At 42.7% G+C, this 72,089-nt stretch overlaps 1 protein-coding gene across 1 annotated transcript; it reads left to right on the top strand.

Annotated features, from left to right (window-relative positions):
• The first annotated feature begins 18,947 nt into the window (after nt 1–18,947).
• Nucleotides 18,948–69,248, top strand: LOC102419324 (phosphatidylinositol 3-kinase regulatory subunit beta-like). Its single transcript, XM_014463593.1, is given in 5 exon segments — nt 18,948–18,983; nt 27,673–27,735; nt 27,771–28,251; nt 28,254–28,489; nt 68,586–69,248. Coding segments are annotated over 5 exon segments (1,479 nt in total).
• Nucleotides 69,249–72,089: the final 2,841 nt, after the last annotated feature.

Genomic DNA, 72,089 nt, shown 5'->3' with positions numbered 1-72,089 from the left:
ACGCTGAAATCATCAGGCAAAGCCCAGTGGAATGCAAGTGGCAATAACATCCAGACTATCAAAGACACCAACAGGAAGCTGACCTCTGGCCACAAGATGCCAGATACGGACAGGCAGGGAAGGAGCCTGGGAGATGTCATAAAGGAAATGGAGACATGATAAACTGTAAGAATTATGTTTGCAATGCACAACGTACCACGGAGTCAACTTGTATTAGCAATAAAATCCGGGCCTGTGGAATACACAAGCCAAAGAGACGGCAGTTCCCGCCCCACACACCTCCCATACCCACTGGCTGCTGCTCAAAATTCTACCCCACAAAGTCAATTCTTTTGTCTAAGAAAATAATCAAGCAAATGGACAGTGACTGAAGCTTTATTTATAATAGCAATAATTTGAAAACAACCTCTAAGTCCAACCCAGCCATCTTCCTCTGACTGGCTGGATAAATTAGGATGAATATACAATGGGATGCTGTAATTTCATTTGGTCGAAACTATGTAACGTGCCACCCTACCCAAAAGGTATTCTGGGGATGCTAATAGTTTTAGTTGAAGACATTGTTGTCTTCAACAAAAACAGAGTTATTGCCATCAGAAGAACATGGCAATAGATACTCATAAGCAACTTGCGGCATCTGCCATGCAATTTAAAGGTCCTGTAATATGGGATTATTTAAGTCATCAATGGCACAGCCCTGGGATGGAATACGTTGCAGCTGTCTGTAGCTATCAGGAAGAAGGAAGTAGGAAATTGTGAGGTAAATGTCCCAGACATTTTAAATAAGAGAAGCAAGCTGCAGAAATGTAAATAATATGATTGCGTGCTCGTGTGTGTGTGTGTGTGTGTGTGTGTGTGTGTGTGTCCTTATTCGTGCATACAAAATTTATGGAAGGATATGTAAGAAAACAGTAGTTACTTTTGGAAGGTGAGACTAAGGAGTGTGACATTTACTTTTCACTAAATCTGTAGTATTCTTTCCTAGTTGGAATCAGAATTTGATATGAAAGTCCTCAAGGAGTCTTTGCTTCCAGATACGTCTAAATATAACAACATTCTGGACAAATCTCCCTTGATCCTGTCCTCTGAGATCCTCAGTAAGAGGTCTGTTGGCCATAATTCCACTTCAGCGAAGATGGCTTATCCAAAAACGGAGCACACACCCGCCAGGACTCTACCTCAGACAGAAGCCCATCCGAAGGTTTTGTAGGGCAACGTATCAGTTCCTCTCCATGTAAAGTTTTCCTTTAAGGGAAGGGGTACACACTCACTGTTTCTAAATTTATTTTGATGATCTGACTTATTGACAATCACCCCAATGAAAGTCATCTTTGTATTTAAGTTAAAATCCTCTATGCAGACTATAGTTCCAGTTCTCTCAGGCCGATAGAAAGTTGGTCACCATCCTCCTTATTGTCATTGGAAATGGGAATGCCTTCTTTTTTTAATTTTTTTATTGATTAAGTTATTACATATGTGTCCTTATCCCCACGTTACCCCCTATCTCCCCACTCATGCCCTCACCCCCTGTTGTCTGTGTCCATTGTGGGAATGCCTTCTGATGGCTGAAGAAATTAAGCACATCTGTCCAGAGCTCAGAAAAGTAAACCATAGCATCTCAGACAAAAACATAAAAATACTTTTAATCCAAGTTTTCTATTAACAGTTTGTGAGAAGTTTGCACTCCATAATATTGCTAGAGCTGACTCACATGAAAATAATCTCCCCCAAACTTGGTTAAATTGATGCTTCAAGTTGTGTCATGTCTTTGCAAAGACCACCCTCAACACTATATTCCAGCAGATTATGCTTCCATATGACCTCACCCCTTAGGCTGCTCAACTTGTAAGTCAACCATTTCCAATTTCTTAACCCATTAGATACAGGCCCTGTCTCTTCAATTTTTTTAATTCCTCCATCATTTTCCTACAAAACCTATTCCAATATACCACTATCCATAAGGCATGGTGCTTCAAAATTCAATGCAACCCTGGCCAGGTGGCTAGATTGGTTAGAGTGTCATCATGTTCACCAAAAGTTTGCAGATTCGATCCCCGGTCAGGACACATACCTACATTGCAGGTTCCCACTTAGGGATCATATGGGAGGCAACTGATCATGTTTCTCTCTCACATCTATCTCTCTCTCATTCTCCCTCTTAAAAAAAAAAAATAAAGGCATATCCTTGAGTGAGGATTAAAAATAATCCTCCAAAGAGATACTGTTAAAAAAAGGTTTTTATTTATAGCCCCATTTTCTCTCCCCTCTTATTTATACACCCAGTATTTATTTGTGCCTCTGTACTTCCTGGAAAAGAAAGAAAACATTTTATAATCAAGTCATTTAATATTACTGAGCCTCTCCACTATTGCATGACACACACCATGATTGATTAACATGCTACACTGAAGATACTGAAAGAATAAACTAGAAAGGTCTAAGGCAGTGGTTCTCAACCTTCCTAATGCCGCGACCCTTTAATACAGTTCCTCATGTTGTGACCCAACCATAAAATTATTTTTGTTGCTACTTCATAACTGTAATTTTTCTGTTATGAATCGTAATGTAAATATCTGATATGCAGGATGTATTTAGGTGACCCCTGTGAAAGGGTTGTTGGACCCCCAAAGGGTCGCGACCCACAGGTTGAGAACTGCTGGTCTAAGGGAAGTTATAATAGAGTGTGTTATAGAATAGAAAATTGGTTCTGAAATCAGTAAAGATACAGGAAATCAATCAAGTTTGAGCATAAAATGAGCAATCAAATAGTGAGTTTTTTAACAACCAGCATCTGTCCCAATGCCATGTCCTTACTTGTATGCAGGCCAACCTGCCCACCACTTCACACAGACTCAGTGAGAGGGCACCCCAATAAATCTATTTAGTCCTTGCCCAGTGCTGGACCATCCTGCCTGGCCATACCCCAGCCGATTTTGATGATGCTAGCTCTCATCCTCTCTTCTCAGCTGCTGCCTCTAACCTCCCTGCTCTATCCAATACCTGATACTATTGGTTCTCTCATTCTGCACTTGGTTCCCTGAAATTGCATTCACCCCTCAAACTACATTTTCTTTTAGTTGCTCCAGAGAATGTCCTAGCATAGTCTAGCACATCCTCCAGACAAAACCCAAGCTGGAACTAGCCAGCAAGATTGGCTTTACTGCTGGGATGGCCCCAATCCCTGAAGAGGAAAACTGGACAGTAGTCTGGCAGAATTTCCAGCACATTTTTAAAGAAATGTCCAGATATATAGAGTTGAAGTTGAATAATGCATCTATGATGGAACTCCAGTGATTGTAGTTCCAGAATTATAAATGTAAAAGGTCTAGAAAGATTTGGATAGAAACTAGGAAAGAATAAGCATAGAATACATGCAAGCTAAAACATGCCTTGTATGCTTCAATTGTAGGCAGAACATTTTATTTGCTTATAAAGAAAAAGTTTCTGACTCTCAGAAACATTCTTCCAGTCTCAAAAAATAAGAAGAAAAAATTCAGATTATGAATGTCTTTCCCTAAAAAACCTTTAAATAAGATTTCTTTGCTATCCAGAGGCCAAAGTATACAATAGATCAGTGGTCCTCAAATCTGCTGGATTATCAGAATTAAGAGGAAAAAAATTAATGTTTTTTTAATTGGTTTCAGAGAGAGAAAGGGAGAGGGAGAGATAGAAACATCAATAATAAAAGAATCATTGATTGGCTGCCTCCTGCACACCCCCTACTGGGGATCAAGCCAGCAACCCAGGCATGTTTCCTGACTGGGAATCAAACCATGACCTCCTGGTTCAGAGAGACGCTAAACCACTGAGCAACACTGGCCAGGCAAAAGGAAAAAGATCTATGCAGATTCTATACTTAACTGAATCAGAATCTCCTGAGAGAGAGCCAGGAAATCCATTTTTAAAGCCATCTGTTTCTGGTGATTGGCCAGTTTTAGAAGCCATGGTGGTACCTTTAGAGCTAAGATTAAACTTTTGTTCTCTGAAGCTGATCAGTAGTTAGAGGTTTCTTACTATATTGAACTTTATTATTTAATAATCTGTTTTTGATCAAGCCTAATATCATATACTTTTATATATATCAGCCTCGATTATAACAATTTCTCCTCCAAGAATTTCACAATCTAATATGGAGGACACCCAGCAGACATTTTTGTATGATATAACCCAATGCTCTGGTCTCAGTTTAGTGAAAATGGAATGTTCCAAATTGAGCAAGTCAGAAGCCTTAGGTATCTGGAATTGGGAGCAAGAAAAAGAGTTAGTCCTTCGATATAGCTAGACCTTGTGAGCTCAGAAGCTGCTAGCTGGCATCTTCCACTGGATTTAGCGCAGGAAAAGCTGTTCCCCCAGAAAGAATGCAGCAGATGCACAGAAAGAAGCTGAGCAGGAGACCAGAGAGAGACTCTGGATCCCCAACAGGTTCTACACACCTGATGCAACCTTTCCAAGGCCCCGCTACATTCTCCTGTCTTCCTTGTAATTAGTTCTGTTAATTTTAAGCCAGTTCAAAATGTAACTTGCACCAAGAGATCTGCCTAATATGCTTACTTACACGTGATAATGGCATATTGAGACAAGAGATGTTCCATGGCCCCCCGTGATTATTGAAGTCATTCATTTTCCAACTGTAACAGTTCAGGGGACACATGACAGCTTCCTTTATATTTAAAGATCAATATGCACTATGTGTCTGTGAGTACTGATACGACTGGAAAAGTCAACTATTTTCTTTATTAATGAGGAAAAAATGCCCCAAACATGATCTGGGACAATATCATTTCATTAGATTATGTACAACCTTTTGGGGAAAATTTTACTATTCCTGAATAAAAATGCTGAAGCAATTTTCAGACAAACTTTAATTAGCTTGCAAGCTGTTCTGGGAATTTTCTACCCACCCTCTCAGCTGCCTGTCTGTCAGGGGTCAACTGGTACTTAACCAGACATTGCTGTTTACTATAGCCAATCAAACGGAGGTTGTCTAGCCAGTCTCTTTTCCTATAAGACATTCTTACCAAAAGTACATCTTTGAATTGATCCGTGAGATTGATTTGCTTGCAGCAAGTGTGAAATAAAATGTTGACACCAGCTCATAACAAAATGGTGTGAACATTTCTAAAATCATTTTTTAGTGTCTTTTTTAGACCATTTCTTTGGCTGCTGCTAAAGTTTATGTTTGCCAATTGGTCTTGACTTTGCTTTAGACAAGTTTTTGTTACTTCGCTCAAAAATATCCAACTGGGTTTTGATAATGGATTAGAGCTGTTCCTTTTAGAGCTGTTCAAAGTCTTGTCGCTATGTTGTTTGAAATGCTTCAGTGTTGTGCTTAGAATGTTGGCCTGTCTATAGCTCTTGCCCATCTAGATTGTGAGTTGAGCCCTGATCAGTTGTTCAGTGGTTAGAGTGTCGGCACACAGACTGAAGGGTCATGGGTTCAATTCCAGATCAAGGACATGGACCTCAGCTGCAGGTTCCCCTGCCCCCTTGGGGCATGTTTGAGAGGCAACCAATCAATGTGTCCCTCCCACGTCGATGTTTCTCTCCCCCCTCCTCCTTCCTTCCCTTCTACTCTCTCTGGAAATTAATGAAAAATATATCCTTGGGTGAGGATTTAAAAAAAAATAGGTTGTTGTTTGGCATCTGATATAACTTATTGCTCCTCCCAGGAAAAACTCTTCGGTTTTTTTTATGGTTGTTTTTTTTTTGGGGGGGGGGGGTTGTTTGTTTCTGGCATGATATAGATCATGATTGCTGGGTATATTTTTTTAAAAAAACATTACTATACTTTTTTAAAATTAATGTATGCATGTGTTCATTCATTAGTTCAAATTGTTGCTATTATTACCCACTACATGCAAAGTATATGGAAATGCTTTACATTTCCTATCCTCCAGAAGCTAATGGAAACACAAAGTCAGGAATGCAATAAATCCAAACCACTTCATGTTTCAGAATTAGGTTGTTCTTCCACACCAGATGACATCAAAGAAAATTTTTATTATTGAAAATAATTGTATAAATGTGCTAAAATATTTCAGAAGAGAACATACCAGACATTAACGCACTGACAAAGGGATCCTGTCCTCGTAGTCCCACTCTTCATAGCATCTGCTTCTTTCAAATCTCTTTCCTCCGATCCCAATTCTATCAAGGGGTTGAGTTTTTCTTTCTCTCTCTCAATCCCCTTACCTTAGTCTAACATCCCCAACTAAGCCAGGCCCTTTCTAGCCAGTCAAGGTGTTTTGTGTGTGCGTGTGTATGTGTATGTGTGTGGGGGGTTGGGGGGGAGGATTGTTTGTTTGTTTGAGCCTCTGCAGCTCTATTATCCAGATTTGGAAGCTTTTCCACCAAACAAAATTTTCCCTCTTCACTAGGGGGCCACGGGGAGGCAACGAGACTTTATACTAGCATAGCAATATACTGGAGATGGACAATATACTGTCTCCAGAGTAGCTGTAATATGATACACTGTGGGATGAGGGTCATCTACCCTTGAAGCTCCCAAGGGCATCTAGAAGAGCTAGAGCCCATACTATTTGTGAAGGTTAATCAAGTTTCATGGGCCAATGGATGACCCATGTGTCATCTAGGGCCACATGAAGCCTGACTATCACGCAGATGTAAGCCCTGACCTCCTTTCCTGATATCCTGCAGCCTGGCCAATGCCATTCTGTCTGCACTTCTTTCCAGGTATCCCAGTCAGTGTGCTGAAGGACTGGGGCAGGGTTGTCATGGGCCAGCCACAAGGGTACTGCAGAAAGCACAAAAAAGCTTCCCTAGGTGCCTTTGCCCTGGAGCAAGCCTAGCTGTGCCGGAAAGAGTAGCACAGCAGGCCTGAAACTGCCTCCTCTTAGAGGGGCCTGCTGGCAAGGCTGCCCTTTGACAGACACTCGGGAACTCGGATTTCAGGACAGTTCCCACCATTTCCAGAACTGATCACTGTGTTAGTCATTCATTGTTTGTGCAAACCACGTGGTTTATGCTGAACACCTATTTACTTTTCATTTGTTTAATCCTCACCTGAGGACATTTTTCCATTGCTTTTAGATCAGCTGTGGGCAAACTACGGCCCGCGGGCCAGATCTGGCCCCTTTGAAATGAATAAAACTAAAAAAAAAAAAAAAGAACGTACCCTTTTATGTAATGATGTTTACTTTGAATTTATATTAGTTCACACAAACACTCCATCCATGCTTTTGTTCTGGCCCTCTGGTCCAGTTTAAGAACCCATTGTGGCCCTCGAGTCAAAAAGTTTGCCCACCCCTGTTTTAGATAGAGTGGAAGGGAGGGAGGGATGGGGAGAGAGAGAAGAGAGAGAAACATTGATGTGAGAGAGACACATTGATTGGTTGCCTCCTGCACACCTTCAACCAGGGCTGGGGATCAAATCTGCAACCCAGGTATGTGACCTTGACCAGGAATTGAATCCACAACCTCTTGGTCCATGGATCCACACTCTAATCATTGAGTCAAACCGGCCATGGCTGAACACCTATTTTCTTCCTAAGAGCCTGAAATTTTAGTGTATGCTATGGAACATGTGCCTATATGACCAGTCCCCAATAAAAACCCTGGGCACTAAATCCCTAATGAGCTTCCCTGGTCACAACTCATTACTGGAGAAATCACGCACATCTTTTTTTTTTTTAATATGTTTTTATTTATTTTATTTTAGAGGGAAAGGAAGGAAGAGAGATAGAGAGATACAAACATCAATGAGAGAGAAACATTGATTGGCTGCCTTCTGCATGCCCCCTACCAGGGATCAAGCCCACAACCCAGGTATGTGCCCTTACCAGGAATGGAACCGGTGACCTCTTGGTTCATAGGTCGATGTTCAACCACAGAGCCAGACCTGCCAGGCAAATCAGGCACATCTTGTGTGATTTCACTGGGAGAGGACTCTCAGAAGTGTGTGCCTGGTTTCCCCCAGACTTCATCCTATGTGCCATTTCTCTTTGCCAATTTTGCTTTGAACTCCTTTGTTGTAATAAACCATAGCCATGATGACTTCTGTATGCTGAGTCCTGAGAGTCTTACCAGCAAACTAAACATGGCTTTGGATGCCTGACACATCACCCCTCCTACTCTACAGTCTCTTCTCATTACATTTCTGCCCTTGCTCTCTCTGCTTCTTTCTGTTCCTCAAACAACCCGAGTTCTTTCCTGCCTCAGGGCCTTTGCATGTACTACCCTATCTGCCTGGAATGCTCCTCCCTGTCTTTTCTTCTTACCTTCAGGTATCCACTTATACATAACTTCCTCAGAGACCTTCCCTGAGCACCACCAACTGAGTTATCCCTTCTCACAACACACTTATTTACTATCTACCAATCTTTAACCTATGACTCTTGTGTTTATATAGTTAAACTAGAAGCCCGTTGCACGAAGATTCGCACAATAGGCCTTCCTTCCCCTGGCTGCCAGCACCAGTTTTCCTCCGGCACCCGGGACCCAGGCCTTTGGTCCGGCCGCAGTGGAGAAGCCAAGCCTCCAGGCTAGGCTTCTCCGCTGTGGCCGCAGCGAGGCTTGGCTTCTCCGCTGCAGCTGCAGCGGAGGAAGCCAAGCTCTCAGTCTTCAGTCTTCAGTCTTCAGTCTTCACTCTGGCTGGAGCCTTCAGTCTTTGCTCCGCGCCTGCGTATGCAAATTAACCGCCATCTTTGTTGGGTTAATTTGCATAGTCGCTCTGATTGGCTGGTGGGCATAGTGGAGTGACACCAATTTGCATGTTTCTCTTTTATTAGTGTACATACAATTAGACTACAATTCCATAGGGTGTGGGGCCAATCTTGTTCATACTATATTCCTAACATTTATGACACAGAAAGAATTCAATCTGTATCTGTTGATAGATTAAATGAATGCATTCCTGCATTCAGATGAAAATATCCAAGTGGGGAGGAAGTGATTCTTAGAAGTCCATGCCAGCCTCTTCAATCCATTTTATGTATAACAGAACCTCTTTTTAAAAATAAAAGAGACAGCTGTTGTCCTTTATGTGTGTGTGTCCTTTCAGTGCTAATTCTGGCAGTTCTCCTGAGACACTGCAAACACTTTAGTTCAGACAGCTGACTATAATTCATCTGAACTCGGGTTTCAGTGTGAAACCGGGGAATTAGGAATGAGCCTGCTTCTAGTGGTGAGATCTCAGGTTCTGGCATGGCAGTGCTCTGTCAGCATATCTCAGAGCACCCACTCCCTAGTGACCTTCTCCTCTTTGCATTTATTTATTAGAGTTAGAAAACAAATGCCTAATGCTGAGCAATAACATTTTTTTTCAGTTTAGATTCTGAAAATCAATTGCTCTCCCAAAACACAAAATAATGTTGCCAGAATATGAAACAAAGGGAAGTTTGAATAGCCTCTCTAATGACTTCCTTTCTTCCAGTAGCTCTTGGATCATCCAAAGGGCCTGGCCCTATATTCTGAAAACTGTCATTCTTAACTTCTGTCAAATGACAAAGGCAGAGAAGGTTAAAGACAAGGGCTTCCTCTAAAATGCACAGCCATTTGAGGAATCCTTTGTGATTAGGGTTCAAAGCCAGAAGACTTGAATGAAGTACTACAGCTCATGGGGCTACCTGGGACAAGACTTTATTTTGCAAAGATAGGGGCGTGTCATGGGCATAGAAAGAGACCTGATCTTCCTTACACTTGTCTTCAGAGACAAGAAGAAATCTGCTGGATGAACTGAACTTTGTCTTTGGTATGCATGTTTTTGGCCTTGACCTGAACCGTGCCAACCCTTCAAGTAGCATCTCCTATCCTTTCCCAACATCCACCTTAGGCTCTCACCATATTGAAATCTTCACAGTTAAATCAACGCAGCAGATTCAAGCAACAGCGGCCTCCTGATCACCATACGCTCTGCCTGGGGAACAGTTGCTGTGTGTGAAGCCTCCCTCCACCAGCCAGAAGAGCCACCACAGCTGTGAACAGCACCCACCAGAGGCTCTGCTATCAACAGAGGAGCCGCTGCTACCACAACCGCCCAAGGAGCAACCACAGCCCGAGGAGCCACTGCCACCCAGGGAGCAGCCACTGCCACCCAGGGTCCAGCCACTGAACGATTCAACAACTAGTCATGTCAGTGAGATCAAACATGGGTAGACAAAGAAACCCCCAAAGGAAAGAAAAGGAGGACTCGCCAGAAAAGCAGCTAAGTAAGACAGAGATATGCAACATGACGGAAAAAGAATTCAGAATAAGGTTCCTAGAGTACATGCACCGGATGTTCAAGAAGCAAGAAGAAACAGATGAAAAACTCAACTACTTATGCAAGAAGCTAGAAGAAACAGATGAAAAAATCAACAACTTAAGTAAGTTCCAAGAAGAAATGAAGAGCGACATAGCTTCAATAAAAAACTCCATTGAAAGTATCAACAGTAGACTGGGAGAAGCGGAGGACCGAATTAGTGAATTAGAAGACAAGGAAGCAAAACACACTCAAACTGTACGGCAAATGGAGAAAAAAATTAAAAGACAGGAGGAGAACCTAAGGGAGCTTTGGGACAACATGAAATGAAACAACATACGAATAATAGGGGTGCCAGAACAACAGAAAGATGAACACGGATTAGAAAACCTATTCGAAGAAATAATATCAGAAAACTTCCCTGAGGTGGGGAAGAAAAAAGTCACACAAGCCCAGAGAGTCCCAAACAAGGTGAACCCGAAAAGACCCACACCAAGACACATCATAATTACCATGGCAAATGTTCAGGATAAAGAGAGAATCTTACAGGCTGCAAGAGAGAGACGGAAAGTAACATACAAGGGATCTCCCATTAGATTATCAAATGATTTCTCAACAGAAACACATCAGGCCAGAAAAGAATGGACGGAAATCTACAAAGTGATGCAAAGCAAAGGACTGAATCCAAGAATACTCTATCCAGCAAGGCTATCATTCAAAATTGAAGGGGAAATAAGAAGCTTCACAGACAAAAAAGGGCTAAGGGAGTTTATCACCACCAAGCCAGCCATGCAAGAAATGCTAAAGGGACTGGTGTAAAAAGAAGAAACATCAAGCTCAGAAAGAAAACAGCCACACACACACAAAAAAAGAAATGGCTACAAACAAGTACCTTTCAATAATAACTTTAAATGTAAATGGACTAAATGCTCCAACCAAAAGACATCAAGTGGCTGAATGGATAAAAAAACATGACCCATACATCTGCTGTCTACAAGAGACCCACCTCATTAGAAGGGACTCACACAGACTGAAAGTGAAGGGATGGAAAAATATCTTTCACGCAAATGGAAAGGAAAAGAAAGCTGGGGTAGCAATACTTATATCTGACAAAATACATCTCAAAGTGAAGGCCATAACCAGAGATAAGGAAGGCCACTTCATAATACTAAAGGGATCAATACAACAAGAAGATATAACCCTGGTAAACATATATGCACCCAATGCAGGAGCACCCACATACATAAGAAAACTTCTGGAAGATATCAGGGGAGAGATCGACAACAATACAATCATAGTAGGGGACTTTAATACACCACTGACATCACTGGATAAATCCGCTAGACAAAAACTCAGCAAAGAAACAGCAATCCTAAATGACTCACTAGATCAGATGGACTTAATTGACATCTTCAGAACACTTCACCCCACAGCTGCGGAATATACATTCCTCTCAGGTGCTCATGGGACATATTCAAAAATAGACCACATATTGGGTCACAAGCAAAGTCTCCACAAATTCAAGAAGATTGAAATCATAAAAAGCATCTTCGCAGACACAATGGCATAATGTTAGAAATAAACTACAATAAAAACAACCCAAAATACTCAAACACTTGGAAGCTGAATAGCATGTTATTAAATATTGATTGGGTTACCGATGACATCAAAGAAGAAATTAAAAACATCCTGGACACTAATGACAATGAAAACACAACAATCCAAAACCTCTGGGACACAATGAAAGCAGTCCTGAGAGGAAAGTTTATAGCTCTACAGGCCTATCTCAAAAAACAAGAAAAAATGGTAGTCAATCATCTAACTCTACAACTCAAAGAATTAGAAAGAGAGCAACAAGAAAACCCCAGAGTGAGCAGAAGGAAGGAGATAATAAAGATTAGAGCAGAAATCAATGAAATAGAGACCAAAAAAACAATACAGAAAATCAATGAAACCAAGAGCTGGTTCTTTGAAAGGATAAACAAGATTGACAAACCCCTAGCCAGGCTCACCAAGAAGCAAAGAGAGAGGTCCCAAATAAACCAAATCAGAAATGATAGAGGCGAAATAACAACAGACCCCACAGAAATACAAATGATTGTTAAACAATACTACGGGCAACTCTACTCCAACAAACTAGACAACCTGGAGGAAATGGACAAATTCCTAGAAAAATACAACATTCCAAAACTCAATCAGGAAGAATCTAAAAACCTCAATAGGCCAATAACTATGGAAGAAATTGAAGCAGTCATCAGAAAGCTTCCAGCAAACAAAAGCCCAGGGCCAGACGGCTTCACAGGGGAGTTTTACCAAACATTCAAGGAAGAACTAAAACCTACCCTCCTCAGACTACTACAAAAAATTCAAGAGGAAGGAACGCTTCCAAGCTCATTCTATGAAGCCAGCATCACCCTAATACCAAAACCAGGTAAAGACATCACAATGAAAGAGAATTACAGGCCAATATCCCTCATGAACATAGATGCCAAAATCCTCAACAAAATCTTAGCAAATCGGATCCAGCAGTACATCAGAAGGATCATACACCATGACCAAGTAGGATTTATCCCAGAGATGCAAGGATGGTACAACATCCGTAAATCAATAAATGTGATACATCACATAAACAAATTGAAAGAAAAAAACCACATGGTCATATCAATTGATGCAGAAAAAGCATTCGACAAAATCCAACACCCATTTTTGATAAAAACTCTCAGAAAGGTGGGAATAGAAGGATCATACCTCAACATAATAAAAGCCATATATGACAAGCCCACAGCCAACATCATACTCAATGGTCAAAAACTAACACCATTTCCCCTAAGAACAGGAACAAGACAGGGATGCCCACTCTCACCACTCCTGTTCAACATAGTACTGGAAGTATTAGCCATTGCAATTAGGCAAGAAGAAGAAATAAAAGGCATCCAAATTGGAAAAGAGGAAGTAAAACTGTCCTTATTTGCAGATGACATGATATTATACATACAAAACCCTAGAGACTCCATCAAAAAGCTACTAGACTTAATACATGAATTTGGCAATGTAGCAGGATACAAAATTAACCCCAAGAAATCTGAGGCATTTCTATACACCAATAGTGAACTTTCAGAAAGAGAGATCAGAAAAACAATCCCATTTACCATCGCACCAAAAAAATTAAGATACCTAGGAATAAACTTAACTAAAGAGGTTAAAGACCTCTACTCAGAAAACTATAGGACGTTGAAAAAAGAGATAGAGGAAGACATAAACAGATGGAAGAACATACCATGTTCTTGGATTGGTAGAATCAACATCATTAAAATGTCCATACTACCCAAAGCAATCTATAAATTCAACGCACTTCCCATTAAAATACCAATGGCCTTCTTCAAAGATCTAGAACGAACTCTCCAAAAATTCATCTGGAATAAAAAAAGACCCCGAATAGCTGCAACGATCCTGAGAAAGAACAAAGTAGGCGGGATCTCAATGCCAGATATCAAGCTGTATTACAAAGCCACTGTTCTCAAAACTGCCTGGTACTGGCACAAGAACAGACATATAGATCAGTGGAATAGAATAGAGAGTCCAGAAATTAGCCCGAACCAATATGCTCAATTAATTTTTGACAAAGGAGGCATGAACATACAATGGAGCCAAGATAGTCTCTTCAATAAATGGTGTTGGGAAAATTGGACAGATATATGCAAGAAAATGAAACTAGACCACCAACTTACACCATACACAAGAATAAACTCAAAATGGATAAAGGACTTAAATGTACGACAGGAAACCATAAAAATTCTAGAAGAATACAAAGGCAACAAAATCTCAGACATATGCCAAAACAATTTCTTCACTGATACAGCTCCTAGGGCAGTTGAAACTAAAGAGAAAATGAACAAATGGGACTACATCAAAATAAAAAGCTTCTGCACAGCAAAAGAAACCATCAACAAAACAACAAGAAAACCCACCTCGTGGGAAAACATATTTGCCAACGTCATATCTGATAAGGGCTTAATCTCCAAAATTTATAGGGAACTCATACAACTTAACAAAAAGAAGATAAACAATCCAATCAAAAAATGGGCAAAGGATCTAAATAGACACCTTTCAAAAGAGGACATTCAGAAAGCCAAGAGACATATGAAAACATGCTCAAAGTCACTAATCATCCGAGAGATGCAAATCAAAACAACAATGAGGTACCATCTCACACCTGTCAGAATGGCCATCATCAACAAATCAACAAACGACAAGTGCTGGAGAGGATGTGGAGAAAAAGGAACACTTGTGCACTGCTGGTGGGAATGCAGACTGGTGCAGCCACTATGGAAGGCAGTATGGAGGTTCCTCAAAAAATTGGAAATGGAACTCCCATTTGACCCTGTGATCCCACTTCTAGGAATATATCCCAAGAAACCAGAAACACCAATCAGAAAGGATATATGCACCCAGATGTTCATAGCAGCACAATTCACCATAGCTAAGATCTGGAAACAGCCTAAGTGCCCATCAGTAGATGAATGGATTAGAAAAGTGTGGTACATCTACACGATGGAATACTATGCTGCTGTTAAAAAGAAGGAACTCTTACCATTTGCAACAGCATGGATGGAACTGGAGAGCATTATGCTAAGTGAAACAAGCCAGTCAATGAAGGAAAAATACCACATGATCTCACTCTTTCGTGGATAATTAAGACCATTACAAACTTTCGAACAATAATAAATACAGTGGCAGAGCTGCCTCAAACTGATTGTCGAACTGCATGCAGTGGGAAGGCCAGGGAGGGTTGGGGGACAGGAGGGAGGGGAGTAAGAGATCAACTGAAGGACTTGTATGCATCCATATAACCATAACTAATGGACATAAGACACTGGGGGGTAAGGGAGGGCAGGGGCTTGTCAAGGGTGGGGGGGGGAAAAAAGGACACTTATGTAATACTCTTTGTAATACTTTTAGCGAAAAATAAAAAAATAAAAAAAAGAAATCTTCACAGTTACTCATAAATGTCATGCCCTTTCACATATCTGGGTCTTTGTACACAGCCTTTTCTCTAACTGCATGTACTTCCCCTTCCTTTTCTACCCAAAGGACAACTACTCATTTTCCAAGAATGTGATCAGGTAACACTTCCTTGGGAAAGCCTTCCCAAAATTCCCACTTAGTGGCTCCCACCTCTGAGTTCCCATTGCGCTTTGGGGAAACCTTGGTTGTCACTCTTAGAGTACTATATACTAATAATTTGTTTGTGGGTCTTTTCCCCCACAGCCAGGCTGTGAGTTCTTCATTCATCTTTATATCTTTATAACATGGCAGCTTCATAAATGTTGATCAACTGGCTGAAGAATTAAAATTGAGACTTTAGCTCAGCCAGTGTGGCTCAGGGGTTGAGCATCGACCTATGAACCAGGACGTCACAGTTCAATTATCAGTCAGGGCACATGCCTGGGTTGCGGGCTGGAACCTCAGTGTGAGGCATGCAGGAGGCAGCCAATCAATGACTCTCTCTTATCATTGATGTTTCTATCTTTCCTTCTCCCTTCCTCTCTGAAATCAATAAAAAATATATTTTTAAAAAATTGAGACTTGTGGTGTTTGGCTCCAAGTACTAACCTCTGGACTATTAAGATAAAGAAAACTAAATGTTATATGTTGCAATGTGTTGGAGATTTTTTCATTTACAGTATTCTAACGACTTGTTGTCAAAGTTTCCATGGAATTTTATATACCAAAGAAAGAATCAACTATGTCCTCTCTTCCTTTAATACAGACAGGCTGTAAATCAAAATTTCTCCCCTTCAAGAGTACTAGAGCCTATACTTTATACCTTTTGTTTATGGCATATAGAGTATAGAACCCTCTGGAGCCCAACCCCATCCTGCTTCATCCAGGCTGTATGTCGGGGAGATCTTTACACATCAAGGGAATGTTAATAAGCAAGCTTTGTGCAAGATCAGCTATAGAAAACTAACTAAGGAAGCCCAGGACCATAGGAAGAGAATGATGGTATGTGTGGCCATTTATCTCCGTGAAGATTTGCTATCTCACCTGAAGAGACATGCTGCTGTGTGACAAGAATTTATGTACAGCTCAAGCTTGACCTTTTCCCATGCTGAGGGAGATTGCATTACTGGGTGGCTTGGAGATTTATTGTCCCCTGTTTAACAGCAATGACATTTTCTGACTATTGGCTGCAGAGGCCCATCCAAGCTCAAGCACAGAAAATCCTGACCCTGAGATTTCTTCTCCATCTAGGGGCAGATTTCTTGGGGGCAGAGTAGTAATCAGTTAAAGGGACAAGGTTTATTGGAGGAGAGTGAGAGCACAGGGGATGGCGTGATGACAAAAATACACAGGCTGCCTTGCCACCTCCCATAGAAATCCAGGCAGCTAAGTTCAAGCAGACTTGGGACCCCAGGAGTCCTGCAGTGTGAAAAGGCAGGGGCAGATGCAGGGATGTGAAACCACAGGGAAATGCAGCAGGACTCCCCTGCCCCTCTCCCCTGCCCCCTTTGGCGTCCCTCTGCTCCGTATCTAGGTCACAGCACTACAGATTTCTAAACCAGAGATGTGATGCTCCAACTCGCTCCTGCAAACCTGCTCGGTGCCGTGATCTTTATACTCACACTGAAAAAACCGCCAGGCAACTCTGTGGACACAGGTATATTTTAAATTTCCTTTTGCTACATCTTCACCTCCACCCTCACCACTTCCATTTTTAAAACAATGCCTTAAAATATCTCTAAGAAAATTTTAAAAATTTTAGATTTCTCAGGCTAAGGAAGTACGATGTATTAGTAATTGTAACAAAACCAAGTGTCCCCAATTAAATTAGATAGTGAAATAGATTCAAGATAGTGACATTTTTAACGGAGAGAACCGTTTATATGCCCCAAATTCAATGTGAATCGCATCAAGTATAGCCTGTTTGCCTTCATTAGATTCACAGAGATAAATATCTCATGCAGCAATTAGCCATGAGAATGTCGATTTCACTATCAAACTGCAAGCCCCCATCTGCAGTATGCACCATTAATCACGGTCATATATAAAACTCCAAGATACAGACAAAAAAGTACATTTATCCTTTAAATTATATGCATTTATTATTTGTGTTGTTATTTCTATTGTTTTAAAGTATAGAATTAAAAGACTGGAAGGAACCCTAGTTATCATCTTAGAGTTTTCTCAACCCTTTTCTTGTTGTTGTTAATCCTCACCTGAGGATATTTTTCTATTGATTTTTAAAGAAGGTGGAAGGGAGGGGGAGAGACAGAGAGAGAGAAACATCTATGTGAGAGAGACACATCAATTGGTTGCCTCCCACACACATCCCACCCAGGGCCTCAGATCAAGCTTGCAACCAAGGTACGTCCCCTTGACCGGAATCTAACAGGCGACCCTTCAATCCACAGGCTGATGTTCTATCCACTGAGCCAAACCGGCTAACACTCATCCCTTTTTTTTTAATATATTTATTTCAGAGAGGAAGGAAGGAAGAGAGAGATAGAAACATCAATGATGAGAGAGAATCACTGATCGGCTGCCTCCTGCACACCCCACACTGGGGAGTGAGTCCGCAGCCCAGGCATGTGCCCTGACCAAGAATCAAATGGTGACCTCCTGGTTCATAGGTCAATGCTCAACCACTGAGCATGCTGGCCAGGCTCAACCCTTTTTTTTAAGCAGAGAAATTTCTTTCCTCCAAAGAGGCCCAACAGATAAATAGGAGTGTAGTTTGTCTCGGCAAGGTCTTGGAGACCATGACCCATTGCTCTGGGGCCTGCTCCTCTTCTGGCTCTTTCCCTGGCCCCCAAGAGCTCCTGGGGATCAATGTCAGACATGGAAGTGCTGACTCTTCACTCAGGACAGTCTGCAGGCCACTAATCTGGACAGAACCTCTCACTGTATAGCTGAGAAAATGGATCCAAGAGTGGTTAAATTTCTTTCTTAAACTGACACAAGCAGCTAGTTGCTAACCTGGAACTAAAACACAGATGTCTACAACATCAAGCTGTCTCTTTTGAAGCAGGAAATGCTGGAAAGCAAGTGTTTACATCTGGGTCAAAAAAAAAACATGTAATCTGCTGCAGCCTTTGCAGCCCAAGATAGAAGTAATTTTTATTACATAATTTGATATACCAGTTAATGAATATATAATCCCTATCAAATGTCACAGTCATGGGGTTTCTCCTATTAAAAACAGAAATACCACATTATTCACAATAGCCAAGATATGGAAGAAACCTGTGTCCATCAACAGATGAATGAATAAAGAAGATGTGGCATATCCTATATAATAAAAGGGTAATATGCAAATTGACTGAACGGCAGAACAACTGGTCGCTCTGACGCACACTGACCACCAGTGAGCAGACGCTCAACACAGGAGCTGCCCCCTGGTGGTCAGTGCGCTCCCACAGGGGGAGCGCTGCTCAGCTAGAAGTCGGGCTAAAAGCTGCCTCCGCGGCAGCACTAAGGATGAAGGACTACAGGCCTAAGCCCTCAGTCAGACATTCCCAGAGGGCTCCCAGACTGGGAAAGGGCACAGGCCAGGCTGAGGGCTCCCTGCCGTCCCCCCGCCCCCCGTGCACAAATGTCGTGCACCAGGCCTCTAGTGTGTGTGTGTGTGTGTGTATCCTATATAATAAAAGGCTAATATGCAAATAGACCGAACGACGGAACAACCAAACAACCGAACAATTGGTTGCTATGACATGTGCTGACCACCAGGGGGCGTGCGCAGAACATGGTGTGCATCAGCCACAGTGAGACGGTAGAACAGGTGAGTGGGGGCACCAGACCAAGGCAGGGCACCAGTCGCTATCATCAGGGCGAGTGGTGGTTACAGAAAATTCTTTGCTCCCGCACTCTGTGATCCTGCCTGGAACTTGCACCTGCTGCTGGTGCCGACCCTGCTTGCACTCACTGCCGGCACCGGAGCCGCCACTCACACCCACTGCTAGCGCCCAGCACCAGCCCCAATCACTCGACGCCGTCAGCGGGTGTGAGTGGCGGCTGCCAGCCCTGATTGCCCCTGAGGACTTCTCCACCTCCCCCTACTCCTGAAGGGCAATCGGGGCAGCAGCTGCCACTCGCACCCACTGATGGCATCAGCCCCACTCACACCCGCTGCTGGTGCCAGCCCCAACTGCTCCACCCTTCAGCGGGTGCAAGCAGGGCCGGTGCCATCAGCGCGTAGGAACAGCGGCAGCAGGAGTGGGCTAATGTCAGACAGGGGACCAGGGGCCGCAGCAGGAGGGGTCAGGCAAGGGTGTGGAGGATGGGCTGAGACCCGCCCCGGTGCCTACTGCAGCCTTGCTCGGCCCACAGTTCCTTTCAAGGTGCACGAATTCGTGCACTAGGCCCCTAGTGCAGTGGTCGGCAAACTCATTAGTCAACAGAGCCAAATATCAACAGTACAACAATTGAAATTTCTTTTGAGAGCCAAATTTTTTAAACTTAAACTATATAGGTAGGTATACTGTTATTAACTTAATTAGGGTATTCCTAAGCTGGCCTTTGCTAAAAACGTCCTCAATCTGATTGAGGTACGTTCGCTGAGGTCGACCCCTTCCAACTCTCCCATCCTCAACTCATGCATGAATCGCGCGTGCTTCCCCCGCGCTGCGTATCCCACGGCCTGCCTGCGCCGTGTCTCCCGTTGCCCTACCGACTGACACCCCCCACTTCTTCAAACTAGACTCACCCAGGCCAACAACCAACTTCTGTGCATGGGCCACGAAGTTTCAACCGCACTGTACGTGCGCGCCCGCACGTGGTATTTTGTGGAAGAGCCACACTCAAGGGGCCAAAGAGCCGCATGTGGCTCGCAAGCCGCAGTTTGCCAACCACTGACCTAGTGTGTGTGTGTGTGTGTGTGTGTGTGTGTGTATACAGTAGGTCCTCGGGTTACGTCGGAGCTCCATTCCTACAGCGCAACACATCACTGTAAGTCGGAACCCACCTACATAAGCACCTACATCACTCACATGGAGCACATACACAGCAGTAATGAAGTGAAACAGTAAAAAACATTTAAAAGAAAGATAACAATTCCTGACCTTTACTTGTGGTAAATCTATAAAATAAAAGCCTAAGCAACCATTATGGCGGAACGACCAGAACGACCAGTCGCTATGATGTGTATTGACCACGAATGGGCAGACACTCAACTCAGGAGCTGCTCCCTGGTGGTTAGTGTGCTCCCACAGGGGGAGCACCGCTCAGCCAGAAGCTGTAAGGAGCAGTAAGGAGCAACAAACCGAGTGATAAGGAGCCTGTCGCTAAGGAGCAGCGAGCCAAGCGATAAGGAGCAAGGGATCTCGGATTGCGATAGGGCCTAAGCCAGCAGGCAGACATCCCCCGAGGGGATTGGAGAGGGTGCAGGCCGAGCTGAGGGACACCCCCTATGCACGAATTTCATGCACAGGGACTCTAGTAAATAATAAAAAACATAAAGCACATATGTACATAGGTCAAAATGACGGAACTTTTTTTTTTAATAAATAAATGGGAGATGGCGACGTAACCACAAAACTATGTACGTTGAGTTCAATGTAACCCGAGGACACACACACACACAGGGTGGGGCAAAAGTAGGTTTACAGTTGTGAGTACATGAAACAGATTTTATTCTTGTATTATTATTTATTATTATATTATTTTGCACACAAACACACACACACACACACACACACGATGGAATTATTCAACAAGGAGAAAGAAGGAAATACTGCCATTTGTGACAACATGGACAGAACTTGAGGATATTACACTAAGTGAAATTAAGTCAGACAAAGGCAAATACTCCATGGTATCACTTATATGTGGAATCCTTAAAAAGAGAGAGAGAGAAGCTCAGCCAGCATGGCTCAGTGGTTGAGCATCGACCTATGAAGCAGGAGGTCATGGTATGATTCCCGGTCAGGGCACATGCCCAGGTTGCAGGTTCAATCCCCAGGGGGGGTGGGCAGGAAGCAGCCAATCAATGATTCTCTCTCATCATTAATGTTTCTATCTCTCTCTACCTCTCTGAAATCAATAAAAAATACATTAAAAAAAAACTGTTCTACAAAAGAGAGTCAAACTTACTGAGAGAGTAGAAAGTGGTTGCCAGTTGCCCCACACACAGAGGGCGACCCGCAGCAGGGGCAGGGCCTGCGAACGGGTGGTAACAGCCAACCTCTCAGTCCCTTCCCCCAGCCGTCAGGCACTGGTCACCCAATGGCAAAAGGGGAACCGGGGGTAGGTGGTGGCGGGGGCAAGGGCAGGGCCGGCTGCGGGCAGCCTGGGAAGATGGTCCTGATTGCAGGCCAGGCCTAGGGACCGTACCTGCGCACAAATTTCATGCGCTGGGCCTTTAGTAAATAAATATGTGAGGTAATGGATGTGTTAATTAAATAAATGGGGGGAGGGGATCCTTTCACAATGTAAACATATATCAAATCACCACAATGTACACTTCAAATATCTTACAACTTTATGTGTCAACTAGAGGCCTGGTGCACAGATTCGTGCACTGGTGGGGTCCCCCAGCCTGGCCTGCACCCTCTCGCAATCCAGGACCCCTCGGGGGATGTTGGACACTGGCAGTCCTACATCCCCCAAGGGATGTAGTAGTGTGCGAAGTGGCAGGTGGCCAGGGAGAAGCCTGAGCCCGGGCCAGGCACTGCACTGCTCCCACTCATCCTGGCCCTGCTGTGCCTGACACCGCGCTCCCCCAGCCCCCTCACTCAGTAGCACTGCCACGGAGGCAGGAGAGGTTCGCACCGCCATAGCTGCTCTCACCAGCCGTGAGCCGGCATCTGGCGCCTGATGGTCAGCTGAATGGTGCTCCCGCTGTGGGAGCTCACTAACCACCAGGGGGCAGCTCCTGCATTGAGCTTCTTCCCCCTGGTGGTCAGTGCACGTCATAGCAACCGGTCAAATGGTCAACCAGTCTCTTAGGCTTATATATATATAGATTATAGCTCAATAAAGCTGAAATTTTACAATTAAAAAAACTGCTATTCCACATAATCTATAGCCATGTATCTTCACTTCATACAACATGTTGGTTGACAAATTTGTAATATGAACAACTAATAATGATTACAAAGCATTTCAAAAATATGAAATGCTGCATAACTTAGAGTTAAGAATGTGAACTTATTTCTTATATATAGAAACATAAACCCATGAATCTTGTTGCCTAAACCCCATACACCTCTCCCTGCAACAGCTGTGTAACTCAGGACGTTATTGATGCAATGGCACAGAGACAATAGAGCAGCCATTTCTTTCACAAGGAAGAAAACATGGCCCAAAGTCGAAATGGCCTGTTTCAAGAGTAGCTGCTGGCTGTCGATGCTCTTTGTTTTCTATAATAAGCTTGTTTTTCTTTCCATTTACATCAACCCTGATTTTAAGTTAACCATTTCCTGTTACTGTTCATTTTACTTTGTCCTGGGAAAAAGAAAAGGAAATAAGGTATTTCCAGTCTGGTATAAAGTGGTCCAAGCTAATTAAATGCAGTGAGAGCCAAGTGACAGATTAGCCTTTCATCCCATTAGCCTGCCTGCATAAACCAAAGTCATAAACATTCAGTGAGCTCTTGGTCATTTATTTTAATGCTTTTTAAACGTGCTAAGGAGAAAGAAAAAGTTATGGGTGTTTCTACACCATTCTGGTTATGAAGGTTCTATTCATCAATAACTAATTCATTTCTATAATTGAATACCAGTTTACAAAGAATGCTTCACAAAATTAGGAATTAATGTTCAAGCCTCTAATTATCGAATAATATAGGCAAAAATATAAGTAGTTACTGAAAAATTATATATACTGAATCTGCAAAAAGTAATAGAAATAGGAAAAAGACTTTAGAGGTATATTAAGGGGGGAATCGATTTAAAAATCACACAGGTTCAAAATTTTACCATAAAGAAAAGAGCTCCAAAGATCAGCTTACCACCCACTTATTTAAAACCTAAATTCTAGTCCAAAGAATTCAGCAGCACCCCAGCAAGATTACTGTAATGAGATTTAAAGAATATTAAAATGTGACTATTAGGTAAAAATGACTGAGTATAAGCACACTTGCTTGAAGGTTTTCCTTAGTAAATCTATTTTAAGTCAAACATAGTCACTAAAGTCTAACAGTGATACTTCCAATAAATTTGAATTTTCAATATCAGCATCAATTTGCCATAATTGGTAAATTAGCCTGGCATTCAAAAACTAAATGTACTTTAATATAAATAAAAATTATAAATAATTCACCTGTTTCCCATGGTTACATGGCTCAGCTTTGTCCCAACTGAGCTTCCCTGGATCTTGTCATATGACCCAGTTTCTATTTATAAAGTGGCTGAAATTCATGAACATTTTTCTTCTCAATCATAAATGGTAATCTTATAACTGACCACACTATTTCTTTGCTATAACCACCTAACTCAGTTTTTTAAAATTGATTTTAGTAGAGTTGGCATACAACATTATATTAGTTTCAGGTGTACAACAGAGTGATTCGATATTTATATACCTTATGCTGTGATCTCCACATAAGTCTAGTAACCATCTGTCACTGTGCAAACTGATCACATTATCGACTACATTCCCCTTCACCTTTTCACCCATCCTCCCCAGCCCCCTCCCCTCTGGCAACCATCAGTTTGATCTCTGTTTCTATGAGTCTGTTTTTTGTTTTGGTTTGTTTGTTGTTGCTGTTCATTTGTTTTGTTTTTTAGTTTTTACATATAAATGAAATTATATGACATTCATCTTGTCTGTATGATTTAATTAACTTAGAATAATACCCTCTAGGTCCATGCATGTTGTCACAAATAGCAAAGTTTCATTCTTTTTTATTCCTGAGTAATATTCTATTGCATATATATACCACATCTTCTTCATCCATTCATCAATTGATGGACACCTACATTGCTTCCATATCTTAACTTCAGTAAATAAAGCTGCAATGAATATAGGGGTACATATGTTTTTTTTAATTGGTGTATTCATTTTCTCTGGATAAATATGAGGAAGTTTAATTGCTGGGTCATATGATAACTCTATTTTTAGTTTTTTGAGGATTCTCCAGATCAGATTGTTTTCCATAATGGCTGCTCCAATTTACAATCCCACCAACAGTTCACGAGGACTCCCTTTTCTTCACATCCTCAGAAACACTTGATATTTCTTGACTTTTTCATAATAGCCTTTCTGATATGTGTGAGGTTATATCTCATTGTGGTTTCAATTTTTATTTCCCTGATGATTAGTGATGTTGAGCATCTTTTCTTACGTGTTTGCCATCTGTTTTTGGAAAACTGTCTATTTATGTCCTCTGCCCATATTTTAATTGGATTGCGGTGTGTTTTTGCTATTAAGGTTTATGAATTCCTTATATTTTTGGATGTTAGCCCTTTATTGGATATATCATTTGTGAATATCTTTTTCCCATCCAGTAGGCTATCTTTTCATTCTGTTGATGGTTTCCTTTGCTGTGCAAAAACTTTTTAATTTGATGTAGTCCCATTTATTTATTTTTTCTTTTGTTTCCCTTGCCCAAGGAGACATAGCCAAACAGATATTGCTAAGACCACTGTCAACGAGTTTTTTGCCTACTTTTTCTTTTAGAAGTTTTATGAGAAGTAATATTGGAAAGATGGAAAAACTAGGAGAGGGTATTCCAGGCTAGGAATGTAATAGCAAATCTATAAAAATAGTGGTGACCAGATCTCATTCAGAACACAACAGGTAATTTTCCTGAAGAGAGGGCACCTGCAAGGGTGTTGTGGGAAGAGGGGGCAAGCAGACATTAAAGGGTCTTCATTGCCTCAATGGGGAGTCTGCATTTCACTTAGTAGGACAGCCATTAAAATAAAAATATTAAATTATGTCAAATATTATTCCATCCGTAGTTAAAAAATAGACACAGATGCATATTTGTCTACATATAAAAATGCCCACAAAACAGTCTAGAACAGCCGTGGGCAAACTATGGCCCGTTTGAAATGGATAAAACTAAAAAAAAAAGACCGTACCCTTTTATGTAATGATGTTTACTTTGATATTAGTTCACACAACCACTCCATCCATGCTTTTGTTCCGGCCCTCCGGTCCAGTTTAAGAACCCATTGTGGCCCTCGAGTCAAAAAGTTTGCCCACCCCTGGTCTAGAATGTTACACAAAAAATGACTCTCAGTGGTTGCCTCTGGGGTAGGGGAAAAGTAGAGTTGGAACGGATTAAAAAGGAACTTCGGCTTTTTTATTGTATGCATTTCTGCTTCATGGTTTGGTTTTGTTGTTTTTACAACAGGTTGTATTAATATATCACTTATGTACATTTAAAACACAATTTCTTAAGAGAAAATTCTGTGGTAGTTTGTTCATTTTTTAAAACCAAAATGCAATTAAAACCCCAAACTTAACTAATTTTTGTGTAAAAGAAAAAAGTAAAATCTAATGTCAACTTGCCCAGCATGGTCTTTGCTGATTAGAACCTCATCATGAAACTCATGTTCTGAAAGGGCAGAGGTAAGTATACGTTAAGACAAAAAGACCCTTAAGTTTGGAGGGCGGAGTGGCAGCCTCCAAGAGGGAAGGAGGTGGAATTTCAAATACAATCTCCTGTTGCACTCCCAGCTCAGACTCTTGCTTCACATTTGGAGTATGGTGAACTGGTCAAGAACATGGGCTTTTGCATATTGGTTATATGCAACTTACTGAATAAACTAGGTAGCTCCTACTTTTTACTCCTTTTTTACAGACGAGGAAATGGATGCACGGAAAGGTCATTTAACTTGCCCGAAGTTACACAAGCAAAAGTGGTAAAAAGTGGTAAACCCAAGTCATTTGATCCCTGAGCCTGGGTTGTTTTTGTTGTGTGTGTTTTTATTTTATTTTGTTTTAATCCTCACCCAAGGATATTTTTTTCCAATGATTTTTAGAGAGAGTGGAAGGGCGGGAGAGAGAGAGAGGAGAGAGAAACATCGATGTGAAAGAGACACATTGATTGGTTGCCTCCTATAGGCACCGCACCGGGACTGGGGATCGAACCTACAACCCAGGTACTCACCCTTGACCAGAATCAAACCCTCAACCTTTCAACCTTTCAGTGCACAAGACAATGCTCCAACTAACTGAGCCACCCGGCCAGGGCTGAGCCTGGGTTCTTAGATCTTACACGGTGGGGCCCAGCTTTGGATCCCAGCCCCCACCAACATCACAAGCCCGGACACATCCTGTAACCTCTCTAGGCTTCTGGTTTCTCCTCTATCACATGAGAATGAAATGAGATAATATATTAAAGGACCGAGTACACTGCCTGGCACATGCATAACGCTCAATAATAAATTGTAGCCACTAGTATTATTATCTAATGATGTCTATACAGTGGGGCCTTGACTTACGAGTGTCCCGACTAACGAGTTTTTTGAGATACCAGCTGTCTCTCGGCCGATTTTTTGCATTGAGTTGACAGAGTAATTTGAGTTAACGAGCTCCTTAACGAGCTGGGTCTCGGAACAAATTAAACTGGTAAGTCAAGGCCCCACTGTAGTAGTATATATAAAAAGCCAGCTACCTTAGGGACCAGAGACCAGAACACCACGGCCCCTCGCCCAGGCTGGCCCCACCCCCCAGGGAGCAGTTAGGGGCGCCCCTAGGCAATGCGATAGGGTGTGAGTTCGATGGGGGAAAGTCGAAGAAATAGAGGGGAAGGTGTTAAGGGTCTGCAGGGTTGGGGTGGTCGCCGGAGTAGGTTTGGAGTGTGCTGGGGAAGGAAGAGGAAGCCCCGATTGGGAAATGGCTCAGCACAGTACCTTTCTCATTGCGAACCAGGACGGCACCAGCCGTGGACTGAATGGGCGGTTGTTTCATGAGTGTCTTGGGACCAACATGTTCATGGCAGCGGCTGTACTCCCGAAACTTCACTGATTCCAAATAGTAAACAGCTATCAACTCCAAAACAGAAAAATCCTCTCCAACTAGAGGCCTTGGACGTTGCCACTCCACTAAAGGAAACACCACCTAAGGAGGGGCTAGAAAAGCCGGAAGTATGCGACCAGAGGATTGTGGGATTGTGAAGGACGCCTGGGTGCCTACCGCTAGAGCAGCGGTTCTCAACCTGTGGGTCGCGACCCCTTTGGCGGTAGAACGACCCTTTCACAGGGGTCGCCTAAGACCATCCTGCATATCAGATATTTACATTACGATTCATAACAGTAGCAACATTACAGTTATGAAGTAGCAATGAAAATAATTTTATGGTTGGGTCACAACATGAGGAACTGTATTTAAAGGGCCAGAAGGTTGAGAACCACTGCACTAGAACGTGAGCCTGTTATTGTGCATGTACATAGTCAGCTCTGTAGTCCTCAGTCTCGCAATGTGACTTCTGGCAGGAAATTATCTCTGTTGAGATTTGCTGTTCCCTTGCAGCGAGGAAGATCAGAATTAAAGGTTTCATTTGTTACCTTGGTTTGAAGCGGAGGACAAGGAGCCGCGAGTAGGACAAGCTCTACGAGGAGTACACACGCACCTCACAGTCTGTTACAGATTGAAAGCCTCCTCACGGGAACTGCAGATGAAGCACACAGCAATCGAAGCCTTCAATGAAACTATCAAGATCTTCGAAGAGCAGGGCCAGACTCAAGAGAAGTGCAGCAAGGAGTATCTGGAGCGCTTCCAGCATGAGGGCAATGAAAAACAGATGCAGAGGATCCTGCTCAACTCAGAACGGCTCAAGTCTCGCATCACCGAGATCCACAAGAGCCGCATGAAGCCGAAACAGGAGCTGTGGACACAGACCTTGGACAACCGGGAGATCCATAAGCACATGAACAGCCTGAAGCCAGACCTCATGCAGCTGCACAAGATCCGAGACCAGTACCTGGTATGGCTCACCCAGAAAGGCGCCCGGCAGAAGAAAATCAACGAGTGGTTGGGAATCAAAAATGAGACTGAAGACCAGTATGCACTGATGGGGGATGAGGATGACCTCCCCCAACATGAGGAACGAACCTGGTATGTGGGCAAGATCAGCCGCATGCAGGCTGAGGAAATGCTGAAGGCAAGCGGGATGGTACCTTCCTCATCCATGAAAGGAGCCAGCAGGGCTGCGATGCCTGCTCTGTGGTGGTGGATGGCGATACCAAGCACTGTGTCATCTACTGCACGGCCACTGGCTTGAGTTCTGTGGAGCCCTACAACCTGTACGGGTCTCTGAAGGAGCTGGTGCTGCATGACCAGCACATCTCCCTCGTGCAACACAATGATGCACTTACTGTCACACTGGTACATCCCGTGGGAGCCCCAGGCCCTGGGCCTCCCCCCGCCACACACACACACAGCCCACTGACTCAAACAGAGCAGGACCCCATCTTTCTGTCTGTCTGTCTCTCTTCTTTGTGAATCTTTCTCTTTCTCACTCTCTCTCTTGCTTTCTCTGAGTCTTTCTCTTCCTGTCACTCTTTCTATCCCCATCTCTGTCCTCTCTGTCTCTCTTAGTCTCTGTACCTCTAAGTCTCTGTTAAAGGAGCATACCTCCTCCACCCCATGCCCCCTATCCCCATGGGCACTGCCCTCCCCCAGCTCTGGCTGCCCCCACCAGTTCCTTCAGTTCCCCCAAGCTCCCCCTGCCTGTACCTGCCATGTTTACAAAAGCCCCTGAGATGCTCAGCCCCAGCCTGTTGCCCTGATTTTTAAGCCATAGACCTGGGGTCAGAGCAGGAAGATGGCAGGAAGGAACTTCTCTGGGCCACTTCCAAGAACCTCAGCTGTGACATTTGGGGCCAGGCAGGTCCCACCCCACAGACCCATCTTCCCCTCCAAACCCTGAAGTGAAACCCGCACCAGTTACCCTCACATGGAACTGCTGCCCAGAAGCCCTGCTCCCCGAAAAGCAAAATTATTAAAAACTAGAGACCTGGTGCATGAAAATTCATGCACTGGACAGGGGTTCCTCAGCCCGGCCTTCCCCCTCTCCCAGTCTGGGAGCCCTCAAGGGCGGGAGGCGACCTGGCGATCAGGGGAAGGCGACACCCCATCACACTTCTGCTGCTGCCACTGCCAGCAGCACAAGCCTCAGCCGGCCCTGGTTACCCGAGCCTCGGGCGGCCCTGGGCAACTGGGGGGCTGAGGGCGGGTCTGGCCACACCGTGCTCCTGCCACTCCCGCACCCCAGTGGGGCTGAAAGGACTGGGGGACTCTGGCGGGGCTGAGGGGACTGGGCGCTGTCATCTTGTGGCTGTGGGCACCGCCATCTTTGTGACGGTGTGACAGTCAATTTGCATATTCCCTCTTCATTACATTAGATAACCTCAAGAGCTGGATCCTATCTAACCCCAGGCTTCCCAGGAACCGAGGCTGCTGCAGGTACTGCTGGGCCAGACGAGATGTACCACGGCCCCCATGCAATTTCAAGGCTTCTCCTTGATCATGTTAGGTTCTGATTTTATTTTCTTGACTGTAAACCCATTTTCTCCTCTTTTGGGACAAGAACCCTGGTTTTGTCCCAAAAACCAGCTAGGCTGGCAGGTGGGTTTTATATGGTACATTGATACTGATGTGGATATAAAACATTGAACTAAAAAAAAAAAAGGAAAATGGGATAGTGACGAATAAGAAACTTTGGAGACAGTGAAGGGCTGTTTGTCCAGACTGTTGAGAGCTAAGAATTAGAGTTTGATTGGGATAGAAATCCTGCTAATAGTACCTGATGCCTGAAATCTGAGCACTCTACTTTTAGGTTTTCCAGTTCAAGTTTTTGGAAACTGCCTATTAAAACATTTCTGGTTGGAAAGTGTTTGTATAGAAGCCCATAAGTATTAAGTATTTGCTGTGTTTACCATGCTTAGCTCTCTGTAAGGAATATGGAATAATGTTAAATGCCTCATGTTCTCAAGAAGCTTGACTTTTAAAATAAAAAATAAAGAAGAAATATAAATATTAAAAATTCAAAAAAAGAAGCTTGAGTTTTAGGGGCAAAATCCGGCAGCTGGGCGAGTGGTTAGGGGCGATCAGGCAGGCAGGCAAGCGGTTAGGATCCAGCGGGATTGGGCTTAAACCGGCAGTCGGACATCCCCCGAAAGGTCCTGGATTGCGAGAGGGTGCAGACTGGGCTGAGGGACCCCCTCCCATGCATGAATTTTGTGCACCAGGCCTCTAGTATAATAATGAGAATCCAAAGACTTCCTTTTTCTGATTTCACCACAAATTTCTAGTTGAAAAGACTGCCTTGAGATTGCCTCACACTTGCTGGGGCTTTTGTGTCACACAAGCAAGCATGAAGCATGTCATTCTGGAGAAATTGTAGAGGTAAAACAGAGGTGCAAGAAGGGCAAACACTAAAACATGCAGGAGGCCCCTCTACCTGTCCCGATTCCAACAATGGAGGTTCTGCCACCTTACAACCAAAGAGAAGAGCTACAAATCGCCAATCTCCAGAACACCTACTTCATACAGATCTTCAGTGTTCTCCTGATCTTACTCAGATCTTGAAAGGGACCTATATGTCAAAGGCTGGTCGCTAATCAACTCCCCCTTCTAATAAATCATTACTTTTGGAGGTTTTTTAAAGTCCACTTAACCCTTTATCATTAATATATTTTCTGTAGTGAAAATTTAAATTTAGCATTAACCCTGGCCAGGTTGCTCAGTTGGTTGAACTGTCGTCCTGCACACCAAAAGGTTACAGGTTCAATTCCCAGTCAGGGCACATATCTAGGTTGTGGGTTCCATACCTGGTCAGAGCGTGTACGGGAGGCAACTGATCAATGTTTCTGTCACATTGGTCTCTCTCTCTCTCTCTCTCTCTTTCTCTCTCTCTCTCTCTATCAATAAAAACATATCCTCCAGTGAGAATTTTTTTTAAAAAATTTAGCATTAATATAGTCTGTTCGTGAGGGTTTTTTAAATTTTTTTAAATGCTGTTGATGTGTCGATTGAACTACCAAGAGAGAATGAGTGGGAGGCTAGCCGAACAGTGTTGGTTAGCAGCTTTTACACTTTGTCCTTGTCAACCTCACTCTCATTTTTCATGATAATTTCATCTGTCAGTTGGCAAGCTTTAAAATGGATTTTTTTAAAAGATATATCTGTGGCAACAAGTTGCAAACTTGTTTTTTTTTTCTTCCTAGGTGTTTCTTTCTCATGCCTTTCTGAGAAAATGTCATTAATATTTCATCAAATGTGAGAGATGAATTCCATAAATATGAGCATATTTTTATTGTGAACTATTGTTGAATTCTTTTTATGGAGCACCTATCCTCAGGTCCTCTGTGACTCTGGTTTCCATAAGCCCTCTCTCCCCCCATCTCCCCACAGGAGGGACTTTTAGTTTCCCAAAGTCACCATGGCTGAATTCACAAGGCTCACAGGCCCAGGCATGACTCTCATTTGCCAGCAACTGCTAGTTTCCTTAGTAGCTCTTGGATGATCACCTGATTCCCATTGTCTTATATTAACATTTGCAGGATACTTGGTATTTCTTATTCCTACAACTTATCTGTGCCTTGGGCAAATTACTTAACCTCTCTGAGTAGGTGTTATTTTTTGCTCATCTGCAATAAGGGAACAATAACACCTACTTTGTAGGTCATTGTAGGGATTAAATATATGTAAAGTTCTGATCCTAATGCCTACCACACAGCCAACATTTGATGTCTGTTACGATAATTTTTTGTCTTGAACTTATCTGACTACTGTTCTTATTTAATGAGGGAGGTGCTATTATAATGAATGGTTAGAGACCTGAATAACCCTGCTCTATGGGCTTCCAGGTGAACTTGTCCTTTGGGTCAGAATGGCCAGGGTACCCCTGTGGGAAGTCTCTTCCCAGCTTCCTCGGTGTTTTCAGAAATGACTTCTGGGCACTGCTGGTGGGTCCAGGCCTCGGTCAGAGGTAGCATACCTTGGAGACCCAGTGCTCACAGTGTAGACTGAGACTAGGATTTAAATGCCAGCTCCACCATTTATTAGCAAGTGACTATAACACTAAAAATTATTCAACCTTAGTTTTCCCATCTATAAACTGGAGATGTATTGTATCTTGGTAAGAAGCACTTCTCAACTTAACCGGTTTGGCTCAGTGGATAGAGCGTTGACCTGCGGACTAAAGGGTCCTAGGTTCAATTTCGGTCAAGGGCATATACCTTGGTCGTGGGCACATCCCCAGTAGGGGGCGTGCAGGAGGCAGCTGATCAATGTTTCTAACTCTATCCCTCTCCCTTCCTCTCTGTAAAAAAATCAATAAAATATATTTTTTTAAAAAGAAGAAGAATGCAGCCCTACTGACACCTCAGTTTTAGCCTGTGCGACCCTAACATGAGTGTACCAGATTGCAACCTACAAAACTGGGAGAAAATTAATGAATGTCAATTTAAGACACTATAACAGTGGTAATTTGCTACAGCGGCAATAGGAAGACAAATGTACTCCTTTCCCATGAGAAACTCATGTTTCTCAAATTCTCTGCCCTGTTTGGTATCTTTGATTCTATCCCTCACATTTTCAGTCGTATTCACTCAGATGTACTAGTAGAGATGAATCCATAAATTCTATATTTACTCTAAAATTGAAATCCGTACTCATTATAGGATGAGAGTCAGATTGCACGTCTCCTTGTGTGAAGTTCCTCTGTCATTTACACACAATTAGATTTCAGGGAAGTCACTGTGCCGCGGAAATGAGTGTGCTTTGAACATAAAGCCAGTCAGCCTGGAGAGGCAAAAGAGATGTTTTAAAATTCTGTCAAATGCCTTTGAATCTAGATTAAGCCTAGCTTTTATAGGAAAGAAGCCCAATTTCAGAAGTGACCTTTAGGTACCTAAGGGGAATGTTGCAAAGTTTCAAATGCCTTATAAAAGTCCTAGGAATGGATACAATATCACTTTTTATAAAACCTTGCAGTGCAAATTGAGCGAATTCTGGCAGAAATGCCAACAGATAGTTATGGTAGACCTTAAGGAAGCCATGGCTTATTTTCTTCAACCATTTTGTTTAGAGCCTGGGAACCATTTATAACAAGTGTCATGACAAAAAAAAATTGTTTAAATGTCTCTCAACCACAGTTTCTAAGTGCAGTTTGAAAGAGCTGCCTGATGGGAGCACCATTTAACAGGATTTGGTTTATTGAAACTCATGCTAACATCGGTGCCTTTGCAAGCAACAGGCCTGCCCGCCCAGAGCAGCCAGGAGAGAGGGAAGGAAAGGTTGCTAGGAAGACAAATGGGCATGCTCTGGAACTGAACAGAGCCTGAGACTTCTCTGAGACTTCTCTCTGTGATAAAATCAGTCACCTTTGGTAGACTTCTTGACTCTGAGCTACCCTCTCTCTGTTGACATGGTGTTGACATCTGGCAAAATGGTTCTGATGTGGGCGTGGCCCCAGGTTTCCACATTCTGCATTTCTGGTCACCAGAGTGGACTATCAAGTAACCAAATGCACAGTTTACATTTTGTGTACAGTTTAAAATAATAATTTCTAATGGTATATGTTTTCCTTCATATCTTACTCTGAAACGGGAAAAAGCAAAATGGATTTCAAAGAAGAAAATCAGCCAATCAGCTTTCACTGGACCAAGACTCTAAAATCTGGAGTCCATTTCTGGTTCTGCTAATGCCCCAGGACATGAAAATGAACAACTCACAGGCATGGGGTGCCCTTGGCTTACACTCTCCTTCTACCATGAAAGGACCGGCAAATACTGTGGTGCCTGAGAGCATGGGTTTCCAAGTTGGAGAGACCTAGCTTTCAGTCCCAGCTCTGCCATTTTGTGGCTTTGCATTACTTAACCTCTCCAACTTTCAGGGTCTTTACCTTTAAATGAGTATAATAATATCTATTTTCTAAAGATGGCATCATAAGAAAACCATACAATACATGTACCACAGTGCCTTACATGTGGTGAGCACCCACAAATGTTCACGGTTATTATTATTACAACTACAGTTGGCCCTTGAACAACACAGAAGCGGGAGTTAGGGGCACTGACCCCTATGCCATCAAAAATTCACATATAAACAAAATGAACTAACAAGCAAAATAGAGACAGACTCATAGATAGAGAGCAGGCTGACGGCTGGGGGTGGGGGTGGCGGGGAGGTCCTTGGGGAGGAGGTAATGGGATTGAGCAAAAAAGAAACAAAAAAAGAGAAAGAATTCATGAACATAAACAACGGTGTGGTGATTGTGGGAGGGAAGGGATGGTGGAAGGAGGTGGAGAAGAGTATGGGGGATAAATGGTGATGGAAGGAGATTTCACTTGGGAAGGTGAGCACACAATACTGTATACAGATGATGTGTTGTAGAATTGTGCACCTGAAACCTGTATAATTTTGTTAACCAGTGTCACCCCAATAAATTTAATTTAAAAATAGATTAATTGATTAATTTTTTTAAATCCATGTATAACTTTTGACTTTCCAAAAACTTAAGATACTAATAGCTGACTGATGGCCTTACCAGTAACATAAACAGTGGGTTAACACATATTTGTACGTTATATATATTAGTTACCCTATTCTCACAATAAAGTAAACTGGAGAAAGAAAATGTTATTAAGAAAAATCATAAGAAAGAGAATATACATTTACAGTATTTATTGGAAAAAATTCGTGATAAATGGACCCCCGCACAGTTCAACCCTATGTTGTTTAAGGGTCAATTGTATTAAATAGGACTGGCACGTGCCTTCATGGAACATATGCAACATATCTTTGTCAGAACCTTCTAATTTCATATTTATCCACAGGTTTATATCATCAAAACGAAATGGTTACCAAATAAGTTGCTTTACATAATCTGTTTCAAAAAAGTAAATCTCATTGGCCAGATACATTCCACCTCTACCACTTTGTATTCCTGACATGCCCGCACCTGTAAACTACCTCTCACTGTATGAATTCAAATAACACTGCTTGAAAAATAAAAGAGAGGCAGTGTCACTGTGAGAGGGAAGCTGTTAGTACAGGGCAAAGCCAGCACACAGAAGCCAAACAAAGCACATTTGTCTCTGTCATCGCCACCCAGTCCCGTTTCCAGAGCTTAGCAACCGTTTTCGTATGTTCAGTTTATTAATTGGGTTTCTGTCACCTACAAAGTCCACCACTGTCCATCTGGAGCCAGGGTTGAGGCCTGTAGTCTGGGTGCTTACCCTGAAAGGCAGCCTCCTAAAAACCAACAGTAGCCACAACGAGGCAGGCTGCCAGGGATCACTGCCAGGTGACCGCCCCCGCCACTGCCCACTGAGTGGAGAAAGGGCACCTGTTCTCAGAGGACCAAGGCATTCTGTTGGGATCAGCCAGGAAGCATTTCACGTAACTAAACTTGTCAAACAAATGGAAATATCAAACAAGAAAGGTTACCGCATCTCAGTGGGTAGATATAATCTGCCACGTATGTTGGCAAAAATGCAATGCAGTAAAAAGGAAGCAAGATTTGCTTCTTTGCCCCCATTCTGTGATGATAAGAAGGTAAACAAAAGTATGGGCTATAGTTACATGAACCTTTGAGTCAGAAAATATGGGTTTTGACTCTGGTTCTTGGTGACCTTGATCTAGTCAGCTATTAAACTGAGTCTTGATTTCTTATCTCCAAAATAATGATGAGATTAGATAGGTAGATAGATAGATATAAGGAATTAGATATTACATGGGAAAGCCCCTAGTTTTATGTTCTTTTTTTTTCATTTTTTATTTTATTGGAATAACATCTATATAATAAAAGCCTAAGCGATCATTACGGCAGAACGACCAGAACAACCAGGCGCTATGATGCACACTGACCACCAGGAGGCAGACGCTCAATGCAGGAGCTGCCCCCTGGTGGTCAGTGTGCTCCCACAGGGGGAGCGCCGCTCAGCCAGAAGCTGGGCTTATAGCTGGCGAGTGCAGCAGCGGTGGCAGTAGCCTCTCCCACCTCCACGGCGGCAATAAGGAGCAGCGAGCTGGCGGGTGGTAAGGAGTGAGGGCTACCAGACTGTGAGAGGGATGTCTGCCAAGGGATCCTGGACTGTGAGAGGGCGCAGGCCAGGCTGAGGGAGCCCCCCACTCCAGTGCATGAATTTCATGCACCAGGCCTCTAGTTGGTTAATAAAATTATATAGGTTTCAGATGTACAATTCTATGATACATTATCTATATATTGTATTGTGTGTTCACCACCCAAAGTCAAGTCTCATTTCATCACCATTTATAGATCCCCCTTTATTAGTATGTTCTCAAATCGTTGTCCTGCTTCATGTCCTACCCTGACCTCTACCAACTCTTGGTTATCCATCAGTTGATTATATTTGTCAAAAATTACACACACCTTCCCCAGCCAATGTGGCTCAGCATTTAAGCATTGACTCAGGAAATAAGAAGTCTAGTCAAGGCACATGCCTGATTGTGGGCTCAATCCTCAGTAGGGGGTGTGCAGGAGGCAGCGGATTGATGTTTCTCTCTCATCAATGTTTCTATTTCTCTATCCCTCTTCCTTCCCCTCTCTCTAAAATCAATAAAAACATTTTTTTAAAGGCTCTGGTCAAATAAACATAAGAAATTCTGCATGCTAAATCCCCTTCTTTAAAAAAAAAAAGGAATTACACAGGTCTTTATTCTTTCTTTCTTCTCTTTCTTTTCAGCATTTCTATACTTGCTAGGCTCTTTATTTATGATTACTCCTGGCCAGAAGGGGAAATCAAAGAGGAGACATATCAAGCATTCCTAAAGAATGTTATCAGAGAAAGTTACTAGTACTGTGCTTAAATAAAACATAAATTTTGTTTCTCTAGATTTTCCTTGAATCCTATTAAAAGCCCACCCAAGTCTGTATTAGCAGTATAGATATGAGACCCAATATTATTCCATTAGGACTCACATGACTTAAAAACAGCTTGAAGTGGGGGTAGTCTTTCAGTAGCAAGATCATTTTGCATTAACACTATTTCAGAAGGATCATTATTTTTAAGAAACATTTTTATAAAACCCGAATGTCTTCTTTTACCTTTCTTAAATTATTGTAATAACAAAATTTTTCTTTTAATGTCATGGCCTTGATAGCTACTCAAATAATACTTTAGCTCAGGGGAGAGAATTGAATGGCTCCTGTCCAAGTGAGATATTATTCTAGTTAATTATTAGCATTAAAATTCCAATTTAGTGTTCAACACACTAATAGACAGATGCTGCCGCTGCTATGGGTCAATGCTTTTGTAAAAGACAATCTCATGCTAGTCAGGTATGAAATTATGTTGAAAGGTTGAACGAGCTAATGCCACTGTGAGCTGCTAGTGTATACCCAGAACTCAGCACAAAATAAGACCCACATAGGTTGCCTGGGGTAAGTCTAGGACTTTGGTAAATGAAGTTCATTAACATTCAGCAAATGGTTTCTATTAATAGCACTTATTAAACAAAATACAGTAAAGGGCACTCTGGGGGGTTTCCAAAGAAATGGAGTGCCTCTGGCTCCAAGAAGGTCAGTCAGGGCAGGGCTAGAAACATGGATCAGAGAACAGCTTTACAGAGCAAACATATCAACGTGCCCAAGTTAAAACAGTTTTGTGTACACTCATACGAATTTATAGGGCTCCTGGCAAAAACAAGGGAACAGGTCAGAGGACTCAGTCAGGAAAGTCTTTGAGGGTTAAGTAAAAGTGAAAGGGGGTATTTCAGAAGCAGTATGGTGGTCAGTATAAATGCTTGAGTCAAAAACCAGTAATGCCCCACCGGCATAGCTCAGTGGTTGAGCATCGACCTATGAACCAGAAGGTCACAGTTCAACTCCCGGTCAGAGCACATGCCCGGATTGTGGGTTTGGTCCCCAGTGTGGGGTGTGCAGGAGGCAGCTGACTGATGATTCTCTCTCCTCATGGATGTTTCTATCTCTATCTCTCTCTCTCTTCCTCTCTGAAATCAATAAAAATATTTTTTTTAAAAAAAGGAGAACCAGCAACTTGTGTGAGAGAGGAAGGAAATTAAGTCATAGTTGCTGGAGAAGGTCTGTAAAAGAGTAAAAACAAAAGGTGGGAACATTTGAGGAATTGTTCCATATTTTCACTGTAAGAATGGTATACATTTGTCAAATATGAGCATAAAATGGTACGATTTTGTAAATGTAAGTTATACCTCAATAAATTTTTAAAAGATGGATTTAAAAAGTTTTAATTAAAGAAATTAAATCAACAGATTAATTTTTCAGGTTGATCTTTTTCTTTCCTTCTTTCTTTTTCTAATTGAATTTAAAATCTAATACCGAGTTACTAGAGAGAAACTTCTCAAACTTGTTTTTTTAAATAAAAACACTCATAAAAATCATACCTTTGGAATTGGATACAGCTTTATATAACTGTGTATACATTTTTAAGGCCAAAATTGTACTGTCTTTTTTTCCTTTATTTTTGTTACTTTTTCACTCATCCTTCCACCCTGTTTTCAGAATCTAGGGGTCTGTTTATGTTATGTTTTGTTCATCCGCTTTGTTTTTTTAGACCCCACAAATTAAGTGAAATCATAGGTATTTTTCTTTGTCTCATTTATTTCACTTAGTCTAATAACCTCTAGATCCATCCCTGTTGTCACACAGAGTAAGATTTCATTCTTTTTTATGGCTGAGTAATAGTCTATTGTGTGTATATATAAAGGTTGGCCAAAAGTAGGCTTACAGTTGTTCATAAGGTTAAATAATGCAATAATCTATCTCTATATATAAAAGCCCAGAGACCATTACAGCAGAATGACTGGAATGACCAGAATGACTGGTCGCTATGATGTGAACTGAACACCAGGGGGCAGACACTCAACGCAGGAGCTTTCCCCTTGGGTGGTCAGTGCATTCCCCACAGCAGGAGTGCCACTCAGCCAGAAGCCAGGCTCATGGCTGGTGAGCGCAGACCGGTGGCGGGAGTCTCTCCTGCTTCCTCAGCAGCGTAAGGAGCTACGAGCCAAGCTGTAAGGAGCGAGCAGGCAGATGGTTAGGAGTGAGCAGGTGAGCAGTTAATAACGAGGGGTCCCAGATTGCGAGAGGGATCCCGGATTGTGAGAGGGAACAGGCCAGGCTGAGGGACACCCCCCCTGCAAGCACAAATTTTGTGCATCGGGCCTCTAGTCCTATATAATAAAAGGGTAATATGCAAATTGACCCTAACAGCAGAACGACTAGGAATGACTGGTCATTACGACAAACACTGACCACCAGGGGGCAGACGCTCAATGCAGGAGCTTCCCCCTGGTCGTCAGTGCACTCCCACAGGGGGAGCTCTGCTCAGCCACAAGCCAGGCTGATGGCTGCCAGACTGCCAGCTTAGGCCCAATCCCCCGGGGAGCGGGCCTAAGCCAGCAGGTGGTCATCCCCCGAGGGGTCCCAGACTGTGAGAGGGCACAGGCCGGGCTGAGGGACCCTCTGAGTGCACAAATTTTTGTGCACCGTGCCTCTAGTATATGTATAAAAGACTAATATGCTGTGTTCATCTGACCAGTTGCTATGACACACACTGACCACCACGGGGCAGACGCTCAATGCAGGAGCTGCCATGATGCGCACTGGCCATTTACAGAGAAATGGCACCACGGACCTGGTGCCCACAAAGCAACACTCAGCTTCCCCCAAGTGGGACACAGGTCCCGTCCACCAAATTAAAGCCAACACTGCCGAGACCCCATGGCGCAAAATGCAGCCCACAGCCCAGCCCAGCCCAGAAATGGTGGTTGTGGGTGCCAGGTAATGACGTCACGTAGCAATGCCCAGCTTCCTCTCCCTAGCCACTAGCCTCCTTGGAGTTTCTTCAGCCCAGGAACACAACTTGCTTTATAGCCAGGTGCAAACATTTCACACTTCAACCAAATGTCTGAAACGTTTTCCCGTGCCTCATCTCATTTGATCCCCACAGAAGTCCTGGAGTAGGTAGATAGGAGACTCTGTGGAATCCTGTTTTCTTTTCTTTAGCCGGAAAACGGAGATTTAGAAAGCTTAGAAACTTGACCCGACTGAAAAGAAGTAAGAAATGGTGGACCTTGAAAATGACTTCAGGTTTTCTCACTGCACAGAATATGGTCAAATACTGCTGCAGTTAAATATTTTACCCTCTGTTCTCCCTGCGTGATCTACAATAATAATCTGCTTCATGTTGATATTTATGGCTGTGTTGCTGACAATTACCTGAAAGAGAAGTTGGGATGCTTCACTGGGCTGGAAAAAGTTTAGCTAAAGTAGAAAGCAGATCTAATTAAACAAGTTTGTCTATATATATAAAGCTCTCGTTGGCACCAATCATACGTGTGTTTTGATCTGTCATTGTCGATCATGAGTTTGGTTGACACTTCTATATAGAGAAAGGGTGAATAGCAATATTCAAATATTTCTTCTAATTAATTTCCTTTCAATGTGCACAAATTCATGCATCGGGCCTCTAGTTAATAAATAATAATACAAGAATAAGCTCTGTTTTATGTATTCATACTGTAATCCTACTTTTGGCCAACCCTGTATATATGAAATACTACTTTATCCATTCATCTATCAATGGACACCTAGGTTGCCTCCATATCTTGGCTATTGTAAAGAATGCTGCAATAAACATAGGAGTATATATGTTTTTTAATTAGTATTTTTGTATTCTTTGAATAAATACTCAGAATTAGAATTGCTGGGTCATATTACAACTCTATTTTTAATTTTTTGAGAAATCTCCATATTGTTTTCCATAGTGGCTGCACCAATTTACAGTGCACAAGATTCCCTCTTCTCCATATTCTCATCAACACTTGTCATTTGCTGTCTTTTTCATAATAGCCATTCTGACAGATGTGAGGTAATACATCATTGTGGTTTTGATTTGCATTTCTCTGATGATCAGTGATGTTGAGCATCTTCTCACGTATCTATTGGTCATCTGGATGTCCTCTTTGGAGAAATGTCTATTCAGGTCCTCTGCCCATATTTTAATTGGATTGTTTGTAGGGTTTTTTGGTGTTATGCTTTATGAGTTTCTTACATATTTTTTTTGGTATCTATGTTCATCCAGGATATTGTCTTATAGTTATCTTTTTTATAGTGTCTTTTTATGATTTTGGTATCAGGGTAATGATACCAAATGAGTTTGGAAGCATTCCTTCCTCTTCTTGTATATTACCTAGTAACATATTTAAATCCACAAAATGTATATATTGTAAGCAAGTGTATTGCTCTTTATCTGATACAAACTATGGTGAGATTGAAATTGTGTGCCTTCAGCCAACAGCTTTAGCACTATGAAATGTAAGGTAGGATGTAGCAGGTTACAAATTTCCCATCGTAATAACAAAAAAATTATGTTATGATATTAGAGTTTATAAATGTTGTAATTAGTAGATAAATACTTCAGAATAACGAAGTTTAAAATGTTAAATAAAATATGGGAAAGTATAGGCAAAATATATGAAAACATGGGGAAATTTAACAGAGAAAAAAATTCTATACAAAACTGAAATGGACATTTTAGAATAAAAATACATAATATCTAAACTTTAAAACTAATTGGATGTAATTAACAGAGGCCTGGAAACAGCAGAATACAAAATTGGTGAACTGAAAGACAAGTCAATATATTATATCCAAACAAAAGCACAGAGAGAAAAGAAAGAATGACAAGAACAGAACAGAGTATAAAAAAACACACACATAAAACAGTCAAAGGTTTATGTGTGTATTTGGAGTTCCAGGGGGAGGAGAGATAAATTAGGGCAGAAGAAATGCCTGATGAAATAATAGTTCTGTACTTTCTAAAACTGATCAAAGGCATTAAACTACAGATTCAGGTAAAGGTAAACACCAGGCAAGGTAAAAACAAAGGCCATCTTTGTGTGTGTGTGTGTGTGTGTGTGTGTGTGTAAGTGTGTGAGTGTGTGTGTAATATGTTTTTATTGATTTTTTAGAGAGAGGAAGGGAGAGGGATAGAAAGATAGAAACATTGATTAGCTGCCTCCTGCACCCTGCATACCTCTTACTAGGGATTGAGCTCACAACCCAGGCATGTGCCCCAACTGGGAATCAAACTGGCAACCTCTTGTTCCCTGAGTCAATGCTCAACTGCTGAGCCACATGGGCCGGGCCAAAGAAGACCATCTTGATTAAAGTTTAGAAATCCAAATAAAAGCAAGGGGGGAAAAATCTTAAAAAGCAGCCAAGGAAGCAGGCAACAATTATATTAACAGCTGAATTTTCAAAGGAAATTGGAAACCAAAAGACAATGAAATAACATCATTAATGTGTTGTGGTTGGGAAAGGAGGCGTAGATAAAATAAAAACTGCCCACCCACAATACTATACTCAGTAAACATATCCTTCAAAAATTTAGAGTGAAATAAAGATGTTTCCAGGTAAGTAAAAGCTCAGAGAATTTGTCACCAGCAGCCTGACACTATTAGATCTTCTAAAGGAAGTTCTACAAGGTATAGGGAAACAACCCCAAATGGAAGCTAGTGCTACAGAAAGTAATGAGGAGCAGTAAGAAGTAAAGATAAAATCATATTCACCGTCCAGCCAGTGTAGAGCAGTGGTTGAACATTGACCCATGAACCAGGAGGTCACAGTTTGATTCCCAGTCAGGCCACATGCCTGGGCTGCAGGCTCGATCCCCAGTAGGGGGCATGCAGGAGGCAGCCGAACAATATTTCTCTTTCATCAATGTTTCTATCTCTCTATCTCCCTCCCTTCCTCTCCCTAAAAATCAATAAAAACATATTTTTAAAAATCATATTCATTGCTTTAAAATAGCAATAATAATGTCTTACAAAGGGCAGGAGGTAGTAAGTGAAATTAACTACAGTAAGCTGTTTGGGTAAAACCTAAGGAAGGTGTTTTATAATTAGTCAGAAATGCATATTGAAATCTCTAGCATAGCCACTAACAATGAATACAAGGATCTATACCAGGGGTGGGCAAACTTTTTGACTCGAGGGCCACAATTCCTGGACAAGCCAGGGGCTTAAACTGGACCGGAGGGCCGGGAACAAAAGCATGGATGGAGTGTTTGTGTGAACTAATATAAATTCAAAGTAAACATCATTACATAAAAGGGTACGGTCTTTTTTTTTTTTAGTTTTATTCATTTCAAATGGGCCGGATGCGGCCCGCGGGCCGTAGTTTGCCCACGGCTGATCTATACTAATAAAAGGGTAATATGCTAATTAGACTAGGAGACCTTCTGGACAAAGCCAGGGGCTTGGCCGGCCTGCAAACTGTCCCCAAATGGCCCTCAGACCCTCACCCAGGGCGGCCATGCCCCCCAGCAGGGACCCCCCACCCTGAAGGGGGTGTAGCCAGTCTGAAAACAGCCCTCAGCCCCTCACCCAGGCTGGCCACGCCCCCCAGCAGGGACCCTCACCCCATGGGGGCATGGCCAGCCTGGAAATGGCCCTCAGCCCCTTGCCCAGGCTGGCCACGACCCCAGTGGGGACCCCCACCCCGATGGGGGTGTGGCCAGCCTGCAAACCACCCCAAGCCCCTCGCCCAGGCCAGCCCCGTCCCCCAAGGGAACCCCCGCCCTGATCTGGGACCCCCTTCAGGGCAGACCAGCCGGCCCCCATCCGTGCACCAAGCCTCTATCTATACTAATTAAGGGTAATATACTAATTAAACTGGGAGACCTTCTGGATGTCCTTCCAGACAAAGCCATGGTGGCGGGGCTGAGGCAGAGGCAGTTAGGGGTGATCAGGCCAGGAGGGGAGGGCAGTTGGGGGTGATCAGGCCAGCGGGGGGGGCAGTTGGGGGCAAGCAGGCCAGCAGGCAGAGTGGTTAGGGGCAATCAAGCAGACAGGCAGGTGAGCGGTTAGGAGCCAGCGGTCCTGGATTTCGAGAGGGATGTCTGACTGCTGGTCAGACATCCCCCGAGGGGTCCCAGATTGGAGAGGGTGCAGGCCGGGCTGAGGGACAAACCCCCACACCCCATGCACAAATTTCGTGCACGAGGCCACAAGTATGTAATTAAAAGGCTAATCAAGCAGAAACACTTAATAACTATACCTGATTAATAGCCCCATTCCAGACCTAATGGTGGGCCCTAGAATCTGAAATTTTATCATGTTCCCTCAGTGGTCCTATGCCCCCAAGCATGACAGCCATTGCTGTAGACCTTAGATGTTCACTCAGCAAACCCTTTTACAAATTGCTTGCGGTTGCAATTATGAAGTGGCATAGATGATAAAAACACAAATCTACTCAGAGGCCACTAAAGAAAAATAAACAACCATAAGCCTAAGTACTATCTAGGAATAAATACAAAGGAGATAATAAATGTTCAAGCATCCAGTACAGTGTTCCCAAGGGCACCTTCATAAACAAAGTGAGTCCAATGAATAGAGAATTTTTTTCATTACCCCACGCTTTCCCTGAACCGAACCATTAATCTTCTCAGTCACACTCCTTTAAGAGGTGAACCACTGCTGTATCAAAAACAGGAATGTGATCATCAGATTTCCTTTCTCACCTTTGTATTCTGGCAACATCCCTGGGCTCAGAGATGAAGAAGGGTGATTTGTTGCCATTTGACAAGAGTCGTAGTAACTGTCATCCCTGTTGTACCTGCTGCTGATACTGACAGTTGTTTGGCACTTTAGTTTGTAATATGTTTCAAAACACATCATTTCTGTACAGGAGTCCTAGAGCAAAGATACAATAATGTTTCATTGTTATTATCATACTAGAAGCCTGGTGCATGAATTCCTGCATGGGTGGGGTCCCTTGGCCTGACCAGTGATTGAAGCCTATTGGGAGACCAGCCGGCTGGGGGGAGGGACCAGGGGAGGTTGGCTGTGGGAGCACACTGACCATCAGGGGGCAGCTCCTGCGTTAAGCATCTGCTCCCTGGTGGTCAGTGCGTGTCATAGCGACTGGTCAACCGGTTGTTCCGGTTGGTCAGTCTTAATGGTCGCTTAGGCTTTTATATATATACTAGAGGCCTGTTGCATGAAGATTCATGCAATAGGCCTTCCTTCCCCTGGCTGCCGGCACCGGTTTTCCTCTGGCACCCAGGACCCAGGCCTTTGGTCTGGCTGCAGCGAGGCTTGGCTTCTCTACTCCAGCTGCAGCGGAGAAGTCAAGTCTTCAGTCTTCAGTCATCTTCAGTCTTCAGTCATCTTAAGCCTTCGCTCTGTGCCTGCATATGCAAATTAACCGCCATCTTTGTTGGGTTAATTTGCATACTCATCCTGATTGGCTGGTGGGCGTAGCAGAGTGACACCGATTTTCATGTTTCTCTTTTATTAGTGTAGATATACATGTTTAAAATGTAATAAGAAAACTGAGGCTCTAAAAAAAAAGGAGCCTGTGCATTTGGGGGTATTTTTATTATGGTGCCTAGCATTACCTAATACAGAAACCAAAATTAGTATTCTGCCACTGCTGTTATAAAATCATTCAGGCAAACAATTGGCATTCTATATTTTTATCTCCAACTGCTATGCCTCTTGTTCCGTATCACAGGCCTAAATCCAACTTGTGTCTTCCCAAGAAAAGAGGATACATAATAAAAGACGAAAGGTAATTTTAGGGAAAGAAATCAATGGTGTTTGCATGCAATAAGTTCCTCATTCTTTCAAAAAGCCAGAACTATCTAAAATGCATGCAGTTTTAGAATACAGTAAGAATTGGCACTTCATTTTAGAGATCTACTACCCCCCAAAAAATCAAGATTGAATGGTGGAACATATAGAAGTGGTTAGCAGGTAACATGCAGTAAAAGATCTTATGGCTGTTTATTTTAATGTCTGTTCTCAATTCCCACCCTCATCCCCTTTTAAACATAATCCGCTCTTTTATCCCCAGCATATAGCACAGCATCTGGTACATATCAGGCTCTCTATTTTCTGCATGAATAACACTTGCCTAACCTTGCAGTGCTGCCTTGACTGTCTCACTACTGTTCTCCTTATATTGTCTTACCCATTTCTTGGAGGACAGGGTCCAGGCTCGATGCTATCTCTGATTCTCCAACAGCAAATACAGCACAAGCAAGATGAATGCGATGGTGATTTGAAAGTCCCAAGACTTTGGACTTTGCATTGTTTTCAGCTCCTGTCATCATTGGTAATACACACACACACACACAAAGAGTGAACACCATCTTCAAACAAAATTTTCTTTTTTCAAAGAACATTTTTAATAATAATAACCATGATGCCAGGCATTCTACTAGGTGCAGCACATGGTATATTATTTTTATTTTTCATCTTCAAAACATCTTTCCAAAAAGGAAGCCACAGTCAGGGAGAAAATGTTTGTAAAACATGCACCTGACAAAGGACATGTATCTAGAATATACAAAACACTCTTCATACCTAAATAATAAGAAAATAACCCAATTTTTAAAATGGGCAAAAGATTTAAACAAGCAATTCATCATAGAAATATGCAGGTGATAAATTAACACACGAAAAAATATTCAACATCATTAATTGTCAGGGAAATGGAAATTAAAACCACAATGAGCCCTGGCTGGGTGGCTCAGTTGGCTGGAGCATCGTCCCATACACCAAAGGGTTGCAGGTTTGATTACTAGTCAGGGCACATACCTAGGTTGCAGGTTTGATCCCAGGTCAGAGCACATTCAAGAAGCAACTGATCAATCTCTCTCTCTCTTTCTCTCTCTCTCTCTCTCTCTCTCTCTCTCTCTCTCTCTCTCTCTTTCTCTCTCTCTCTCTCTCTCTCTCTCTCTCTCTCTCTCTCTCTCTCTCTCTTTCCCTCCCTCTCTCTCTATTTCTCTGCCTTCCTCTCTTTCTAAAAAAAAAAAAAATCAGTAAGCATATCTTCAGGTAAGGATAAAGAAAAAATACAACACGATGAGATGCCAGTACACAACCACTAGAATAGTTAAATTTTTTAAATTGATCATACTAAGTATTGACAAGGAAATGGATCAACTGAATGCACTGCCAGTGGGAATATGAAATGGTACAACCACTTTGGAAAATAGTTTAATAAAATTTAACTTAAACATATATACCATGACCCAGCCATTCCATTCCTAGGTACTAACCCAAGAGAAAGGAAAGCAAATGGCCATACCAAGACTTGTCCACAGGCCCTGGCCAGAGTCGCTTCATCTGAACGTCACCCTCCTCATCCGCAATACGGACATAAATGGTCTGATCCATTGTAAGTCACTGAGCTTGTGTCATTTCCAAGTGAGATAAGGTGTATAAGGGAACGTTGAAACAAAAGCTTTACAGGTCTACACCACTGCAGTAATGATGCAGGTGGAGCCACCACCCCGACACAGTGCCTTTGTGCAGAACAGAAAGGGAGACTTCCTCTGGGTGGAAGAACTACATAAAGGACCCCTCTGAGCTGACCAGTCCCCACAGCATACACAGTAGGAGCCATGGCGCCTCTAGGCAGTGAAAAGGGCAGGAAGGGGCCAGGGGTTAGGAAGGGCAGAGAGGGTGAAATCCATGGTGATAGAGGAAGATTTGACTTTGGGTGGTGGGCACACAATGCAAAATACAGATGATATATCATAGAATGTACACTTGAAACCTATATAATTTTATTAACCAATGTCACCCCAATCAATTTAATTTAAAATATAGGAAAGGGCAGGGCATAGTGGGTGAAGCACAGCTGGATCTCTGCCCACACACACTTCCCCTTCCCCAGGCTGGGTGTTTTGAGTAAGTCAACAAACTCCTTACCCTTCCTCTGTGGCTCTAGACACAGTCCAGTCTTCCATCCTCACCACAGGGAAGCTGCATGCCTAAGTGAGAGCGTTTGGTGGAACAGCAGAGAGGAGGGAGGGTTTAGCAGTAGGTTCTGTCTGGGGCGCCCCAAGGGACAGTGATCCGCAAACTCACGGATTGCTTGAGGACTTGGGCCACATTGGCAACTGGTGAGAGAGAACACCAAGGGGTGAGAGTGTAGCTCTAAAAGGGAACGCAGAAGGACTCCGCAGCATGACCACTACCTCTCTCCTTCACCTCCCTCCCTGACCATCTTGCCTTGGGCTGGGCCACGCTCTTCCCGCCTGCTGCAGAGCGGCCCTGTTCTTGGAGGGTGAATTACCGCTGTGGGCTAGCAGAGCCGAGCCAGAAGCCAGCCGGGCTCAGGATTCTGTTCCCCAGGCTAAATGATCTTATTCCAAAGTAGTGAACCAAAGGCCATTACCGCAACATCATCAGCTTTATTTCTAATTTACATGATCTATGCACCTTTCAGGATTACACATTCCAATTAGCAGGGAATGCGGCTATTCCAATTGTGTGTACTGGTACGCTAAAATTATCGTGGCAAAAGTAAAAAATTGCTTCAATTACGTGAATGTGTTAGTCTTCTATCAGGTTTGCTCTGAAATATTGGTTCTTCCTATTCCAATTAATGGAATTACAGCTTCATTAAATATATTTGCTTGTAAAAAAATATTTTAACAAAATGTCCCTCAGTATTTTTAAATAGCAGCATGTACGTATATCAGCTGTGTTTCTGCAATTTCTCATCTCCCATGTTCATGTTATTTGCATCGAAAAACTTTTCCTGACCTTATTATAGAAGATAATTTTACTCTAGGAAGACACATGAGAACTGGCATCAGATCTCCTTGCATATTTCCCCTTCATGAAATGATTCAGTGTTTTTTTTAAAGTTATGCATTCTCTAGAAAGATGATCCAGAAAATAAAAGTATAGCTATGGCCCTAACCAGTTGGCTCAGTGGATAGAGCATCGGCCTGCAGACTGAAGAGTCCCCAGGTTCGATTCTGGTCAAGGGCATGTACCTTGGATACGGGCACATCCTCAATAGGGGGTGTGCAGGAGGCAGCTGATCAATGTTTCTCTCTCATCAATGTTTCTAACTCTCTATCCCTCTCCCTTCCTCTCTGTAAAAAATCAATAATATATATATTTTTAAAAAATATAGCTATGTATGGTGATGGATGTTAACTAGGCTTATTATAGTGATAATTTCATAATACATACAAGTATTAAATCATTATGTTTTTCATGTGTTATGTAATGTTATATGTCAATTCTATCTCTATAGAAATGAAAAGACTGACAATACCATATACTTGCAAGGATGTGGAGCAATTGACATGCTCATACACTGCTGGTGGGAGTGGAAATTGGTTTAAGGTTTGTGAAAAGCTGTTGGATAGTATATTTAACAAAAAATAGACATACATGTGTTCCTGTGGCCAAACCCACTCCCAAAAAAAAGAACCCAGTATGCCACAATGTTGGTTCTCTTCTAGACAGAGTCCAAATAAACATTTAGAATGCGGTATCTGAAAGTTCAAGGCTCATGGACAACGTGAAGAGCTAGTTTTGAATTCCAGCTCGGCCACTATGTGGCTAACTTCTCTGGGCTTAGGTTCATCACCTGTAAAAGGGGTTAATGAGGAAAATAATGTATGCAATACTCATAAACAGGTGCTCATTAAATGCCAACATTATCTTACTCAATCTTCAGCCCATGATGGTGATTTAATAAATATTCATTTAATTTCTATAAAATAAGAGTCCCAGTGAAGTTTTTACTGGTTCTGCAAATCAGGGATATATCCTTTTCAGAAGTAAAAGATAAATCGGTAACAGGCTAAGTTCTGGGCAAAATTTCCAATAAGCCAAGCGCCTTCCTTGCTATTCCTGCTGCTTTCACATATCTTGGGACTCTTTCCCGCATGCCACAGAGGATCCAGAAATACTGTCCTTCATTGATGTGTATTCTAATCTCCAAGAAGCCTTAGACTCTGGAAAGCAATCTGGTTAAATCAATTCTTATTTAGCAATGACTGTCTGACACACTCAGAGATACGTGCCTTTTAAAAGGAAGCCAGTATGTGATTCAAAAGAAGAAAAAGTTGGCAGATGTTCAGGCAGCAAATCAAACAGAAAAAAACTTTTGTGTAGGAGAGGCATCTTTGGTCGATGACAGACTTAGCACCCACACCCCTTAACTTGTTACAAGTAACAGGCTGCTCAGACAGCCCTTTTGGCACAACAGGCGAAGCGGTCACTCCGCACGGTGGCTTCCTTCGTGGGAAGAAGCTTGTTACACTCTAGGGGACTTTTCTTCTGGAAGCCTCTTGGCTATACCTTTTATTCCCCCATCACCATCACTCTTGACTCTTAGAAATGTCAGTTAGAAGAACCAAAATCAGAGTTTTATCTCACAGAACATTTTAAATAACTTTAATAGCTTTTTTGTGATAAAATATTTTTTCTTCAGGAAAGAAATTATTAGATTACCAACTGCAACAGTAATTTAACTCATAGAAACTGAGAATTGTTTGTATCATAGATACAAGAGATGCTTATGGATGACGGAGAATAGGCCAGAATGGTGAAATCCACAAATAAATCCTGGATTGTACCTTTTGCCATCTTTTCCAACCTATCTTACCTCAAGTATTTTATCAAAGATGCTAATAAGCAAGAAGGCCAACCAGTCTTACAGATACTAGAACATGACACGATACATGCCCCTCCTTCCCCCCCCCACATACGCACACACCCTCAAGTTCATTATTATGGCTCCAACACTGGCAGAGATCTTAATGAGGAAAGGAAAAGTGTAACTAGAGAAAGGATGAAATAAAAAGGCCTGAGTAATCTATTAACTGAATGATTTCTGAGTAATTACTTACAATTTTTCCCTAAAATAAAACTTTGACCTCGGCTTTTACAGTTTAGGAGATGGTATTTTCCCATCAATGCTGTAAGAATATCTATTATTGAGGCAGCATAATAAGAGCTAGGAAAATTCCTTGGCAAGTAGAATGGGGAAACTGAGACAGTTAAATGGCCAAACAATTTCCACCCAGATAATAAATGGCAAGATCTTATCTTCCCTAACCAAGAAGACTAAGAAGCAAATGATTTACACATTCCAGGCCATGCCGTGGCAAGCCTGCCTCAGTCCCAGTCCCTCTTGGGTAACATTCCCTGAAGGTGAAACTGACCGGAGAATGACCCTGACCCTCTATGCTCGTTTTGATGCATCAGCATATTAAGGGACATACCTGGAAAGCTGATGAATTTTCTATCGAGATCCCTCTCTGAGACCTGCCCTAAAATTCCCACCTTTTAGAAAACAGATAAAAGCCCTGAAGACAAAGGAACCTGTACATGCTCTCCCGTAAGCATGCCTGTGCCTTCTCTCCTCAGATGCCTGTCTTTGCTTTCTTTCTTCTAAGGTCTAAGGGTTTGCAGGAGACTTGCAACTAGGACCAGCGGCAACTTGTCCTTGGCTAACCCTCTGAACCTGTCTCCAGGGGCCCCCACTTTTGCCTCTGTAACTTGTTTGCTGAGTCCATGCAGCCCAGCTGGCTCACTTCTCTGCCTCTGTGACTTTCTTTCTAAGGGGCCAAGGCAGCTTCACCCGAGGCTCACTCCTGTTGCTATGATCTTGCCTCTTCTGTCGTAAGCCCTTCCTTTGTTTCACTGTCCCCAGCTTTTGTGCACACACTCTCAAAATCACCTGGACTTGTATCATGAAATCTTTCTTGCACAAAGTCAAGAACCCACACATTCCAGGCTGTGCGAGGGCAGACCCGCTTCAGTGCCGGTCCCTTTCCAGTGATGCTGCCGTGTAAAAAACTGTTCCTTCCTTTTACTTCTCTTGTCAATGATTTTCTCTTTTAATTCTTAGAGTGCGAAGCAGAAAATAAAATGATGGAAAATTTCTCCAAAAAGTCCCAGAAGACCTTCGCTCAGACTCATTTTCCCTTCAGATGAAGTTAGGTGGGATAACGGGGGAAAACAGAACCAGGTCTTCTTGAAATATCACTCCTAGAAAGTAAGCATTGACTCCTTTGAACTCAGTGAGAACTTTTCCTCAAAGCCTCGTCACACGCTGCCTCAATTAGGGCCTCACTGATACCCTCTGGGAAAAAGTGTTTTGGAGGAATGAGAATTGGCAGCATCAACAGCACCTCCAGAAATCCTGATGCCAGACCGCCTACACAGTTTGATGGCAAGAATGGCCTCCCAGGGAGCTTGATCTCCTAGACATGCGAATAAACACAGCTGGTTCTCCTTCACACTCAACACAGGGAGAGCTCTGAGCCAGAGTCCCCAGCTCCTGGGGTGAAGCAGCACCTCAGGTGGCCAGGGCCACCCCAGGACTAAGCAAGCTGAGGCAGCTCCAAGACCACACCTGCTTGGCGGCTGTTCCCAAAGTGTTGCCACTGGTTGCTATTGCCACACCTGACTTAATTAGGCCAAACCTTACATTCACTCTCTCTTCTTTTTATCAAACTCCTTTACTCTCAAATATCTCCAATCTCTTTTCCTTGCCACGTGCCCACCAGTGCTTAGAGAAGTACTGAGTAGTTGGGTTGAATGCCTAGTGAAGCCTAGGAGAGGTGGTGGCTTCCTGCCTTGGTTAATTTCAGGGTTATCTCACCTTCCCCCCTTTTTAATTCTTCCAACACTTCTCTAACCAGTGACAATAATAAATACCCTCTACCTGTCATGGTTCTTTTTCCTTGACTGGGCCTTGACCAATGCAAACGCACTTTAACATTGGCTATTTGCATGTTCTCTCAGTTGTTGCTGATGCCTGGAGAATGGGTGGTCTTGTCTAATCCTCCACAATGTCCTTTGAGGTCCCTTGTGTCCCTTCTGGCCTTAATGGGCATTGAGCTGACATCTGTACAGTCTGTGATTCCAACCATTTGCCTCCAATTAACAGGTCCTCAAATTCTGCACTTATTTTTTCTGATCCCAAGCTTCTGTTGGGTCTCTGGCCTTTGAGCATTTCCAGGACCCTTTACCAGGGTACACAGTGACCCTGGGATCTCCTTCAGACTATGGTTCTTCACAGTCTCAAAGCACCTGCTCGTTCTCCCTCTCTCTCTCTCTCTCTCTCTACCCCATTACACCCACACCCATTCCAATTTATTGCCCCTTCTCCTTTTTGGATATTGTGCCAATTTAAATACAGGATGTCTGAAAGCTTGCAGCCTCCCCTATGCTATGCTCATGAGAGTGGATCACTATTTTCACAACGTTTCTTAACGCTTACACAGATGTCCCCATAGCTCCCTCCTCATCGTGGTCCAATCCTAAGAGAGTAGGACGAAGCAAGGACACTGGCATCTTATTCTCCGCCTTCCTCTCTCCCTACCTCCTGCCTATCTTTCTCTTTCTCGAATCAGAAGAATTTTCCTTTACTCCTTTGTCCTTTTTGGCAAGGACTTGCCCCACATTATTTGCTTCTCCCCAAAGTATTATTTATTCTCATCACTTTCCTGGGAGTCATACTGACAGAAAGGCTGCAGGAAAACATAATTTTAAGCTGGGGGGAAAGAGGAGTAAAAAACATAATCATTTAAGACTTTAACATATCACTCCCACTGCATGCTCCCTCAAGTGCATCTTTGTGCCCTCAAAAGACATTTATTCTTCTTTAGGTCTCCTTCTAAGAAAGTGAGAGCTAGACCTCTGTTCTCCACCCGTCTTCCAGGCCTGTGCGGCTCAATATGGCAGCCAATACCACATGTGCCTACTGAGCACTTAAAATCTGACTTGTCTAAATTCAGATGTGCTATAAGTGATGAAATTACATACCAGATTTTGAGGTGCTCTCCCTCTCAGGAACATGCCCCCCGCCTTTCCCTTCCCCTTCCCCATCCCCGCCCTCCCAGACAAGTCACCTTTACCTTCCTCACTGCTAAGCTCTAAGGCCCCTTTCTTTGCCTCTATAGCTTGTTTCCTAAGCCCATTTCTTCTATAACTAATAGGAAAAATACATACCAGATTTTGAAAACTGAGTATTTAAAAAGAATGTAACATACTGCATAGATAATTTATATATTGCTTATATGTTGAAATAACAGTTTACATGCACTGGGGTAAATAAAATATATTATTAAAATTAATTTCATCACTTTCTTTTTCCTCTTTCATGTGCCTATTAGAAAATTTTAAATTACACGGGTGCGTATCACATTTCTTTTGGCATCACATTTCTTTTGGCCGGCTGCCAGCTTCATGAGACCTCAGACAGTTGTTGACTATTGTGCTCCGGGCTGGTATCCAGTGCGTTTGTACCAGGGTGGCTGTCCCAGCTGTTTATAGATGTTGCCGGTTTGGGTCAGCGCCCTGCCATCACAGGTGGTTAAATATTTTTCATATCACCTGTTGTATGGCCACTGGCTAGCCCAGTGCTGGCAGACAGCACTGGTCAAATAAATGAATGACAACCAGGATGATGATTTCTTCAGTTCCTAAAATGACCATGCAGCTGTGACCTGACAGATGATTGCATAAGCCTGTCACACTAACCAGATTTCCATTCTCTGCCCTGTTATTGGGGAGACGCAGCTAAAGCACGCGTCACATTAACGTCAAAGCCCAGACAATAAAAAAGCCTTCTGCCCCGTCTCTGGTGTGGGAGATCTAATCTCTGCTTTTAAATGTGGCATCAGATGAGCGGCCAGACGCCCAGGCACAACCCATGGGAGTTCCCTGACTCTACTCCCAGCTCAAGCTGCAGGGAGTGACAGGGTCGGCTCCACACGGGGCTGGGCAGCTGTTTACGTGGCATGATGGGAAAGTCCCAGGAGAAACGTCTGCCCCCAAAAGGTCTCCTTTTCCTCCCTTCCTCAGAGGGCTCTTCCCTGCCGACCCCTGTGGAGGGTTGAACTTTGTGTCATTCCCCCCAGCTCTGCCCAATTCACATGTGGATGTTCTGACCTCCAGGACCTCAGAATGTGACCTTATCTGGAAATGGGATCGTTGCAAATATAATGAGTTGAGATAAAGTCATATTGGAGTAGGGTGGGTCCTTCAGCAAAAGGGGACATTTGGACACAGAGACACGCACACGGGGAGAAAGCCATGTGAGGACGAAGGCAGAGGTCAGGGTGATGCTTCTCCCAGGCAAGCACACCACCGATTGCCAGCAACCCCCCAGCAGCTACAAGGGAGGCTGAAGCTACAGGGAGGCCGGGACAGACTCTTCCTCGCAGCCCTCAGAAGGAACCAAGCCAGCGGACAACGTATCTCAGACTTCAAGCTCCAGAACTGTTGTTTAAGCCTCTCAGTTTGTGGTACTTTTTACAGCAGCATTAGAAAATGAATACACTCCCTCAGGTTAATCAGATTCCCGGTTCTTTCTCATAGCACTTCTGTCCTAGTATTTATTAAATTTGGAATTTTTTTCTTGTCTGTCTGCATCTCATTTTTCTCCCAGCTCAATGAGATACCAGTGTCTGTTCTGTCCACCACTGTCCACCCAACATCTAGAAATGGAGAGTAGTGCCACAAACAGGTTTCAATGAATACATGGACTGTCCAACTATTGGAACTGGAAATGCAGCTGTTACAGGTCCACACATATCACTGCTCAGCAAGTCAAAATGTGTGAGGACACAACATCTGTCTCCACCTACGAGGCAGCAAACATCTTGAGACAGCAGCACTATGCCTCCTTGATACTGGCTACCCAAACCCCATTAGGTTTACATTCCTACTACCTGACACAGGACCCTGCATGTAGTACAAGCTCAAAAATGAATTAATTTAATTTAATTTAATTTAATTTAATTTAAGGAATTGTACACCTGAAGCCTGTATAATTTTGTTAACCAATGTCACCCCAATGAGTTCAATAAAAAGGAAAAAAATGAGCACTTGTTGATCATCCATATGAAAGGACAGAACAGGACTGATAGCTGTGTCCTTAACCCCTCTTCCAAGAAAAAGCCGCAGAATGTATCAGTTACTCAGCCTGCCCTTATCTTGGCCAATGGGAAAGTGGGGGAAACTAGCCCAAGGCCAAGAGTATGCTAGCCACCCCCCTGTCTTTGTGTAACCAGACCCTAGCTGCACCCTGCCCTTGGTCACTAGCCCCCAGCCCTCACTCAACCAACCGGAATAGGCCAAATCAGTGGTCAGAGTGTGCCCCCACCCCCCAACTTCCCAAGCCCTATAAATTCTTTGTTCTCTTGGAACTCGGGGCCCTCTCGCACCCTATCGCTGCGTCGGTAGAGGAGGCAAAGGGACCAAGTCCCGGGCTTGAATAAAAGGCTCTATGCTTTTGCATCGGACTCAGCTCCCTAGTGGTCTGTCTTGGGGGATTTTGAAATCTGGGCATAACACATACAGACTCTAAAATGAATCAGTCCATGTTAAAGCCTCCTTTGGTGTAAAACACCAAGTACTGGCCCGGAATTAGCCTTTCTCTTTTCTACTTTTTAGTTCCCTTTTCATACCTACTCCAATTTCGCTTGGACTTGTTTTTGCTAAATCAGGAACTTTTTATTTTAGTAAAATCTCCAAGGTAATCAAAAAAATGAATATTTTCACATTTAGATCACCCTGAAAAGTAGCTAATTTTAGACTGGCAGCAATTTATAATAGAACTGGGGATAACTCCTCCCTCCTAATAAGGAAACCGGAAGGTAACTGGTAGATGGATAAGGTGGGTACAACCAAGGCCGTCTGAAATTGTTCTTTGGCAAATATCCGTTTGTTTCTTGTACTTGCCCTTCTCCTAAGCAGGCGAGGGAGGACTGCCAAATACCAACTCAAAGAATGCTCATCAAAATGCTGAACATAAGAGTGAAGACTACCAGGGAGTGTTTTAAAAATTAGTTTCTAGTACAGTCTGAGATATCTTTATATTTCTAGAAAACAGCATTGCTGCCCGATTGGTTCTGGCATTCTAGGTTCAAAAGCCCCACCCACAACAGAGCTAGTAAAACCCCCACACCTTTCACCTGGAGGCCATCCAATTTGTGTCCTCACTTCAAAACATAAACTCAGAGCCCTAGCTGGGTGGCTCAGGTGGTTGGAGGGTTGTCTCATACACCACAGGGTTGTGGGTTCAATTCCTGATCAGGGTACTTGCCTAGGTTGCAGGTTCAATCCCTAGAGAGTGTACAGGAGGCAACCAATCGATGTTTCTCTCTCTCTCTCTCTCTCTCTCTCTCTCTCTCAATCAATTTTAAAAAAACATATCCTCAGGTGAGGATTAAAAAAGCACACACAAACTCAGAAAATGGGAAGGCATGTGGAAAAAGAAGTAAGCAGCTGAGCTGAATGTATTTCTGTCCTCTCTTTACATATGACATTGAAGTTAAATGTTGCAATGAAATAGCTCACATGTGGCTCAAATCCCATGCTGGCCTTAGGCTCTAAAATGGGAGGCCTCCAGGGGCAAAACTCTCGCAGATTGTAATTTGATATTTACGATGTTCTATCGCCATCTCCTGGAAGCAAAGACCAAGAACACAAAAAAAGGATGCTGGGGTTTCAGCTTTCAGTGAGGATCATTTTCTTCCAGTTCTCAAGAAAAGTCAATACTGCAGTCACTGAAGATACACGCTTGCATCACATTCCAGATGAATTAACATAATGTTGGGCAACCCAGAAAGCTAAAAGGCAAATGTTCAGAACTCCAGCGTCAGTTATTTGAGAGCAAGAGATAACATCAAACCTCTGAGTAATGAGCCTCTCCAGTTGCCAGTCCCCAGAGGAGGTCTGAGTTCTTCTCATGAGTAAAGAGATATGAGATCCCGTTTTGCAGTGTCAGTGGTACTGCAGCAGCACAGAGATGCTAAAACAGCTGTGGGCAAACTACGGCCCGCGGGCTGGGATCCGCCCGTTTGAAATGAATAAAACTAAAAAAAAAAAAAAAAAAAAAGACCGTACCCTATGTAATGATGGTTTACTTTGAATTTATATTAGTTCACACAAACACTCCATCCATGCTTTTGTTCCGGCCCTCCGGTCCAGTTTAAGAACCCATTGTGGCCCTCGAGTCAAAAAGTTTGCCCACCCCTGTGCTAAAAGAATCTTTTCCCTACCCGGCTTTGAATGTAGTCATCCTTATCTCTGCTTTTTTTAGTCTCAGAATTTGGCAAAAGAGTTCTAAGGATTTGAAAAGATTATTAACAGGACTGTCTTCCAGATTAACTCCTTTCCAGGCTATCCTGTGGTGGAGTTGTTTACACATATGGCAGAAACACAGCCCAGTGAAGTGGAATGTTTGACATTCTCTGCACAAGATCTCATCCATCTTCACGTCTCAAAGTTTTGTTTATAAAAAGCCAAAGGATCATAGTGGAATGCCTTAAAATATTACTTTCAAGCACACTTTAACCTTGATCATTATATATTTTCCATGAATATCCTCATGCAATGAGTGTGTGTGTATGTGTGTGTGTGTGGGGGGGGGGGGGCGGTGGGAATCATAAAACTCTAGAGTACAAATTATTTTAGTCCAACCACTCTCAGTCCCAAAGCACAAACTGTATTCATGAGTGGAGGGGCATGGACTCTACGGTCAACTCCCACCAGGGACAATTTGACCATCTGTTCTTTCTAAAGATTTGGCCCCCATCCCGTCCTGACTCTTGGGGACATTTGTAGCTTATACACCTCACCAACGTCCTGGAGTAGCCAGGGGTGGCTGATTCCTGTCTGAATACCCATTATGCTTATTCATAAAACACAGAACATGGAACACGGGTTTAGGATTTCAGAGCGCGATGCCACCTTTCTTTTATAACTGATGAAGTGATTTGCTGGTGGTGACGTGGCTTGCTGCTATTTTGGAAGATGGCCGGTTTGAACACAGCATTGAATATGTCAGGCTTTCTGTTGTTGTTTTTAATAAAGCTTTTCTTGAGGGCCTACTTTATAAAAACAGTGTGAGAAACTACTTTTTAAAAAGATATAACTCCTATTCCCAAAAGGTTGACTCTAGTGTCTGAAACTGGCTTCCCCATCTACCCATAAACTGAAAGGAAGCGCATGGTGGCCCAATTTAAAAAAAATGTTACTCTTGACAAAGTATCTCATGTAACATGACAGAGTTACTTGCTAAAGCCAGTCACATGGGAACTCTCCCAAGCTTGAGGGCCAAGAGGAGAAATAACGTTCGTTACTGCCAAGCTTCTTGAGATAGGAACTCTGCCCACACAATGACATCAACAACAGAATTGCAGCATCCCAACCTCCCCCGGAACCCACATTTGGGGTCAGAAGTTCAGTTTTACAAATATCCATGAAATTGAAATGTTTCGGTGGCCCACAACCAAATTCTTGAACTAGAAGATAAGCAGGAAGGTGTCCAAAACTGCTGGAACATCAAAGCAACCAAGATTCCAGGGTGAGGGAGGAAGAGGAATCAAGGGGAGGAAAGCATGGACCTAAAAGTTCCCAAGAATTCTCAGCTGAACACTGGGTTGTTTATGTTTAATGATAAATCCATGTAGCCTGACACTTGACCGAGATAGACAAGGTTTTGAGATGATCAATTCAGCAATTATTTTTCAACTTCCTAAAGACTCTCATCAAAATGGTGCTCTAACCGGTCAGTGAGATTACACCAAAATAAACCAAGGGGCTGGCCACCTTCATACACTTCATTTTAAAAGTTTTCAAAAACGTATCTAAATTGGCATTGATCTTTTCCCTATAGATGTCACCAGTCTTTAATGAGTTGGTTTTGGGCAATTTCTCTTCTTCCACTCTCCCACCACAAACTCAACTTCCAGCACACAGAACTACTTGCAAGTTTTCTTAAATATGCCAGGCTCCCTTGGGTCCCCATGCTTCATATGAGCTCTTGCTTCTACTTCAAATACCTTCCCTTTGACCTGCTTGTCCTTAAAGCTTCAGCCCAGGAGTTGCCTTCTCTTGTCTCCTCCAGGCAATCTGGAGACCCTCACCTTTGTGCTCATACAGACCCTATACATACCTCCATCACAGCACCATCACAAGTTAGTAAAATTGTTTTCCCTTCCCACAAGCTATAGGTTCATTCTAGGAAATGATTTAAGAGTCTGACTGTCTACCCCAGTACTCAGAGTTGAGTCAAAAATATAGCCAGGTCTCTGCAAATGTCTGCCAGAAGGATGACCATTGATTGAGATGTTAAGAATGGGGTTGCTTGCCCTAACCAGTTTGGCTCAGTGGATAGATAGAGTGTCAGCCTGCGGACTCAAGGATCCCAGGTTCAATTCCGGTCAAGGGTATGTACCTTGGTTGCGGGCACATCCCCAGTAGGGAGTGTGCAGGAGGCAGCTGATGGATGTTTCTCTCTCATCGATGTTTCTAACTCTCTATCCCTCTCCCTTCCTCTCTGTAAAAAACCAATAAAATATATTTTAAAAAATAAAAAAAATAAAAATCATCATTCTCCCCTTTAAAAAAAATAAATAAATAAAAGTGACAGGCATCATTTTAAAAAAAAATGGGGTTGCTTTCTGGTAGGACGCAGCACTGTGGACAGCCAGGACAGTGGCTTCCTGGCCAGTTCAGACGGGCAAAAAGACATGCCCACTGACTTCCTCCCTCCCCCTCGTGTCATCTCTCGGCTGTTCTAGAGAGCCCCTCTCCCCCTCAGCCCATGTTTTAGACCCACAAGAATGAACCTTTACATGAAGCAGGTCACCCCTCCTCAGCTTTCCCAAGCCTCCCTGGAGTACCGCTGACTCTCTCTGAGTCCAGCAGTGACTAAGTAGGCCACCTGTATGTTCCTGAACTCAAGGGGTTCGCCACTTGGGGTGCTCTGTTCAAAAAGGAGACATGGTTGTTGCAAGGCAGTTTTATTTACTTGCAGCAAGTAAAGGAGACAGGGGATTCATATCCAAAGCGCTGCCTCCCAGAAGGGAGGCTTAGCCATTGCTTATATACACTATTTGGTCAATTACATGTTGATTTCTTCTTTGCCTTCGGCAACTTTCATCTGGTTGAGTTCCCGTCAGCTCATCCTATTTATAGCTGCATCCACAGAATACTACGCTACATTTTAAACATTTTGTAAGAAATAACATTTAGAACTGCCCAGACCTTGAGACTCTTTCCCTACCTAACATGTCCTTCTGTGGCCAGTACCCTCTCATATGTAGTCACATAGCACTTTGCCAAGTGTGCAGCTGACACTCAGGTATTGTAGGAATCTGAGTTTTTAAGTCGTGGCCTCCGCATGGACATCAGAACTTTCCCTCTTCTCCCAACTCAATTCACTAAAAGCATAAGCTTCATTAGTTTGTCTCCTATAGTCATCTTTGTTATAAAGGGAGTTCTGTTTCTAAGGTAGAAATTAGTCACTTCATATTTAAAGTTCCTCACTGATTCTTTGAAGGCACCTTTACTATGTCCAGGGAAGATGATATTCAGACAGATCCCTTAACTTCTAAAGACTATGTAACAGAAGGAAACGCCATCTCTCAAATAATGTGTTTGGTTCACTGTCAGAAATAATACCAGGCTGGTTAGAATAAGGACTTGATATGTAGTTTCCAATATTATGTATGATCTCAATAGTCTAGATTATGAAGTACCAGCTTACTTCTTTTATCAATTTTGATGATCTACAGAGACTTGAAATTTATAAAGAGCAGAATGTCCATTTCTGTCGATTCATCACTAATACTTTGTTTAAATATCTTCTTTCAGAAAACCCTTCTCTTTTAAGTCTCCAAGTAATTGTTTTACTTTCCCTGACCTTGGTCTGATACTTTTGCCAATTAGAATAATGATGTAATAGTTTATTATCGAATTGTATATTTTTCCATTTCCTCTTTTCACCACGAGCGTTCCCACAGCCACCACTCAAGCGGTAGCTGGAGTTTTGTATGTACTGCCCTTAGTTGCAAAAGGCGTGGCTTCCAATTCTCAAAGGCAGGAAATTGAGAAATAATTTGGCTTTTTGTTTTGTTTTTTTAGAAGGAAAGGAGTTAATTTTTTGTCTCGTTCTGTTTATTTCTGAAAATCTGGGCCTTAAGGATCAGAAGCCAAATCCTGGTGGACCTGGAGCACAGACTTTGTAAAGGGTGTCCCAAAATTCACGCAAGATTTGAATTTTGCGTGAGCATTAACAACAACAAAAAAATTAAATAAAAGCCTAATTTTACTTGGTTTATTGAATCAGATTCTAATATCTGTTGCCCTTTTATTTCAATCCCTTCAATTTGATAAGCATTACCAAGTACCAATTATGGCCCAGGAGCAGGGACAATGAAGACCAATGAAGACCACGGCTTTGCGTATGTGCCAGCAAAGCCGTGGAGGCCATTTACCCGATGTCCTATTCCATACATAACCCTATACTGTATACTTTATGAATCAATAAAAAATTTACAATTTTTAATTATAAACCTGTGTTTTCTATCAAAATTACTTCTTGCATGAATTTTGGGACACCCTTTACAATAGACTCACAGTGTGATGATATTGTTAGAGAATTCCAGGGCAGGAGGAATGGGGAAACTGAGACACACACACAAAAAAAGTTAAAACAAGACCAAACAGTGTGGACAATATGCAGCCAGCTTGCAAATAGCAAACCATTATCTTCCCAGGCCAAGGACACTTGAGAGCAAATGGTTAAAAGCCTCCCTAAGGAAAGAAGGCAGAAAGGGAGGGGAAAGGAGAAAGGAAAAAAGGACAGTTTTGCTCCCTAATCAATAAAGCCAACAGTCTCAAGGTTTGGCAAGATAAAGCTGCTAGGTGCTTCTCGTGAATTCTGGGAAGGCCACAGCAAGTAAAAAAGACCTTAAAAATTAATCAATACCAAAATATTCAGCAAAGGAATTTTGAAACCTAAAGACAGAAGGGTATATAACGCCTCGGACCTCCACCCAACTTGCTCCTAAGATTAGTGGAGAGCCAGCTTGCACTTCATAAGCCAAATGAATGGTTTGCTTGCCCTGCTTCTTTAATAAAGGTGTGTGCTTTAATTGCTTTAATAAATTGGCTTTACACAACACAATCTAGGTCTCTCCTATAAACTCATTTATATGAGAAGACAAGGATCAAGGTTGGGGCAGTCCTCTCCCACTGACTCATGTCAATAAAAGGCGCCTCTAACGATATGAGTTGCCATATTAATCCTCAAGTAAAATAAGAGTTTAACTAGAGAATTAAAAAGGGGAGGCTCAGAGAGGCAGTGACCAGCTTCCGTAAACTGGAAGATCCCCGAGTAAAGGCCTGACCCTCCAGGCCACAAACTGATTCCTGGGAGCAAGGGGGCAGCAAGACTATAGAAACTTCGTAAAAACCTCAGGAAAGTTAGGGGGAGGTCCCAGCGGAGAAGGAACAGTGCCCAGCTTCTCAGAGTATTGTCCATGATGGTACAAATCTTATGGAGAAGCCGCGTTTATCTGGAAGCAATCGATGAAGAAGATACATGGGCTAGTTGTTGGGCCCGGGGAGGTCCCACCAAGTCCCAGTCTGCATCCCCAAGTTTCCTGAGAAGTGTGCAGGGTGGCTGAGAACCAGCCAGCAGCCGCCGGGGATGCAGAGTGAAGGGCGTGTGTGTAACAATCTGATGCCTCAGCAGAATCACAATGAACTCAAGGGAAGTAATGGCTGTAAGGACTGAAGCCCGAGGGTCAGGTAGAGAGAGCCACACCTCTGCAGGCACTGGTCAGGCCACAGAACTACTATACAAAATGGCATAAACCAGGTAGCTTGTAATCAGCAGCAATTTATTTCTCACAGTTCTGGAGGCTGCGAAGTCCAAGACCAAGGTGCCAACAGATTCAGTGTCTAGTGAGGACGTGTTTCCTAAGATGGGCTTCTCACTGTGTCCACTCAAGGTAGAGGGGTGGACGAGCCCTCTGGTGTCTCTTCTATAAGCACATTAATCCCACTCATGAGGGTTCCATCCTCATAGTCTAATCACCTCCCACAGACCCTCACCTCCTAACACCATCACCTCGAGAATTAGATTTCAACATAGGAATGTTGTGGAGACACAGACATAATGTCTATAGCAATCCTCTAAGAACTTGGGCCACCTGAGGTACCTCTGAGGGAAAGGGCAGAGAATTCTGAAAGAGACGGAGTCTTAAATCAGAGCAGAAACTTGAATTGGAAAGACGGAGTTTTCCATTATCCAGTAAAAACAGAGGCTTGCGACTTGCATTAATTTTAATTTAATGTAATAGATTTATACTTATTCAAGTATATATTTATACTTTTCCAAGTCCTTACACTATAAAAAATGAAAACCTAAAGCATTAACACCATTTACGCATTCAACCAAAAATTGAACGTCTATTCCAAGCACTTTGCTGAAAGCTAGAACTATAAAGACAAATAAGCTGTCATTAAGAAGTGCATGGTGTAGTGCAGGAGACCCTATAGTTACATGTGATAAGTACTGTTGTAAAGGTATATGTATTTGTTTCCTGGGGCTGCTGTAACAAATTACCACAAAGTTGGTGACCTAAGACAACCGAAATTTATTCTCTGACAGTTCTGGAGGCCAAAAATCTAAAGTCAATATTTACTAAATTAAGAAATCCAGGGCACTTGAAACTAAAGAGAAAATGAACAAATGGGACTACATCAAAATAAAAAGCTTCTGCACAGCAAAAGAAACCATCAACAAAACAACGAGAAAACCCACTGCGTGGGAAAACATACTTGCCAATATCATATCTGATAAGGGCCTAATCTCCAAAATTTATAGGGAACTCATACAACTTAACAAAAGGAAGATAAACAATCCAATCAAAAAATGGGCAAAGGACCTAAAAAGACACCTTTCAAAAGAGGACATTCAGAAAGCCAAGAGACACATGAAAACATGCTCAAAGTCACTAATCATCAGAGAGATACAAATCAAAACAACAATGAGGTACCATCTTACACCTGTCAGACTGGCTATCATCAACAAATCAACAAACGACAAGTGCTGGAGAGGATGTGGAGAAAAAGGAACACTCGTGCACTGCTGGTGGGAATGCAGACTGGTGCAGCCACTATGGAAGACAGTATGGAGTTTCCTCAAAAAACTAAAAATGGAACTCCCATTTGACCCTGTGGTTCCACTTCTAGGAATATATCCCAAGAAACCAGAAACACCAATCAGAAAGGATATATGCACCCATATGTTCATAGCAGCACAATTCACCATAGCTAAGATCTGGAAACAGCCTAAGTGCCCATCAGTAGACGAATGGATTAGAAAACTGTGGTACATCTACACGATGGAATACTATGCTGCTGTAAAAAAGAAGGAACTCTTACCATTTGCAACAGCATGGATGGAACTGGAGAGCATTATGCTAAGTGAAATAAGCCAGTCAATGAAGGAAAAATACCACATGATCTCACTCATTCATGGATAATAGAGACCATTATAAACTTTTGAACAATAATAGATACAGAGGCAGAGCTGCCTCAAACAGATTGTCAAACTGCAGCGGGAAGGCCGGGGAGGGTTGGGGGGCAGGAGGGAGGTGGGTAAGAGATCAACCAAAGGACTTGTATGCATGCATATAAGCATAACCAATGGACATAAGACACTGGGGGGTAGGGGAGGCAGGCCAGGGGACTGTCAAGGGGGGGGGGGGGAAAGGACACATATGTAATACCCTTTGTAATACTTTTAGCAATAAAAAAAAGAATAATAATAATAATAAAAAGAAATCCATGGGGCATATGCAATTCATACACAATATTTAAACCTGTCCAAAATAAGGTTTAATAATCTGCTAATCAAAAGAGAGTGATTTTCACATCTTTTATATAGGTACATAATCAAAATATCTGAACTAGAAAATTGTTGCAATAAAGCTGCTGCTAGATAAAAACAGTATTTCAGCAAAACACTGTGTTTCTCTTTGCTGCCTATTATCAATTGGACTTTTAAAATGCCTAATTCTTCCCCTGACCAGTTTGGCTCGTTAGATAGAGCATCAAGCTGCAGACTGAAGGATCCCTGGTTCCGTCAAGGGCACATGCCCGGGTTTCGGGCTCGATCCCCAGTGGGGGGCATGCAGGAAGCAGCCAATCAATGATTCTCTCTCATCATTGATTGTTAAGGGCCACTAGTAAACACTCTGGCATCTTTAAATATGTCGGCTGAAACTCAGAGCGAAGGCAGAGCCATGCCCTAAGGGCGGGCCTGGTCAAGAGACTGGGACGCCACTCAGTTTGACCTTCCCACCCAGTGTTAAGGGAATGGATCTCATGATGTCACCAGGAACTCAAGGCCCACTCAGATGTGATGTAACTTCCTGTCATTCAAGTATTTATTAAACTTTACTTTCCGTGTTAGCCGTCGTTCTGTCCCTCCATCAGAGGGCAGACACCACACCCGGTCCCAGCTTTCCTCTCTTTCTGTCTCAGTCTTGTTTTATTCATTTTCCTTAAACCTCATCGCGTTCTACACAAGATTTTCATCAACCTCCACGTTCTCTCTCACTGCGCTGGTCGCGGGAAGAGAGAACCCCCCTCCCATAATTGATGTTTCTATCTCTCTCTCCCTCTCCCTTCCTCTTTGAAATCAATAAAAATATATTTTAAAAAAAACAATACTGTATAAAAAAATGCTTAATTCTTTAAATAAATTACTTTTTAAATCAACCTAAGCAACCGACATTGGTATTAGACTTTTTTAAATTTTCAAATTACAATTTACATTCAATATTATTCTGTATTAGTTTCAGGAGTACAGCAAAGTGGTTAGAAAATCGTGTACTTTACAGAGTGCTCCCCCTGCTGCTTCAAGTACCCACCTGGCCCCCTACCTAGTTATCATGGTATTATTGACTGTATTCCCTATCCTGTAATCTACATCTCCATTACTATTCTGTAAATGCCAATTTGTACTCCTTAACCCTTCACCTTTTTCATACAGCCCTCCTCAAATCCTTCCCCACCCCCCCACCCCCGAAAACCATGGGTCTGTTCTCCGCACCTATGAGTTTGTTTCTCTTTTGTTTATTCTGTTCTTTAGATTCCACATATAAGAAAAATCATATGGTATTCGTCTTTGGCTTATTTCACTTAGTGTAATATCCTTTGGGTCCGTCCATGATGTCACATAAGGTAAGGTCTCCTTCTTTTTTATGGCTGGGTAGTATTCCATTGTGAAGCACCATAGCTTTCTTGTTGTTGTTGTTGTTGTTGTTGTTGTTGTTGTTGTTTTCAAACTGTAATAGAAAGTTTCTTTAGAAAGTCACAGAGGTAGAAGTGAGCAGTAGAAGAAACAGGCTCAGGAAACAAGTTACAGAAGAAAAAGAAGGGTCCTTGGAGCTTAGGAGAGAGAAGGCAAGAAAACCTCGCCTGGGGAAAGGGATGGGGAAAGGCACAGCTTTTTTGCCCACTCATCTATTGATGGGCACTTGGGTGGCTTCCATATCTTGACTATTGTAAATAACGGCGTAATGAACATAGGGGTACATATATTCTTTTGAATTAATGTTTTGGGTTTCTTCAGGGAAATTAGCAGAAGTGGAATCACTGGGTCATAAGGCAGCTTCATTTTTAATTTTTTAGGAACCTCCACACTGTTTTCCATAGTGGTTGCATCAATCTGCATTCCCATCAACAGCACACTGGAATTCCCTTTTCTCCACATCCTTGCCAACACTTATTGTTTGTGGATTTATTGATAAATAGAGGCCCAGTGCACAAATTTGTGCCCGGGTGGGGTCCGGCCGGCCCGCCCTGATGGGGGTCTATCCAGCCAGGCTAGCTGGTAGGAGTGGTGATCAGGGCCCAGATCAGACTCATTGGCTGCCACAGTGCACGTCATAGCCACCAGTCATTCTGGTCATTCTGCCGTTCCAGTCACTGGGCTTTTATATATATAGATAGCCATTATGATAGGTGTGAGGTGGGATCTCATTGTAGAAAAACTTTTTTGGTAAACAAATTCTCTATATTTGGTTGCATTTTATTAAAAAGTATTGGAATCTTTAATCAGGGCATTCAACAAATGGAGGACCAAAAAGCTTCAGCTTGTGAAAAGTTTCAGGGAATTAAGGTTATTGAATAAAGTTTATAAACAGAGAAGCAATGAAATATGTCCCTATGAAAGCAAGGAAGTGAACAAATGTAACAACAATAGTTTAAAAAATGATATACAGAATTTTGAAATTCTATAATTCAGTGGTTCTCAACCTTCCTAATACCACAACCCTTTAATACAGTTCATGTTGTGGTGACACCCAACCATAAAATTATTTTCGTTGCTACTTCATAACTGTAATGTTGCTACTGTTATGAATCGTAATGTAAATATCTGATATGCAGGATGTATTTAGGCGACCCCTGTGAAAGGGTCGTTTGACCCCCAAAGGGGTCTCGACCCACAGGTTGAGACCCGCTGCATTACATTTGAAATATCTCCACTTGGGAAAAATCTTTTGATGGAACTCCTATTTTAATTGGATAAACAGGCATGCTGTTCCCGAATGGAGTGGTTTACTCAAGAAGCCTACGCTTTTACAACATTTAAATTTGGTGAAATGTTTTAAATAAACATAAAAAAACACAACTTTCTTGATGAGTTTGTCTTACAAAACTACATATCAAAGAAAGGTAAACTGAGTCCAAGAAAAAATATGTGGGCTAAAATTGTTTCTCCTTCGAAAATACAAAAAAATAGAATTAAAAGTATCCTCCACTTAGCAGAGTTTGCTCTGAGATTATGAAGTACTTCAAAGAGGATATACCGTATTCTCTTTAGAATGAGGCCCCCAGAGCTGGAAGGAAGCCACCACACCCCTGGCGGTGGCGCAAGCCCGAGGGGCGGGGTCGGCGCGAAGGGGCGGAGCTTCTGAACGAACCGCAGCTCCTCATTGGTCGTGGAGAGCGCGGTGGTGGGATCCGGCTCGGGGGCGGGGTCGAAGGCGGAGCTCGTCGGACACGCGAGCGGCAGACGCGGCATGTGGGCTGCAGACGCGGGCCTCACCGGAGCCTCGTGGGGGCCGAGATGGCAGCCCGCGCGGAGCGGGCGCTGCAGCCGGCGGAGCTCGGAGCTTTGCGCGACCCCAGCGCACGGCGGGGCGGGGCGGAGACGCTGTCCTCGCGGCCCGAGCGCCCGGAAATCGGCCGCATACATTCTCCCTCCGGGTGCCTTTCCCGTCCTCCTCGGAGGCAGACATCGCCCGCGGGCCCCTGGCCCCAGACTCGGAGCCTCGCGGAGGGGCGGTTGGGCGGGAGCTCGCGGTGCGCGGCAGCGTCCTGGCGGTCAGCTGGGCGGCCGAAGACCCTCGCCTCCTACGGGCCTCCGTGGTCAGCTTCCTCAGCCAGCTTTCCCTGGGGGTGCGCACCCTGCAGCGCTTCGGGCCCCCCGTTTCCCGCTGAGCCCGGGCTGGGAAGAGGGGCTGATCCTTCCTACCGCCGTTAGTCCTGCAGGAGTTTCACTTACATGGGGCCCGAATCTTGGGCACTTGTGGTTGGCTTGTTTTGTCTGATGCTTACGTGTTTGTCACTGCAGCAAATAAAGCCGAGCGACTAAGATCAGTAAATGCCCTGGCGACCGGCTCAGTTGGTTGGGCGTCCTCCCGTGCGGAAAGGTGGTTGGTTCGATTCCCCGTCAGGGTCCCCGCGGGGAGCATGCAGGAAGCAGTCAATCCATGATCTTCAGCTTTCACATGTTTCTCTCCCCTTTCCTTCCACTCTCTCTAAAAATACATTTTTCAACATCTTCAAAAATAAATAAAATAGCCCTGGCCAGTTTGGCTCAGTGGATAGAGCCTTGGCCCACATAACAGAAGGGTCCTGGGTTTGATTCTGGTCAAGGGCACGTATGAGGCAATCAATCATGTGTCTCTCTCTCCCCACCCTCCCTTCCACTCTATAAAAAATCAATGGAAAAATATCTCCAGGCAAGGATTAACAAATAAATAAATAAAATAGGGTCCTCAGAGAAAATGCAATTAAATGTCAAATGTTTCCAATTTATATACCATAAAATACAATTTTGAATGTTATAGGCAATTTCATAAAAACTTTAGAACATATTGAAAAAATGCATTATTTACTCAAGAGAGAGAGGAGGAGAAACAGTCATAGACGTAGGGACAGATCCAACTAAGAAACTAATTAAAATACAGTAATATGATTCAAGAATAATTATTATGCTTGTGTTATTAAACATTCAGATAATATATCTGCTTTAATATTTTTAAAGAGACTTAAAAACAATTGTAATGGAATCATTTTAAATGTCCAACAATAACATAAAACTAGTTTGTTGATCAGTAAGTAAATATGAAAAAAATCAGGCGATGTTAATTCTTTTTAACAACTCTTATTCTCAAAAATAACTTGGTTGCCCAGCGGATGTGGCTTAGTGATTGAGCATCGACCCATGAACCCAGAGGTTGCAGGTTCGCTTCCTGGACAGGGCACATGCCTGGGTTGCGGGTTTCATCCCCAGTAGGGGGCGTGCGGGAGGCAGCTGATCAATGATTCTCATCATTGATGTTTCTATCCTCCCTCTCCCTTCCTCTCTGAAATCAATAAAGATATATTTTTTAAAAAATAATAACTCGGTTGACTAATTTGATTCTTAATTAAGCTCAGCCCAAGTCCAGATTGTATGGCAACATCTGAGGGTGGAAAGGATGCCTCTTGGGCCATGCTGAGAGCTATGATTATGTCCTAACAGTTCAGAGAATGGGACAGAGTACAAGGGCAGAAAACCAGTGGGCCAGACAGGCAGGGTGTCAGTCCCCCAGCCACACTTCATCCAGAGCAGCCCAGCTTCTATCTTTGTCCACTGGATTTCCATGTAAGCTCTAATGTGAAGAACTGGTTCTCTCGCTAAAAATAAGCTTGAAAAACACTGCTGTGGGCAGTGTCCGGGATGAATTTTAAGCAGGGGAGTAACATGATCAGGTTTGCATTTTTAAAAGTGACTTTGGCAACAAGGGAGGGTGGCCGCTGTGCAAAGTAAGCACTGGGATATGCGGGTTAGCACGTGCATAGAGGACTTAACTGTACTCAGAGTTAATGTCATGCCCTTGGCTTTTACAAAAGACCAAAAAAATCATGTTTCAAAGCCCTCGTGTGAAGATCTGCACATTGAAGTGTGATTAGCATTCCATGAAAAGTTCTGTTTCTTCAGACAACCTAATTTTATTTCAATTACAAATCAACAAGAACTCTATTACATAATGTGGGGGGGGGGTGTTGATGTAGCTCTCTAGATGCTCAGAACTAAATTAAATGTTTGGCTGTAGCAACTAATTTTTTCTAGCTACTTGCAATACAAATATTTCCTCTACTTTTGTTTTGCCTTTTTTTCCTAAATTGTCATTTTGAATATCTTTTGGAAGTACTGAGTCTAAATCATAAATAATTATATAATGATTGCTAACATTATATAGGGCTTACATATTCCAGATGATGTTCTAGACTCTTTGTGTATGTGTGTATATCCCCCTTATCGATATATATATATATATATACTATCATAAACGTCATTAATACTAAATATGGAAATCTCCCTGGCTTTGGGATTAGTGAATTTATTTATAATACACTGGAGACACCAAATAACATCTGTTTCCATTTATCACCAGTATAAACTTAACTAATCATCAAAGCATTGAAATAGCCAATTTCAGAAAATAATTCCAATGAACTAAAAACTGAATCACCAGAAGTCACCTCCATAATTTTCAACTCTCTCATATATAAAATAAGAATAAAAATAATGATATATATACTCTACCTGGTTTGGCTCAGTGGATAGAGCATTGGCCTGCAGACTGAAGGGTCCTGGTTAGATTCCCGTCAAGGGCACATGCCTGGGTTGCAGGCTCAATCCCCAGTAGGGGGCATGCAGGAGGCAGCCGGTCAATGATTCTCTCTCATCATTGATGTTTCTATCTCTCTCTCCCTCTCCCTTTCTCTCTGAAATCAATAAAAATATATTTTAAAAAAATAAATAATGGTATATAACAAGGTTTTAGGAAGTTCCAATGAGAAAATTAATGAAAAATCATGTTGAAAGTTTTAAATTGGTAAACAAATGTTAGTTATAATTTAACAGCTTATTTTAAAAATAAGTTATTCTGAAAAACAAAAAAAAAATAAATTATTCTGAAAAAGAAACGTGGAGTTCTTTATTATCTTACACCTCTCTTGTGCTTCATTGGCAAGTCGCTCTTCACAATGAGTCTAGAATTTGATCACTTCTCAGCACCTCCGCCCTGGTCTGAGAGACCATCGTCTCACA

The sequence above is a fragment of the Myotis lucifugus genome, unplaced genomic scaffold (assembly GCF_000147115.1).
Source record: "Myotis lucifugus unplaced genomic scaffold, Myoluc2.0 scaffold_212, whole genome shotgun sequence".
NCBI classification, from domain to species: Eukaryota; Metazoa; Chordata; class Mammalia; order Chiroptera; family Vespertilionidae; genus Myotis; species Myotis lucifugus.
Note: the sequence above shows the minus strand (reverse complement) of the source record. Positions and strands in the feature narration are given on the sequence as shown.